Genomic DNA, 69,931 nt, shown 5'->3' with positions numbered 1-69,931 from the left:
GCAGCACCACATGGTGTAAATAATGTAAATATCTAGATGCGATAGACTGCTGTACTGAGGTGCAAGGTTACCACCTAATGTGCCCGTGTCCGAGACCAGCCGACTGCAGTGCCAACTCGGGCCGTGGGCTGCATGGGGGTATGTGAGACGAGGGCCGTTCAGGATGCTTTGGGGTGACCCTCAGGGCCAGACACCTGAGCAGCCAAACCCTGGGAATCCTTCGGTGTGGGCAGGCAAGCAGGCAGGGAACGTGCAGCCCGGTTGATGTGGGCAGTCCAGGCCTGCTAGCGCTGCTCCCGCTGAAACCTTTCCTGTCAGGAAAGCACGAGGCTGCCACTGCCGCCCTCGCGCCGAGGGACAGGGGCTCCCCCACGGCGCCGTGGGCCGCCGCCTCCCGGCAAGCCGACCCTCCCGCCTCCGCCAGCTCCGCGAAGGGGAATCTGACAAAGCGAGGTGTCGTTGCGAGAGGCCCGGGGCGGGAGAGGCCGTTTAACGCCGCGGCTGCGGGCCCAGGCCCGGCCCCGGCCTCGGCGGGCGGGAAGGCGCCGCGGTTGCCGTGACGACGCCCCGCTGCCCCCTCGGTTGCTATGGCAGCGGGCCAGCCAATCGGCGGGCGCCGCCGCAGGTCGGCGGGGAGAAAGGTGCGGGGGAAGAGTTTGCTGGTGGCGCCGCCGGAAGTGCCGGCGGGGGCGGGGCTGGGCCCGGAAGCGCGGCCGGCGCGGCGGGAGGGTCGGGGCACCTCAGCGGGGCGGCGGGAGGGCAGGCGAGTGAGTGGCGGCGGCTGCCGGGACCTCTCAGGTCGCTGGGACCGGCGCTGCTGGGGCCGGCGGGGCGCAGGCCGTCTCTGCCCGGCCGGAACGCAGAGCGGGGACACCCCCGCCTCTTCCTTCCTGCCGCCCCTCCCCCGCGGCGGCAGGCCCTGCACGGGAAGATGGCGGCGGCGGCCGGAGGCGGCAGCGGCAGCAGCAGCAGCGGCGGCGGCGCGGGGGCGGCGGGCCGGCCCGGGCTGTGAGACCCGCGGCGGGACGGGGCGGCCAGCAGCGGAGGATGAGCCTGCTGTGTGCGCAGTATCTCCGGTGAGAGCCGGCCGGGAAGCGGCGGGTGGAGGGGGGGGGGGTCGCCGCCTGCTCTGAGGCGAGGCCGCGGCCAACGGCCCTGGAGGCGGCGGGGAGCGGGAGGACGTAGTCCCCTCAGGCGTAAGGAGGCCTCACTGCGGCAGCGAGGAGCTCGGGGCTGTGAGGGGGATGTGACCGGGGGGCCCCACGTTACCGAGCCCCGGATCGCTGGCGGGGAGCGGGGGCTGAGGCGGGACGGAGCCTCGTACCCGCAGGCGGGCGGTCCGGGTTGCCGCTTAGCTGAGGGCGGCCCGGCGCGGCGAGGGCTCGCCAGCAAGGTCAAGTTGGTGCCTTGCAGCCGCGGGGAGGGAAGGGGAGCCCGCCGGCTTCCCTGCCGGAATTCTCCAGCCTCTTTTGAGTAGGTGCCGTGGTAACCTGCTGCTGCGGAGCGACCGCGAAGGTTGACCCCGGCGGTGAAGTGAAGCCTATGATCGCAGCCCTGTGAGGAGCTCTGGGAGAACAGGAGTAGCAGGAGTTGTGCCTCAGCCCTTTGCCAGTCAGCCCATGGCCTGCTGAAAGTCCTCTGTTGTGGCTTATACAGTTGAGGGCTTGGGAGAGAAATGAGTCTGTTGGGGTTGTGCTTTTTTGAAACACTTTGCTGAACGGAAATGTTGCAAAGTCCATGAAGTCGAGAGTGCTAGATGCCACATGTTGGTATGAGCAAAGCTTGATAGGCTTTTGGTTGAATTATCGTTTGGGTGTGAAACACTCTTCTCTAGTGATTTTTGGAAAGGAGCGTTGCAAGATGCAAATAGCTTCTCAGTAGCTGTAGAACACTACTGAGTGTGGTCTGCGATGGGTTGCCTGCCTAGCCCTTCCGGAGCACCTCATGGGAAAGGTGTAGATATGCCAAAAGGGCATGCGCAGTCTTTCTGAAGAGTTCAGGGCTTGGGAAGGATTTCTAAGGAGGTTTTTACTTTCCAAAACACTTTCTATCCAGGGTTCTGAAACACTTCAGCTGTCTCCCCTTATTGATTCTCCAAGTCCTCTTCCTCATCTTGTCTTGTATCTCTCTCTCTGCCTCCTTCTGGTAGTCCAGATCCTGTGTCAAGTTTAATCTTTTATAAAAAGAAAAAAAATTAATCTTTTTCTCTAATAGTAAGTTTATGAGCCTTTTTCTCTTCCAGGCTGCTAACCTATGCTGTTTAGAAACATCTTCATTCTTTCTTTCCTGTTCTTAAATGCCTTATTATTACCTCGCCTCTACCAGTAGAAGATGCGCTTTTGTATTTTAGCGTATGTCTCAATGTTGTAACCTCTTGTTCCCCTCTCCCTCCCTGTGACTATGAGTCTTCGGCTGCCTTGCATTGTTACAGGGCAGTACTGCTGAAGTTGTGCTTGTCCTGCCCCAGTCACCTTTCCTGCACTGCCAGACTCTTCCTTAGCGTTCTGTGTTCTGCTGCACCAAGCTGGAGATCCTCCTTGCTTGCAAGCGTGTGGGCAGCAATCCCCTGTTTCTCCTAGCTTTCTTCCTCCAACACCATAGCTTGTCCTGGGCCTTTGTAATTTTTTCCTAACTGTTTTGTTTGTATTGTATACAATGGAACTGAAGCATCTGGGTACTACTGTACTGTAAGTAATGACTCCTGCCTTTGTCACCAAAACCTTATCTCCTTTAAAAAAAAAAAAAAACAAAAAACAAAACCTCAAACAAAAACCCCAACAGGACACTCCCCCTCCCAAACTTTTCAAGCACTTTGTAGTTGGTAATCATCACCTTATCCCTCTAAAGAACTTTAGAGTTTGTTCCGCTGTGTAGAAGGTAAGCTTGGGGACGGTTTCCTTAAAAGCTGTGAAATGCTTTTTACATCCACAGAGCATATATTTAAATTGTTTGATTTGCATAGGGCAGAAAGTGAGCTGCAGATTACTGCAGCCCAGGCTCATAAAGAGAACTGGGAATGGAGCCTCATACTCTCAGAGCCAGTTCTGTTAGTCCTTTGCCTTGAGGAGGAGGGCATCCTCCCTCTTACTCTAGCATTACAAGCTCAATCCAAGTGTAATGATGAAGGAATAAATAGACAAAAGTATAATGATATTAAAGGGCAACAACAAAACATTGTGGCAAATGAAGATGTTGAGCAATTGGTCTCTGCTAGCCTTCATCTTAAAACTAAGGAGGGACAGAAAAGTTTTTGTGAGAAATCTTTGTGTATTTGAAGTTTAGACAGAGCTGAATTTCTAAGGTGACCACATAATGGTTGAATAACTAGTGAAATAATGACTCTGCAATAATCAAGACGCTGAAAAAATGAGCAGGGAAGAAAGGACTTTTGACTGGATTGCCTTAACTCCTCCAGTACCAGTGTCTTGCTTTCTATATAAATGTATATGAATCAACTCTTTTAAAATGCATTCCTTAAAAGATTGTGCCCCTTCAGTCAAAGTGCAAGAACTGAGAAATACCCGAGACTCCTACAGAAGTCTTCCAGAATGAACAAAGAAGGTCAGACTTCATGTACCGAGTCTTTTAAAAGTTGCAGGGTAGTCTGTTTTTAAGTCATCTTCATATGTTGTAGGGAAGTGTTGGGTTTTTTGCTTTCCTAGTCTTGTTATCCTTTTCAAGGTCACCTTTCAAGAGTACTGAAGTGTATTCTGTCCCATCTAGTTTCTTAGATATTTCTCTCAGGTCGTTGAGTCACTTCTCAAAGATTTGCATTACCTCTGGTCAGATGAGTAGACCTTTCAGAAGGTTCTTTCAAAGAGCTCTTAGGAAAAAGAGGCACAGTTCACACCTCTCTGTTCAGGTTAACATGTTCATCTTATCTGGCTGGAAGTTTGTACCCATACCGTTGGTGCTGCTTTCAGAATCTACAAGTACTCCCCGTAAATCAAATTAATCTTATGGAGCAGTAATCTTACAGTAAGCATTTCGTGTGTCCTGCTAGGTACAAAGTAGTTACTTTTAAGCAAATTATCACTACTGGTAGGACTTCTAACATAATACCACAGCAACTTCCGAACCCATCCTTTCTGTAAGACAGTATTGAGCTTTAGTCCACCTTCGTTCACTTTAAGGGAATTATTTTCGTTGCCAATTTTATATTAATGTTCAAAACGTAGTTAACTTGGATTCAAAAGTTTATCAGTTTGACTGAGATGTGACTGTCTCAGTTGCATTTCACAAAAATGTGAACTCTAGTTACTAGTGAAATGTGGTATTACCCTGGTAAATTGTGGCTTTTAGCACTCTGTAAACATAGAATAAAAAGTGCTTGAATTACAGGGCTTGAACATCACTTAGAAATTCTAGTGCTGACAAACCAGTAGGCAGTTTCCTGTAGACTTATGATGAGGCTATAACCAACTTCATTAAAGGTTTGACTACTTTAATAATTTAAATTGTGGCTCTCTTTTCAAAGACTCATCAGTAGCTCCATTAACTTCTGCATCTGCCATGTCTCTTCATGGTTGCTCCTTTGCTGTCTGCCAGTCTGTGACACACCTTTTGCAGTGTTTTTTCACTTGTAGGTGGAGGAGGGTAAAGTGGAGGTAATTTAGTGCTGCAGTCTGTGCCTGTGAGCATGTTCTCGTACTGATTCCTGATCAGAATGGTGTAGAGTTGATGTTTGTCAGTGCTGGAAAGGCACAAACCAGAATACTGTTTGCAACTCAAAGTAAGTCTCAGTGAGACAGGCAGAGTCAGTTACTTAATTATCTTGAGGGTATATGGAGGACAAAGTTAGTAAATGTAACTTCAGTGTTAACAGAGAATCTTGTAATGCATGCCTGCAGTTCATAGGACCACAAGGTAACTTGGGCTGGAGGTCCCTGTCCAACCTCCTGCTCAAAGCAGGGGCAGCTCTGGGGTCAGACCAGCTTGTTCAGGGCTTGAAACACTCAGGTCTTGAAAAACTCCAAGGATGGAGACAGCTCAGACTTTTAGGGCAGCCTGTGCTACTCCTTGACTGTCCTTGTGGTGGAAAAGATTTTTTTTTTTTTACATGCAGTCTGAACCCCTCATATTTTAACTTATGCCCATTCTCTCATCTTCCACCACATGCCACTGTGGAAAGCGTGGCTTCATCTTCACAGTTCCCTCCCTACAGGCATGTGGCTGCTGTGGGTGCCCTGAAGCTTTCCCTGCCCCAGGCTGACCAAGCCCTGCTCCCCAGCCTTTCCTCCAGCCCTGACTGCAAGTGCTGCAGCACTGGCTGCCCTTGGGGGCCTCCACAGACCTCGCGCCAGTTGATCCACATCTTGATTTGTCTTGATACCGGAACAAGACCAGTCAGTCTTGGAAAGTATTGCCTCCAGCTTTTTCACGTTCCGAAATGATTAATGCTATTTTCTTACACTGCTTACTCTTGAATTTTAAACAGGGGAGGAGTAGTGGAGAGATCAAATACTGTGCTGGCCTTTCAGGAAGCATCTTGTAGCACAGTGTTTTCTTTGGGGGAACATAAAGGGAAAGTGTCCCTTCTTATTTTGTCTCTCTTCCCTTTCCCCACCCCCAAGGTGTTCTAGCATTTGATAACTAGAATTGCTGCCAATATTTAGTATGAGCAACACTTCTTGTTCTTCTTTAAGGGTGTAGGTAATAGTTTAAAAAGGCAAACAGGATTGATGATTCCTACTTAACTACTATTCAACAAGCTTTTTGTGATGACCTATGACGTAAAAAGAATTAGAATAAAAAAAGTGTTCAACAGAAGGCTCAAAGGGGAAGTGCTTAAGGAAATTAGTCTTGCTGAGAGTCCCAAGACATGCACTGTACCCTTCAGGTCTCTGGGCGGCTATTACTTGCTCCCTTCTTCCTGTCATGGGAATTTATATTGAGCGTGCTCCTGCCACCCAGGGACTACTTGGGTTAAAGTAGCAAGTTGGCTGGGTGTGCTATCATAGCTCTGATACTTTTTCATCAAGCCTGGATTCCTAAGGAAACAAGGCTTGTGTGAATGTACTGCTTATCACTTTTTTCTCCTCTTTCTCAAATGGCTTTAACAAATTTTTGCAGTCTTCTACAGAGGAATAGACATTTCAAAGTTGATTTCTGCCATTAACTTTGTGAAAGTTGGTTAGAGTGACACAAATGGGTGTGCCTGTTGACAGAGAAGCAGGCAGAGCTCAGCTGGTGTAAATCAGCACATGCAGAGCTTTGTCAGCCGTGGCCTGTGCTTTTCTGTGCATGGAGTTTGAGTTTGCTCCTCTGTATGGAGTTAATAGTGAGGATTTGAATGCATGTGTACTTTAGCAGGTGGTGGGCATGTTTTTGTGCTGGAGGGACTGGCAGGAAGGTGGCTATGTATGAATGTGTCCAGAGGGAAGAGGGCTGCAGTAATCAGAGAACTTGACTCTACTTGTTTAGTACTTGGTAAAAGCTTAACCATATAGACAAAGGGTGTTTTTTAAACTTGAACTGCTCCTGGCAGAAGTTTCTTACTCTTCCTCTCACAGTCAGCCCTGATTTGATGGTGTATTATGGCCAGATCTTTAGTGAACTGGACTGGGGAACTATGCTAGGTTAAAACTGCTTTTGTTTTGGTTTGGGTTTTTTTTTACCCCTGGAGTTTGGTTTCCTGATGCTGTTTGTCATGTTACCACACATGTGCTGACAAAAAGGGTGAGGTTATGTGCAACAGGAATAAGGCACTAATAGTAAGGGCAGGGTGGGACTGCTTCTTCTAGTGACAGTGCTCATTGTCATTAAAGTGCTCACTGACCTATAACACTAGTAAATAATGCCCCATTTCCTAGAATATAGCTGTAGCTATATATAGAATTTATATATTGTATATATAGAGAATATAATGTATATAGAATGTAGTGAGCATCGCTGTCACAAACAGTACTTCTATTTGCAGTCTGGACTGAGAGTCTCCCCTTTTTTTCCTGCTGCAGAACACAGCTTATTGTGGATGCTGTTGCTGTGCTTTCTTTGTGCTGTGCTTTGAGGTTACTCGCAAAATAGCGTTCCAGTGACCTAGAAGTGCAGGTTAGTGTAAGTAAAGTTACAGCTGTATTTATTTCATTATTTTTGATGGCAGGGATGATTCTTGTAGCAGTTAGTTCTTGTTCTAACCTGCATATTCCTATGTAGCTTGGCCTTTATTGGAAAGGAGAAGGTTCTGTTGTGGCAGTGAAACAAAGTGATGCTTATTTGAAGTTTTGATGGGGCACTTAAGGTGCAGCAAGGTGTTTTCAGAAGACTGTCACTTTCTCTGAGTATAGGGGTTTGGAAGTTTTTTTTTTTCTGAGTTTCTTCATTTTGGTGCATGGTAAGATACAGTTGCCTGTTAAAATTTGCTTGGTGAATGCCTAGCTATTCTGTTTAATTACTCAATATAAAGCATGCATGATATTCAAGGTACACACAAAATCTATTCTGTCCTAAGAGTTTATCTTCAACATAGCAGTTTCATAGCAAGTAACCCTAGCCTGCTTCAGTGAGATGCTTTTTGCCTCCAAATAAGCTGATCTGGGCACTGAATCATATCACTTTTACCTCAAGCAACTTAAAGCTTTATTTACATCAATCTATATGGAATGGGAAGCTGCCCTGCTTTTCAATTTGCCATGTTGGCTATTGCACACATTTTCAGATGTCTTGATGCTTCCCACTTGAGAAGAAAAGGCTGGCTGCAATCACTGCTCAGGATCGCTTGGGTTGATGGGAGAAGCCAGTGATTTGATGGATGGATGCCTTGGCATCTTCCCTGCCCTGCTCAGCCAGCAAAACTCAGTACGGAAGAGGAGTAATTGCAGCTCGAGTGCATGGTGGCTGGGGAGGGAGGAGAGGATAGTTTGCTGTAGTGTCTGATTTTGTTGGATGAGAAGCTCCTGGGGGTTGTAGACTTTTAAGGGTCCTTCATTACTGCTGTTGCATCTTCACAACAGTGGCAGAGGTCCACTAGTAGTAGCAGACTCCTCGGAGTAAGGAAAGGTGGAAGAGCAGTCAAGGAATGCAGCTATAATGTATAAGGGAGTATATGTGGGAGGACATTAGTTATTGCTTTTGTTATTTGAACTTGAGGCTTGTCCTTATCTCACTTGAAAGCTGCGCAGCTGCTGCCATCCAGGAGGTGAATAAAACCACAGATAAATTTCCTTAAAATTATTAGCAGAATTGCATACTTTGGTCCTGTACTCCTTATTATATTACTAGAGAGGTTATAGTTTCAGTGGTGTTTGGTAAAGCGTAAGTTTTCCTGTGATCTGGGAGGAGTATGACATCTTAACTCTAATTCTCCACCGTACTGCACTGAAAAGAACAGAGGACTAACAGTGTTTGTGGTGGAGTGACATGAGGAATTGTGGAGCTGACAGCTGCGCTATAGTTTCTCACTGTTTCGTACAGGAGGGAGGGCTGGTGGCTTTTTTATATGTGCTTCTTGAGCACTCGTGGTGTTGCATGCAGTATCTTGTTGAATGTAGCTTTACAGGTGTACTGGTTTCATCACCAGCTTCCGCTTGTGCAGCCATGTTCAGAGTCCTCCCTTTAGGCCATGTTTCTAGACTTGTCTGCCCACTGCTTTTCTTCCCACTTGACTTTTAAGAAGAACTTCTGATCATAAGCTTGGGGAATTCCGAGACAACCGAATGAGAGGGAAATGGCTTAAGCAGTGTTCTGAGTGTTCTGATATTGTGTATTTCAATTCCTCTGAGTTAAATCAGCAGCAGATCAATGTAATGCTGTGAGTTAGGGTGGAATAAGAATAAGAGTTTTTTTGAGTAACATTAGGCCTGCTTTCTCTTCTTTCTGTATTCCAGTAGGACTTTTCTCAGATTATTCACACTGGCTTCTGCACTCAAGGGATTATCATAAGGAACCAGAAGGCTGAGGAGTTTCTTGGGATTGTTACACAGCCGTGGGCGACAGACTGAATTTCACTGATGGGACTCAAATCAGAGCTACCCTTGAGGTACTTAGGAGTCCTGCTAGAGTTAATTTTTCTCTTTCACCTTTAGGGAAAATAAATGTCAATTTTCTAAAAATACTTGTGATGTCTCTAATGCATCAGCAGTCTATTTCTCATATTTTAATTTCATTGTCTGTGGTGTTGAAAGTATCCTCTTAGTGCTCAGCCCTATTGAACAGTTTCTGTTTCATCTAATATTGGTATGTGTAAGCTGATTTTTATTTTATTCTTCCCCCTCCCCGAAGCATTGTCAGTTTTGAGTCTGCGGGCCCCACTTGTCATATGGCTGAATTATCTCAGAGAGCTGCTCTCTAGCTGTTAGGAAGTGAGAAATTAATTCTGAAAGTATTTCCAGTGAAATGTTTAAGATTGAGTCTGCTGAATGAACTTGGGGAAAATGTCTTGAATCACTTTGTAGAACCTTAGGCAGAGATTAGACTTTTTGTTTGGATGCAGTAAAACAGACCTTTTGGGCATCAAGAGTCTTTATTCAAGACTGATTTTGGTGTTTCTTGGTGCCTTGATTTAATGAGGCCTTGATAGTTGCTCCTATTCGATGAGGCTACAGCAAAGGGCAGTTTTTTGGTGCCAGACTGTTCTGGAGTCCCCTGGACTACCCAATTATCTGTGCTACATTATTTGTCCCAATTGGACTTCCCTACAGGTGGTTTCAGGAAGACCTTTTTTTCTCCTTTTGTTTTATGATAATCCTATAAATTCTGCTACTGTACTTTCTGTTGCAATGAAAGTCTCCTGGTATTTGCTTTGCCATGTCCTGTCTTGGTCTCACTGTGATTTGAAGAAAGCACGTGGACATTGCTATGTGTCAAACAGCTGCGACTGCATGATAATCTTTTTTTAAACCAGGGTTTCCTGTAGCCAGCAAGGAACCTTTGACAGACTCCAGCTTCAGTTCCTTGTGCAGTCAGTACTGGGTTTGGCAGTGCCTTTGAGCATTCATGCTCTTAATTTGAGGTACATTTGGGCCATTGAGGGGTTTTCAGGGTTCAGGATTTAAGCCACATTTTTTAATATTAAAGGAAAACCCAGAACCACAAGAGTGTATAAAACAATGAAAACTATAGTAGCTCTTAGAGCTCCAACATCCAGCTACAGTTACTAGTAAAACAGAGGAAATGTTATTTCAATATGAAGAAAAAGGCGAGATTTCTATGTGGGTTAATGATTGTAAATTAAATTATTAAAAGATGCAGAGTAAACATGCCATAAAAATTGAGGTGTTTAAGTTTGTCTTAATACCATCAATATGCATGAAGTTGAACATATATGTGAAATCTTTAACTAGAAAAGAAGTGATAAACTTGTTAGCATGCATTTGAATTAATACAGAAGGCCTTAATTTAGGAGCATGTTGCATAGATTATGCAAGGGCATGACCTTCTGTGAGTTTTCCCACCCAGTTTAAACATACCCTGACTATTTAATTTTAAAGATTTATTTTGTTTTGAGGTAAACTGTAGGAATTACGGGGTTTGGAGCAAAGAGTTGTAGGGGATTGTGGCTTGCCAGGTATGCAGTCCATCTTCAGCTTCATCTTCTCCTGGTTTTGATGTCAAAGCCTAAAATAGCCTCTAAAGCTTGAAACTATCTGGAAAGATATTTCTAGTATCTTTCTAATGAAGATGTCAAATGCTTTCTGATGCTGCTTGGGCAGCTACAAACTATTCTGGTGGCTTCCATCAGAGACTGCTAGGGAAGAGTGAGCACAAAAGAAGTGATGTGTCTATCTGTAACACTGTTATGTAGTCAGAATTTTGGGATACTCTTTCAAAATCAGGTAAATTCTGTACACCTTGTGTTAAAGATGGTTATGAACAATGTATTTTCTATCAGGTATAACTGATTCTGTTCCTGAAATAATTATTTGAGGACTACAAAACTAGAAGCTGCTATGCTGGAGTGTTAAGTGATGTGGCCCAAGAGTGTCTTGTCTTTAGGTATGACAGATCAGAAAGACAGGAAGGTCTTTAGGCCTTTAAGGACTGGGCTGCAGGAAATTTTATTAGTATGGTTGAAAATGCTGTTGAACATAAGGATTTCAGATTTTGGGCTTAGAACAGTGTAATTCACGTAGTTTCCATGCTTTATTGTCAAATGCTGAAATACAGTGCCAAAACTATTCTATTTTAAAATGTGTTTTGGACATGCTGGTATACTTTACAAAACATTCGGTGATGAGATCCAAGCTATTGTGGTTGCAAAGTGAAATGCCAGGGCTGAGTTGGCTTGTGCAACCTGAGTAATGCACTAGTGTTGAGTTAGTAACCAGTCATTGTGTAGTCACATGTGGAATCTTTTCCTGGCATCGTCCCTTCTTGCTTAATATGCGGTGAAGATTCAGAAAATGTCTTCTCAGTCTAACTGAAGTGAGGACAGTCCCTACCCCTTCACCACCTTACGAAGGTAGCAGTGAGTTGAGCAAGGCTGGTGGTGTTTGAGGGATTTGATGGGAGGAAGGAGCCAGCATGGGTGAACTCAAGGCATACCCCTGTTCTTTAAGGCAAGATGTAGTGCCATGCAGAAATGGTTTAGCAAGGTGGCTGGGACAGACTGCTCTGGGGTATGGAGGTCTGCCTCTGGAGGACTTCAAAAACAAGCAATGCAGATGTTTGTCAGGAATAACATCAGGGTGAGGGAATGGGCTATGTAACCTGAGGTCCTCTCCAGCCTTAAGATTTGATCTTCAGGCTGGATGTGTCGGTCCATTGCTATGGAGCCTTTTCCTCAGCTGTTGCAGAAGTTAAAGTGAGTGTAATGAACTGGTCTGGCCTGACTATTGAAAGGGAGACTGCAGTCTGGAAAACTGCATTCAGATTTTTGTTTTCTATGGAGTTTATGTTCAGTAAGGATCTGTTAAACCCCAAAATTTTTCCAGACGTGATTTGTAAAGCAGATAACTATTTGTAGTTGGCTGAACATCACGTGAACTTTTCTAGATACAAAACTAGAAAGGACTTCGTCTTAAGGTATTGAGATTTAAATTTTAAATAAAATTATTTTTATAAAAAACATTTAATTTCCAAAAGCAGGATTAACCTTGGAAATTACAAATTTGCTTAGATGCTTGCTCCTAACCAATTCTTTTTTTTTTTAAAAGGGTAAGGTAGGTTACTGGTTAACTGGAAGTACCTGAGAGTGCTCTGCTGTGCTCTCTAGGCTGCAGCAGCTCTATTCGGAGGCAGTTTGGACCTGCTGTGAGCAGAGCTGCAGAGGTCAGGTGGACTTGACCAAGTGAGCTGCTGCACTTCAGCCAGGTTGGTTTTCTTTCAGACCCATTTATGTTCAGGGCTCAAAAGCTTCAAGCTGCACCCTTCCTAGAGAGGGGCAGTTCTTACAGTGGTGTATCCATCCATGCTGCGTTACTCCTTCAGAGTAATAAAATTTGACACCTCTGAGCTGGTTGAATTGGTCATAGGTTTCTCCTTCAGCTGAACACAGACCAGACAGTAACTTCACATATTCCAGGAGTGCATGTGTTTTGGTGGTGGACTCTTGGGTTGTCTAGCTGACAGCCATCTGGATGAGCCACTCCTGAACTTAGGAGAACGAATAGCAGAGGACAGTGGGAGAGTTGTGTGTTGACAATCTGAGGTTCATTAGCGAACTCTCCTTCCCATAGTTGCACGCAGTTCAAACGGGTATCTTTGGTACCTTGTGTCGTGTTTATGCTTTTTTGAAATATGTAGTAAATATTGCTGGCTGTGTGCTTTGAGGTGAGAATGGAATGATCAGGCATCCCTTTTTTTATTAGAAATTACTGTGTGTGATAGAGCTGCATTGAACCTATGGTGGTAGAGGATTTTGCTTCTTACTTTTTCTTATTTCTGTACTTTTTTGGGGGGAAAAGAATTATTCAAATATTCTCTGGTTGAAAAGTAGGTATGTTTCAAAACAGTATTGCCTGTGTGTTTCTGATAGAGGATGGGGAGCAGCTAATGAGACTTACTTAAAGTATTGGCAGTAATGCATTGAGTACCCATTTAATTATCGTAAATTAACAATATAATTCTCCCTGACTGGTGTTCAGCCTTCATCCCATTGCTGCACTTTCAGAGTGCAGTTTGCTTTCAGTTTCAAGCTGGAAAATTGAAAATTATTTCTAAGATACAGCTTGCAATTAGGATCCTACTTGGATGTAATCAGAGTGTTTTTTGTCATAGCTTGTCTAAGCCATGCAGTGTCCTTTCACAGTGAAGAATCTTTTAACAAAAAGCTATTTTAAAACTTCTGGGTGTGTCGCATTTGTGCATATATATGTTTTGTGTGATGTTTACATAATTGGGAGTTTATAAAATTGGTTTGGACAAAACCCAGCTTCATACAATTGTTGAATGACTGCAATGAATAATTTAAATATCAATAATTTTGCTTTAGGCCTTATGTTTTTGAAGGTCTTGACTATCTGGGCATTAGTGCTTGTAAAGCACATGTTCAAAATGCTGAACTCCACTCTGTCCACTGTAGTTAGCTTTCTACAAGCACAGTATGAGGAGTTACTTGTGCTTTATTTTTGCCACCTGTGACGGTGATGTCTGATATATTTGCTCTTTCTCCATCTGCTGCTCAGCAAGGAAGACAGTATCTTGAATTCCCAGTAACTGAGTCCTTCCTTTATGTGAGTCATTTTCAGCTTGACTGAGCATAAGGATCAGCATTTTCTTCTGGGCAAGGGGTAATTTTGGAGTTGGGGATTGAGAGGATAGGGATCCATAGAAGACACCAAAAATCAGCAAGATGTCTTGGTTTTATATCCCAAGCTATTAGTGGAGGCTAGAGGCAGCAGGAAGCTGTTAGAGCTGAAAGTCAGGACTTAGAGGCTTGCAAATATTGCCCTCTTCATGCAAAGTGGGGTGGACTTTCCAGGGGAAATGTATGTCACCTTTGTAACTAAGTCCAAGCTGCAGGTGCTCTGCTTTTCAGCTCCACAGGCAGGGGAGGGGGCATATTTTATCTGTACTGCAAGAGTGTGGCTCTAAATGGACTATGTAAGAATGAGCCTTTGAACTGAATACTGTACACTTGCTTGGGAGGTCTCGTACAATGTCCAGGGAGGGTTGGCATCTGCTGCCTGACCTTAGTTGATCTGGCTTCTGCAAGGCTGACTTACATAGCATAACTATCAGTCTGAATCTGATGCTCCGATTTCTGCATTTTCCATAATTTTGGACATGGTGTTCATAATGCAGAAGCTGTTAAAGTTAAATAATGTTCATTTATTTTAACATCTATTGTCTGCAGTTTCCAGCCCTTAACACAAGTGAAGATTTTACCAAGCCAGGAACTGTGATGTAACAAATGAGTAGTAGTGCTACTGTGTATTAATCACAACTGAAACCTGATATTGTGTGCACTCTAATCAGGGCGGCTTTAAAAGAGCAAAAGATAGTGGTATTTACAAGGGCATAATTTGTTGGGGTTTCTTTGTTTTATATTGTTCTTGTTCAGAAAATAATTCTGTTTTTTTCCTTGCTCAGTCTCAAAACCTTGTGGGAATTACCATGGGAAGTAATGTAGTTCAGATGCAAACCTCTCACATCCTGCTTAGCACTGGAGTGATACGAACTAATAACCCTTCTGTGTGCTTAGCAAAAGTTCCTCATTGTGGGTAGTGAGCAAGCAAAGCTTTGAATTTTTTTTTTTCTCTCCAAAATCTGTATATTTTTAAGGGAGCGGGCTGTCAATGCCTGAGAGGATTGCAAGGCAGTCTTGAAGAAATTTTTGTACCTTCACACTTTTAAGATCGCTTTAGTATTTAAAAACTAGCTTGAAAAATGGGTAGTGTAAATTTTAAGGAGATGCACAGAAGGATTGTGTATTCTATGTTAGACATTTTTGCCATTGACCTGTTCTCAGGTCAACTGCAAAGCTGATGTATTGTCAGCCAATGCAGTAAATGTGTTGCTGTATGGATGCTGATAAGGAAGCAGGGTGTTCCATAAGTATTCATTTGTCGACTGTTTCCTATTAGAAACTTTCATTTAAAGGTATTCCTTAAAATATGAAAAGATACCTGTGTCTTGAATGGCCACACATATTAAGTATCCATTCGTTTTTTTCCTGAGCGTGCCTTTTCTATAGTTATTAAATTGTTTTTAATGCTTTGGTAATTTGGTTACCTGCAGAACTACACTGTCAGCTTCTGGAAGGTAAATAAAGTAAAAGTGGCTGGAATTCTTATGCTTTTCTTTCATGTGCAATATCCATTTAGATGTAAGTTTTCTTTCTTATGGCTCCAGTAAAATTCCAGACTAGGAGGTCAAGATGGAAAGTTAAAGAACAGCATAATATTTAAAAATATCTTTACAAACCATTGACTATGGAAAACGCAGATGATCTTTCCTGAGCTATTTTTGTTTGAATTGTAAAATACAGTTTTTGGGGTATTTAGTGTTCAGGTCACTCTCCTGACTCAAATTTTAGACTTTGTGGAATATACTTGATTGTATTGCTGAGCCTGAATGAGTGCCTATGGACCAGGTCCCATTTCTGAGGCATTTAACTCACTTTCAGCTCTGCTCTTCTAACAAGTCTCAGACTTGCTCCTGTGCTTGATGTGAGCTCTAGGCTGTAATGAGAAGGAGAACGGAGACTTTGGTGGAGGCAGCTGAATGCTAGAAGCCTGAACAGGGTAGGAGATTTATGTTTCCCTCGCTGTGGGTTGATTCAGAGTAAGCGCATACAAACTTCCCTTAGGGTAGCTTTTACCTGTTGGGCACATCTTTTTCAAATCTTGCGACAAAGGAACTGACTTCCATGAAACTGGAGGAAAAAAATGAGTTTGAATGAAGCTGACTGCGAGGGTACTTTTACTCTTATCCAGGGAGGAGGATTGTCAGTTCTGATCAAATTTGGAAAGAATTGCTTTTGGTGGTTGCTTTTTGAAGATTATTATTATGACTTGCTTCTAATAGAGCCTGGACTAGGAGAAAGGGGGAAGATGGGATTAAAAAAAAATAATCCTATTGTGTGTCCTCATTTCTCACCATCCCTTTCAGCTGAGGTGGGAACAGGAAGATAATAGAGCAGGATTCCAAATGGAGGGGGTTTGGATTCAGGTGATTGCCTTGCATTAGCATCTGCTTGCAGAGGTGTGTTGTTTTTTTTACTTGCACAGTTACACTGCTGAATTAACTATTTCTATGGGTTTGATCTATGGCTATAATCTGATAAAGCTACTGGTCAAAGAAATTAGCTGTACCCTGTCTTCAGCTGCCTGTAACAGGAATAATAAGGTTTAAACTAGTTAGCATATAAAATTGACAATAAGGTGGTACTGTTGAAGGTGTCTTTCATTACCATATCTGTGAAAACTGTCCTTTCAGTGTAAAAGGCACATGGAGCATTTAACTCTATGACTCACAGCCTGAAGATCTCTTGCTATGTTAGTAAGAGCTGACATCAACAAAACCTGCCTTGCTCCCAAAGCAAGTGATTCCAGCACTTCACGAAAACTAAGATAATTTAAATCAGGTGGCAACACTTGCAAGTTTAGAATGCTAAGAACTTTTTCCATAAAGGTAAAGTTGCTTAACAAAAGTTGTTAAACAGTACGTTTCTGATGCACAAGTGAGTAGGTAAAGTCTATACACAAATAAGTAAGTAAAATCTATATCAGACTATACTGCAGCAAAATCCTGGTTCCATCCAGTTAACCTTCCAGGAAAAGATGTGTCAGGCTGTTAACTGGAGTCTGAAGCCTGTTATAATCAGGTGATGTTGAATTAATAAGTGAAGAAGATATCAAAGATGAATTTTATCCACAAGTTCCCTGCTACTGCTATTCAGGAAAAAAAAATCTAGGTTTACGCACAATCCTAAGATAGCTATAAAAATATTTCCCTTTGAGAGGTGTTAGAGATAGTTGTTTAGAAAATAGTTCAGGGAAATCAGTTATTTCTGTATCTATCAAAATCCAACCTTTAGCAAAGTGTACCAGCTGTAAAGGATTAGTGCCAAGTGAGTCTTTAAAAACTGCTAATAAAGCTTTATATTTTAGCCAGTGTTAGTGGTTACTCTTAGGAATGGAAGGAAGAATGCTTATTTCCCATAAAACTGTCAGCCACTTGTATCAGACAGTAATTTTTGCTCAGTACTGGTTTCTAGATGTGAATGCTGTCTTGGGTACAGTGTTTAGGGGCTTCTGAGCAGTCCAACTCTCGCCTAAATCTGCTTTAGAATATTCAGTGCCTGTGCTGTTAGTGTTTTCTACTGTTTTCCCCTGCCCTGAATCAGCAGGGGTATGCTTAAATACAAACAAACAACCCACTGAGGTATTAAGCCATTATACGTTTTTGTTGAAGTTAATCATTATTTTGAGGAAAATCTAAAATAGTAGTTGCTGGCTGTTGCTTTGGAGTTCCTTCTGGGTGTGAGCCTTGCCACATATTGGAATGATTAAAATAGAATAGTAATTTGTGTTAAGTGTATTTGACCTTTTTTTGATATGCTAGCATAGAAAATTTACCTTCGTTACCTAAAGTGAAAGCCTTCCTATGCTTATTCTATACATGTTCTTTATCCTGTCATTCCGTTTCAGAAGAAGGAAAGCTTCCTGGCAATGCCCATGATGAGCCTTTGGACATCCTGCTAAGGCTTGCTAGGCTGTGGGCACTTTTCATTGTGATACAATTTCTCCACATACCTCCAGGGAAGTGCAGGAATATACATTCCTGCTTAGAGTGAAACTACCCAGACCATTTAATACAGTTTTTAGTTTGTAGATTATTCGCAGAACGGGTGATTGGATTCTGATTACTTTTGTAAGCTCAGCTGCCTGGACTCATTACCCATTTTAGTACTGTAAATCCTCAATTCCTTATTGGGGGATTCATGTTACTGAGATTTGATAAGGGAACTGATACAGCTGGTGATGCTTCAGGGCTGCCAGGGGAAAACCAAGTGGAGTTTCCCCTTTAGGCATGGTGGAATGCAGAGTGTTGTGTTCAGTGTTGGCTTGTTGGGGTGTTTTTTGTGAGGTCTGGCTTTTTCCATATTTTTTTTTTGTAGCACTTGTCATGCCATAGCAGATCTTGCCTGTCTCCTCCTCACTGTGTAAATGAGAGGAATGTGGTGTAAGTGAAGTTTGACCTTGACCAGTTGGACTTTCAGAAATAGGGGATGTTAGTGGGGTAACACAAGACTGCTGCTTTGAAAACTTGGGCTTAATTTTGTTTGCTTTTCTGTACTTGATAATGAAACCTATTAGCAGAACTGTGCTTGTGTCGAACTGATACTGCACTCTTACAGATGCAGCATGGTGTGTGCAGAACTGAAAACTTGTTATTTTGTGTGCTTTGAATTATAACAGAACTGAAGAATATACATTGAAACAGATGAGCTGTTTTGTGAGCAACAGTAGAATAGATCCGTTTGTTTAGTGGTAGGTGAATGGAATTTGAAGTCAGGTGGCAGTAAGAGGAGTGGAAAACTTATGAAGGTTGACATTTTAGCCTACAAGAGAGAACTGGTGGTTTGGAGTATGCATTTAAGTCTTTGGTTTTCCAGGTGGCTGTTGTACAAAGGCAGTGATCAGGAGCTCTGCATGGCAGCTGGGTGTGCTGTGGGGAGGAGTTGGTTTGCAGCAGAGGGGCCTTAGGTTGGTGTTTCAGAAAAAAACTTCTGAACTATCACTGAGTGGTAGAATAGTTAACCAGGGTGGTTGTATGATCTTTTCTTGTAGGATTTTAAGAGCAAATTAAGCAAATTCATCTTGGTGTAAAAGTGTAAGTGGGACTATGTGATATTTTGATGTACCTTTCAGCCTCTCAATGTGATGGTTTAAACACTTCAAAATTTGTATGGGAGAAACATCCCTATATTTGTGGGGTTTCCTTTCTGTAGTGTTTACCAGCCTAAGGGGAACAACTTATATTCTTTCTCTGCTTAGGGAAAACTTAGTTGATGAAGAGTGGTTAAAAACTTGAAAATGGAAAACCGAAATGCGTCTGTCTTGTCTTCCTTTGCTAAATCCAGTGTTCATTCCAGGCTAAACGTGGTGTCAGAGTTCCCCTGTGTTACTGCAAAATGGGACTTTATATGCTGCCAGGTTCTTAACAGAAGAAAAGTTTCCTTTGCTGTCTGTGGGTACTTAAATTTTAATGTATGTTATACCTTCAGGACTTCAAAAGAAAGTCCTGACTACTGTCTTTAAAATTTTAAAACTTTTCAAGTATTTGAATAAAATGAAGATTCCTTTAGCTGCCAGACTATCTCACTGAATTGAGTGGAATGCCTTTGTATTTGAGTCTTGAGTTAAACTACAGCATGGGCTGAATTTATATTTGGTTAGGAAATTGTAAAGAATAGCTATCACAATATATCAAGAAGATATATCATCTGATGGAGGTGCTTGAGCTACAATTTTTTGAACTATGGCTTGTGCTTATTTGGCTTTGGACCTACAAACTCGGCGAAACTTGGCTTGAAGACTGAACTGTTGAGTCCAACTGTGCAAGGAGGCACTTGAGAATATTCTTGAAATGATAAAATGTGTAAGCAAGTTTTACCAAGTTTGCTGGTAGGCAACACATTTTTGCATTGGAATGAGTCATTCTAGTGCAAATTCAATATAAGGCAATGCAAGAAAATATATGGACAAAAAGGTTTGTTAAAAGATGGCTGATGATATGAGGAGCCATTTGCACTGTCAGAAGCTCTTGCCATTATCAGTGAACTCTGATTTGTGCCCACTAGGAGTCCCTGAGCACCAGAAAAGGCTCTTCATTAAAGTCTGTTCAAGGAACAGGCAATGCATCTTTTCTCTCGAGATATTAATATTTTGCTACTGATGCAGACAAGTTTGGTACCCAGGCTGTCCTTGCTTGTCCTGTCTTAGCCATGGTAGATGCAGCAGTTTAAAATAAAAGTTGTTTTTAGGTGGAAATGAGAATCAGAGCGTGCTGATGTTAGACCTACTTTGGCCCCTAGGAAGTAACGAAATAACGTCTATACGTTTTATTAAAAATTATAGTGATAATCCCCTGAGTGTAGCTGGTTGCAAGCTTATAAAAGACGGTGTGCTTTACAGCTAGTGAGGAGAGTGGTGCTGAAGGCTGTCATTCTGTAAGCCCATGAGTATTGTCTTCCAAAAAAAGTGTTCTAAAAAAAAAATACCTTTTTGTTAAAAGTTCAAGTTCAGCCATATTGTTAGAGCCATGCCTTGACAGAGCATCTGTCACCAGTTGCACAGATGCAGGGGTTGAGGCTCTCTTCATCTAAATTCCCCAGGCAACAGCTAGTCAAAACTTTATGAAAAGGAAGCCTTTATAGTGGTGCTATTTGTATTTCCCCCTTTAAAGGTTAGTACCTAACATAGTGGAAGGTAGTCCTGCACAAGTAGTTTTCAGAGGAGCAGTTCTTGGCTTTTAAAGGGCAAAGCCTTTTGGCCTGGAGGAGAATTCTGGGCTTGTGTTTGCTGGTACAGTACTGTGTGTCCTGCTCAGGCTGAGCCTCTCAGAAGGATTCATGGCTTTGGCAACACAGATCGTGTTCTCAGCTCAGAGAAAAAGTTTGCACAACTGGCAGTGTTTAAGTGCAAGCTGAACTGTATTAACTTGGCTGGCTGTTCAAAAAAGAGAGACATTAGCACCTGAGCAAGTCAGCTTTTCCTTCTGAGCAGTGGCATTTCTAGCTGCCAAGTCATAGCATCACAGAATTGTCTCAGCTTTGTGCTTGACTAGACTTGCAGGTCAGCGTTGCAGAGGCTCTCAAGGTGCAGCACACAAACAGGATTGCCATCTTTGTCGGCTCTTCTAAGCTGTGTGCAGGAGAAGATCTCTTCCCATCCTGCTAGCTGCAGTCATGGGGAGGGCATCGCTGAGGCACCTTTTGTTACCTCTATGTGGACGAGGCAGAAATGTTTTTTGGGCTTTTAGCTTTCTTGTGACCCAATATCTAGTATTTTCCTTGCTTGTCTGTCAGTCATAATAGGTTATCTCTTCCAGTGGTACCCTGTTGTTAGGAGTTGAAAAAAATGTATTAACACCTCCTTGAAAGAAAGAAACTGGATAAAAGATATCTTAAATAGTTTAAATTTGTGAAGCAGGTGAGGAATGTACAGATTTACTTATGGCATTGGTTAAGATATTCTTAACTTTAATTAAAGCCCTTGGAGCATCCTGTTGCTTCTTGGATAGTACACTGTGGTGACTATGGTGAGTTGCAATAGATAATTCTTGCATTTAATAAATAGAAGTTTTGTGAAGGGATTTACCAATATACATCATCTTAGTGAAGCACTGACACTATTATGATATCTTTTTAATCCTGATGTGGATCTCAAAACCTTCCCTATAATTTGTGTCCAGTAGGTAGAACCCAGAACAACCTGAAAAACTATTTTTACAGTCACTACAACTTCCCGTTGGCAAGAGAGAGTACATGCTTGTTTCTGAAGCCTCTTTAGGGATTAGGTGGTGCTTTCTTCTGGCTCTCCATTCTTTCCCAAGCTGGCATCTGACTTTCATGTTAATCACAGTGTGACTTTTTTTTTTTTTTCTTCTGAGAGAGGCAGGTGGAAGTGGGTATTTCATATGCTAGGAGGATTCCATGTCTGGTATGGAAAGCTTGCACTCTTTGCAAATGCATGTAAATATTTGAGTATAGCAAAAGCAAAGGGATGTGTTCCACCAAAACCCAGCCAAACCAGGCAGCCTTGTGTCCCTTCTGCTTCTGCCTGCCCTGTGTTGGTTAGACAGGCCAGTAGTGCTGCCCCTTGAAGTTTTATGTACACTGACACAGCACTTAACCGTAGCATCTTGATTGCCTGCTCCATCCAGCCATTGATGACCGTTCACAAATATTTATTTAATGAGGACTGTGCCCTGCTGTGCCTCTGAGAAACTATTTGCCAGCCTCCAGTAGCTGTGGGAATTTGCAGAGGGTGTTCAGTGAAGGAGTGGTAGCTGATCAGCTGTAATTGCCATTCTTTCTGTATGTGTTGTTTTGTTTGTTTTTTTTTCTTGAAAGCCTGATCAAACCATGACTTTAAGGGAGGCTGTGTAAGGAAGAGAGGTAATTGGGGAAGCCATAGTCTTTATATTACCTCTCCTTAAGGAAAGCTAGTGCAGCACAGAGGGGTGGGAGGGCTGTAGCAATGTGCTGACAGACACTAATGGGAGTTTGCTTTGCTCTGACTGTATTGGCTACTGCATTTCTTGTGTGACAACTTAAAGTTAATATTGAATTCCCAGTTACAGGTAAGCAGGTGTCACTAATGTTGGCAGGACACTGCTGCCACGTAAAGCTTAAAATATGATGTAAGCGTTTTTAGTTTGTATTTTTTCTGAAAGAGACTTAAGCTAAGCAGGGAAAAGTGAATAATTGACTTCTGTTATGGTATGAATTAGCAGAAATCATACTGTTAAACAACAGCAGCTCAAATCGATACTGCATGGGGTGAACTATAGCAGTATGGGTTATAGGGAGGCTCTATGGAGTTGTTCCCACTTTATCTACTCACTGTTGCATGAATGTGCTTCAACACGACTCAATTATTTTGATCAGTCTGGTTCTAATTTATTGTTTTATTGCTTTCTTACAGGCAGGCAGAAGTCCTGAAGGCTGACATGACAGGTAATTGCCTTTTATACAGTTAATCTAGCTGCTAATACTTGATTCCTGGGTTTTTTTTTCTTTTGTGTTCCTTATGCTTGTCTTTCCTAAGAATTCTGTGGAAGGTGTGTGACATTGTTAGAGGTTTGTCCTCTGTATGTAAATAAATAGCATTTTAACAACTGTGTCCCTCTTCTGTATCTAAAAAACTTGTATTTTTAAGGTTGACTTTGGGTGTGTTAAAGCATTTGGAGATGCCCCTACTCTTCTCCCATTGTGTTCTCCTTTTGAGGTTGAGGGACTCCTGTCCAGACTACCACAGGAACTGCTGTACTTGGGGATTAGCAAGGATCTGGGTGATTTTGAGAAACCTGGGTGGTGGAAATCATAGAATACCAAATTGAAAGGGACCTCAAGGATCACTTGGTCCAACCTTTCTTGGGAGAAGCACTGTCTAGACAAGAAGGCCCCACACCCTGTCCAACTGAGTATTAGAAGTGTCCAATATTGGGGAATCCACCACTTCCCTGGGGACATTGCAATGGCTGATTGTTCTTGTTGTGAAAAATTTTCCTCTTGTGTGCAATCGGAATCTCCCCAGGAGTAACTTGTATCCATTACCCCTTGTCTTTTCCATGGGACTCCTTGTAAAAAGGGAGTCTACATCTTCTTTGTAGACACCCTTTAAATACTGGAACGTGGTGATAAGGTCTCCCCTGAGCCTTGTTTTCTCCAGGATGAACATACCCAGTTCTCTCAGCCTTTCCTCATATGACAGGCTTCCCAGTCCTTTGATCATCTTTGTGGCCCTTCTCTGGACTCTCTCCGGCCTGTCCACCCACATCTGTTTTGTATAGCAGGGACCAAAACTGAACACAGTATTCCAGGTGTGGCCTGACAAGCACAGAGTAGAGTGGGATAGTCACTTTATTTCTGGTGGTGATGCCCTTGTTGATGCAACCCAGCATAATGTTGGTTTTCTTTGCTGCTGCATCATGCTATTCACTCATATTGAACTTGTCCGCCAGGACCTCCAGGTCCCTTTCCACAGAGCTGCTCTCCAGCCAGATGGATCCCAGCCTGTGCTGCACTCCTGGATTATGTTTTCCCAGGTGCAAGACCTCACACTTGCCCTTGTTGAACTTCATAAGGTTCTTGTTAGCCCACTCTTCCAGCCTATCCAGATCTTCCTGCAGGGTGGCTTTCCCTTCTGCAGTGTCCACTTCCTCACTCAAATTTCATCAGGGTACACATGATCCCATTATCCAGATCACTTACGAAGATACTAAACAGCATTGGCTCCAGTATCGATCCCACATGGGACAGGCTGCCAGTTTGAAAAAGAGCTGTTTAGCACCACCCTCTGGGTGCAGCCCATCAGCCAGTTCACCCCACATCACACAAACCACTTGTCTAGACTGTAATGCATCAGTTTCTCTAGGAGGAGGCTGTGGGGAACTGTATCAAAAGCCTTGGAGAAATCCAGGTGGACAATGTCCATCATTTGGCCCACATCAGCCAACCAGGTTACTTTGTAGGTGGTGATCAGGCTTGTCAAGGCCAATTTGCTCTTGGTGAATCCGTGCTGGCTTTTCCCGATCACGTTCTTCATTTGACTTGTGATAGCCCCCAAGAAGATTTGTTCCATAACTTTCCCAGAGGCTGAAGTAAGACCAATGGGCCTATAATTTCCTGGGTCCTCCTTTGAGCCCTTCTTGTAGATGTGGGTGACATTAGCCACCTTCCAGTCTTCTGGAGCATCTCCTGATCTCCATGACTTCTTAAAGATTATGGAGAGTGGCCTTGCAACCATGTCAGCCAGCTCTCTTAACACCCTTGGATGGATAATATCTGAGCCTATCAATTTGCAGGGGTCAAGCTCCTGTAATAGTTCAAATACCATCTCTTCCTTCACTGATGGTGGGTCTCTGTTTGCATCAGCCCGGATATTTGTTCCCGAGGCCTGGGCCCAACAATGCTGGTGAAGAAAGTGTGGAGAACCTCTGCCTTTTCAGCACTGTTGGTGACTAATTCACCTCTTCTGTTCAACAGCAGGCCTGTATTTTCCTTGTGTTTCTAATTGTTTTTTATGTACCTGAAGAACCTTTTCTTGTAGTTTTTTTATATCTGTGGCCAACTTCAATTCAAGAGAGCTTTTGCTTTTCTGACAGCACCTCTGCATGCCCTGGCAATACCCTTGTAGTTCTCAACGGGTATTCATCTGCTTTTCCATCTCTTGTTACCCTTCTCTTTTGGTTTTGAGCAGACTCAGAAGCTTGCAGTTAAGCCAAGGGGGTCTCTTACTCCACCTGTTTCCCTTACCTTTAAAGGGGATGGACTGTTTTTGTGCTTTCAGGAGAGCATTCTTAAATTAATCTGAATGCTGCCACATGTGTCATGAAAGTGCAGCCCACAGATGCTGTAATATGCTACAAGCTGTGTTTTAAGCTGTATGTATCTATGGAAAATGGAAATGGTTTATATTAATGTATCAGCCACACAGCACAAACAGGTTGCATAATGAACCTATGCTCAGCCTTGCGTATCACCTTGGTGTAGTACATGTAGCTGGTTGATGTAGTCTCTGTAGGAATGTTACAACTACCTGGTTCCGTCTGACCCAGCAGGAGTGGCTACACCATCAGCAGAATGGGTTCTCTGGGCTGAGGCCCAGCCCTTGTGCTCCTGCAGTCCCAGCTCAGGTGATTTTTACAAGGCATGAGAAACTGGACTCTGTAACTCAAGACAGCAGGAAGCAATGTTTGCATTCACCCTCAGTGGCAGAAAGCAGGTGTCTACCAAGGAGTTAGAAAACGGCAAGCATGCAGTAGTACTTGCCCACAATGTTCTCCTGAATACCGACAGTGTTGGCTCCCGGCACTGTGTGCTATTTAGCATCCCTTGATGGCTTTTTCTTCTGTTGATTTTTTTCAGGCTACTCTGGAAATTTTTCTAAATTCATCCAGTAGCAAGAAGTTCTGTAGCTTAACGACTTATGGAGAATCACTTCTTTCTGTCTGTTTTGTTTTTTTTTTAACTTGCCAGCTACTGACTTTCGTTGTGTCTAGTTCAGTGTTGTAGGAGACTGATCAGTTAATCAGTGATCAGTTAATCCTCAGTCCCTCTGTAGTTCTTGTATTTCACTGTTCTGATGAATTGTGATGCAAGCGGGTGTTTGGCATTGGTTATCTTGCACTGTGCTATGTGCTTTCCTTTGATAGATGAGTGAAAGATCAATTGTAATAACTCCATAAATTTGAGTATTACAAAAACTGTTATGTCTTTGTTTTTTTTTCTTTTTGTTGCTCAGATTCAAAGCTGGGTCCAGCAGAAGTCTGGACATCCAGACAGGCTCTACAGGACTTATATCAGAAAATGCTAGTGACCGATTTGGAATATGCTTTAGATAAAAAAGTGGAGCAGGACCTGTAAGTACCTCAATATGTTTCTGTGTGTATATGTAGTCTGGGCTGATGAGCAGGAAATCCTGAGACTTTGGAAAAGCAATTGTGCCCTATGAAATGGTTGTCATATTTCCTTTAAAATGAGAGCTGTGCTGTGGGTGAAACATGAGAATGCACTGCAGAGTCGATGAAGAGCATTTGATAGGTTAGTATTTTACCTGGCAATTAGCAGCAGCCATGTCATACAGGTGGAAGGGAGAGAGGAAACATCAGTCTTCTGTGCTGTCAGTGAAGGGCTGAAGTTTGGAGCTTCCAGAAAGGAGGAAGTTTGACTGAAGTGACCACGTGGAGCTTTGAGCAAGGTCTAACAGAAGATGAGTAGCTGCCAGAGATCCTCACTTTAAGCCCTCTGAGATAAGGCTGGGCAGAGTGAGGAATATCAGGAGAGCGTTTTTCTTACTATGCCATGAGCACCCCAGTATCAGGGGAAGATCCTGCTGAGTTTTTCTCCATGGCCGGAGTCCGTTCCTTGCCATTTAAGATGCAGACATGGGTTGTAACAGGTTTAGTTAAGAGAAAGATGTGGTTCTTCTGGCACTGTGAGGGAAGCAAGATACATAGGCTGGCTGAGTTGTCCTGTCCATATCTCCAGATGCTGAATGATTTTTAACTGAAATTTCTATACCCCACATCCTCTTTTCAGAAGAGAGAGCTATGCTGCTGAAAACAAAACAATTACAAGGGAATATTAATGCTGTTACAGTGTTAGCTATATAGTATCAGGATCTGTTTCTGTAATTGAGAAATGAGGAAAGGTAGTTCTGCAATATTTAACATTTTTTTGTAGTCTGAATGTTGGCTGGATTTTATTCTTCTTCATTTCCATGTCTGATGCTATGTAATTAAACAGTCTTTCCTGTTGCTTGTGCCATCTGCATAAGACACTTCCAAAATGAAAAAGAAAATGCTTCTTTTGTTTTCAGTTGGAATCATGCCTTTAAAAATCAGATCACGACGCTACAAGGTCAGGCAAAAAATAGAGCAAATCCAAATCGGAGTGAAGTTCAGGCGAACCTTTCTCTGTTCTTAGAGGCAGCTAGTGGCTTCTACACACAGGTGAGTTGCAAAAAAAAAAATATGTTGGCTGTGGTGTGTTTGCATAGTCTGGAAGCAAGTGTGCTTCAGCCTTATGCTGCTTGCGTGTGGGTCCTTTACAAAGCTTTGTCTGTCAGACCTCCTGTGCTGCTCCAGCAACTGCTCCTGAGAGGTGAGCTCCAATGTCATACCAGCATGTAATCTCTTTGAGGAAGGGCGGGAGGATCAGTTTTAGGTGGGTGAAATCTGTTCTTTTCCCTCAGCGTAGGAAACTACTGATGTACTGGATCAAGCAGTATACCTTGCTAAGACGTGCTCTCAGTGGAACATGTCTACAAAGCTGGTGATGTGCATTCTTTTAAATAGCCACAGACTCGAGTTGCTCTGAAACTTCTGTGAATCTTGTAGTTGTTTTGGTTCTCCATGAAAACATGGCAACAATTTAAGTTCCGTTCTAATAGAATCTGCTTTAAAGCCTGAAACCCACTGCTTTGGGTAAGATCAAAGGTCCATTTAGCCCCATATTCTGTCTTTTACAGTAGTCTGCTGTGACTGCTCAGAGGGAGCATTAAGCAGCAGGAAAATAAACGATACTTCCTGCTCTAATCTCTTGCTTTCTGGCTGTACATTTGTTGCCTTATTCAGCTAGTTTGTGTATCTGAATCGTCTAGCTATTAGGAGATCTAGCCTTCATTGACTCTGCAGTCCCTTTTGAAGCCATTTACTCTGTTCTCTGCAGTGATCTGTGGTGAAGAATTCTGTATTTTAATTGTAATGTCTAAGAGTAACAACAACACAGAAAAAACCCCAAGCCTAAACATGTTAGAACTCATTTCAAACAAAGGTGTTAACTGATGATTTCATTGTACTCTTAGTTCTTTTTTCTGCCACTTCTCTGGAAGTTCCCGTTCGCCTTCTCGTTACTATGTATGAATTTGCGGGCCATTGTCATAATTCCTTTTCATTTTTCGAAATGTGAGAATTCCCCTATATAGTGAAGGATAAGCAAAGATAATCAGTTCTGTTCTTGGCTCCAGTTAATCAAGAACAGAAATACGCACAGAGTTTCAAAACACAGGTGCACTGAGGATGTGTGCGATGGCTTAATGTTTTGTGCTTTGTGTCCCTTCCTGGTAACTGGACGCTGAGGGTGAGCATTGTGTTAATGTTTTCTAAGGACTGACTGTATATATACTACATACATCTTTGAATGCAGCTTTTTTCTGAATAATACCTGACTTAGTGCTCACTACAGTTGTGCATTTAAGTAGGGTGGCTGTCCCTGGGAGTATTATGTAGCACTTAAAACATGTAGTGTCGTGCTGGTTTTGTTATCAAGACTCCCAGGCTTACAAGCACATCTTCTGTGTTAATCCTATGTTCTTGTCAACAATTATTTGAATTGCAAACTTCAGTTAGAGGAACTTTTCTTCCCCTTAAGCAAAACTGATTGTTGAGAGCTTTTGAGCTAAGTATCATTTGCGAGGTTTTTGGTTAATTGCAAAAGGGGTGTGATTCCTGTTCACGTATTTACTCCTTTCTGCCAGGTTTTGCCCATACTCTTTCCAATGTTATATTTCAGCTTTTAGATTATGCAGCATGAGTCAGTGTGTCATAACGGCCTTAATAAAGATAACTTGCCTTTCTTTTTTCCCCTTGTTTGGTGTATGCTTCAGCAACATTGTCACTGCTGAATCCTCTATCTCAAGTACTTGTCTCACTAGACTTGCTGTCGTGGCTAGTTTGCATGATCTTCAGATTACAAAACACACAGTAGGTCATTCCTACTGTATCAATTCCTGATTTGATTCTGAACATCTGCAAGGGAACCTCAGGGTTTTTTTTTTTTCCAGAATCTGTAATCTGTGTGATTCTTCCCTGCATCTGCCCGCCCCCCCACCCCCCGCATTGTTCTTTGGGAAGCTTCTTATTTGAAACAGACAGTTTGACAGGCTGTGGCATGTTTGCCAAGGATTTTCTGCCATCTCCACCGTTTGTCTTGCAAAAGCCTTGTCGCTGTAGTATATCGGGGAATTTAGCTCTTTTTGTGTATGGCACCACAGACTGGGTCATCTTTCTCTGTTTGCTGTGATGTTAATAGTCTCATTTTTAGTCTAAAGATTTTGCTCAAGCAAGACACTTGCTCTCCAACTGCAAGGCCTGTGTAAATGACACCTTTGAAAGAGAGCATGAATTCTCGTAATTCAGCATGTTGGAAGATGTCAAGTTGCGCTCTTTTATCCAGCTTTCATCTGAGATCCCTCTCGTTTGGGGATCTTTTTTTATATACTCTATAATAGAGCAGAAGGGGAGGGAGGTGTAACACAAACCTTTTTCTGCAGCAAGCAAAAGCACTGCATCACATCTTCAGTCATTGATGGAGTGCACATCTCTGTCAGCCCTGAGCTTTCTATATGCCTTTATCTGGAAGTGGAACTGTGGTGCAGGTCTGTTTTGTTTGGAAACTATGTTCTCAGCTGGAAGAAAGCCTGTCAATTCTTGCATTTTTAACCCTGTTAAACAGTAGAACAAACATAGTAACGCACTTACTGTTACTTTCCAGAGTATTTGCTGGAGTCCATTAGGAAAAACTTCAAAAGCACTAATTAGAATGGCAAAGTTCAGGTTTTACTTCAATCAGCTTTTGACATATTTGATCAAGTAGCTGATGTCTTGTTCTTTGAAAGAGTCTCACTGTTAGCTTAGCACAAATATTTACTGACAGCTTGGCCACTGAACTTAGTCACTTGCCTTGCATTACCTACAAGCTTGGTTTTGCTCCGACTTCTTTCTTAAACTGAAGTCAGGGTAGTGCTGTTTCTTGTGTTGGAACAAGCTTCTTTGGAGGATGAATGGCATTCCTTTCTATTATTTGTCAGACAATGGTGTCACTTCATCAAAGTATAAAAAAAGACTGTGTTCCTTTTGACTGTCCTACCTTAAAAAAAAAAACACACACACAAAAAAACCAGACCAAAACAAAAACCCAAGAAAACAAACAAAACACAACAATATTTGTAGACGTCTGATAGTCAGTCTCCACTGATGCATGCTTGGTAATTTAGGTATCATGCAAATTGAGTTGCATACTGATTTTGGATGCACAGCTCTTTCTTACAGAAGAAAAGTAAAACTTCTCTTCATGTTTCTGCACAGAGTAATGCAGCATGGAACTCAATGACTTCTGTATGGAGAATGTAAATTGAAGTCTCACTTTCAGTAACCCAGGCTTGTTCACTTTAAATATGTTTAGCTAATTCGTGCCTCTAAGTAATGCTCTTAGTTTTCTGTGTTGTTTCAATGCTTTTCTGATTACTGTCTCTAGCTGCTACTAAACTAGACCTGTTTTTCTAGTTATTACAGGAATTGTGCACAGTTTTTAATGTAGACTTGCCATGTCGTGTAAAGTCTTCCCAGCTGGGGATCATTAGCAATAAACAGACGCCTACCAGCGCCATAGTGAAGCCGCAATCTAGCTCCTGCTCTTACATCTGCCAGCACTGCCTTGTCCACCTGGGAGATATCGGTGAGTTTTTGAAGGAAAAAAGAGGTAGGACATCAAGTTCTACCTGTGTTCAGCCCTCACGAAGAGGGATCTGTATATAACATGAGCAACTGCTAGTGCAAGTGTACTCCAAATTAGTAGCCAGTAGCTGATTGTATGTTTGGTGGCTGCTGCAGGGGGAAAGGTCTGGAAAGTAATGCTGTTAGAATTTTCTAATGTTACACATTTACGCATGGAGACAGTTAATCACTAGCTTTCTAGTGATTTGCTAGAGTCTGTCTTCTAGCACACTAATCATGTTATAGCTGGTAGGTGTAGTGAAATGTTGAAACCAGTAACTATTACAAAAGCTTGTTGCAGCAGGCTAGCATACTTCTCCATTTCAGAACATTACTTTTAGATCTTATGTACAAAGGCAACAGTTAGAAATCCAGCTTTCATAATGCAAAAAAGAAACTTCGTTTAAGTTCAACAGGTTTATTTCTTTGTTGATTAGAGTAGAATTCTGTGTTGTAGAAAGTTCTCTTTTCCCAGGAATCTGCAATTGCTTTTGGAACAACCTAAAAGTAGATCTAGCTGCTGATTGTGCAAAGAAACATGAAAAATACTTGTAGCTCTCTGGATGTGATGCTATTGGCACAGCATCTTTCTACCTAGGAACTGATAAGCTGTGACATAGGATCTGAGGAAAAACAGCCATCTCAAAAGTCAACGTGCTGACTCTTTGTGCTGTTTGGTGTAATTCTATGTTCGTCTGACACTTACTTCTAAAATAATAGCAAAATGCTCTTCAGAGAAACTGGGTTTTATTAAAGTAAGTGCAGGAGAGTTGAATTTTGTGCCTCAACTTGGTGGTTGTTTTGTGTTCTTAGCTCGCTATAGGAATCAGACCAGCCAGGCAGAGTCTTACTACAGACATGCAGCTCAGCTTGTCCCTTCTAATGGTGAGTCTGGGATACCTTTTAGGTTCATAATTCCAAGGGAACATTTGGAGTATTGCTTTTCTTGTGTGGCAGTTGAGAACTTGGGATTTTATAAACATCCCTTCCCAAATACCCAAAATAATCATGCAACAAAGCCTGACTTGTCAGTAAATCATTTAGATAATAGTTATTTGCCTGATCTGTGTCACTTGTCTCCTTTTTGTGAAGATTTAGGAACAAAGATAATGCACAGCTTTACTCCAAGGCTTCACTGCTGCTACATTGTACTGTTTTACGTTCATATGTTGTAAAGTACAATTGATGAAAACTTGCCTACCACCAGTGTTTCTTTTTTATTGTTTGTTCACATGCCACCTTGTAAAATTTAGTAGTTAAAATCGGGTTTTTCAAGTTGCTCATGCAAATTAAGGGCTTCTTTTAGTTCAGGGATCTAGCTTTTTAGCTATAGGCTTACAGTGGTCTGAAATGTAGGGAGAGAATGATAAATTATTGTTGAGCCAGGCTGCTGAAACCAGTAATTACTTTTTTTTTAGCCAGTTTATTGTAACTGAAGAATTTCCATATTCTAAGTACAGAAATTTTTACTCTATAGGCAAAAAATGAGCAACTGTTGATAGCTAGATTTGCTTCACAAGGCAAAACTGGGCTAGGTTTTGTCCAAATAGATCAAGATAAATGGTGGTGAAAGCTTGGTTTTGACAGTATCTTCTTCTTTAGACAAAAGTCTTATGCCGTATTTGTGGTCCAGCTTTAAAAGATGTGTGTGGGGAAAAAAAGAGGGGGAAAAAAAGAAAACCAAACAAAAATCCCCACACCCAGCCCACCCCCAGCCCCAACCAAAAAACCTGCACCACAAATCTAGAAGCTTTTTCATTTGAGTGGTACTGATACAAGGCTGCAATAAAAGGGTCAGGAGATGAATCTGAACCTTGTCTGTTGAAGAATTTAGGACTTTGTGCTCCCTTTTCAAGAGACCACGCTTAATCTGAAATCTAGCACGCTTCGCTCCGTGAAAACTTGGACAGCTTGTCTTTTTCTCTCTTAGGTCAGCCTTATAACCAGTTGGCTATTCTAGCTTCCTCCAAAGGAGATCACTTGACCACAATTTTCTACTACTGCAGAAGCATTGCTGTGAAGTTTCCTTTCCCAGCTGCCTCCACTAACCTACAAAAAGCACTTTCTAAAGCACTGGAAAGGTAAGAATAAGCATAATACAGTTCTGCTTGGGAAGATGGAGGAGATTTCTTCCATACATATCTCCCTTGCCGGAAGTGATTAATATTTGATAGTAGAAACAGAAGTTCCTCAACCTCAGAGGAAGGTGTCAGAGCATCCTTACACATGTATGGAACAAAGAATAGTTTGTGGCTGGGATGTTCCTGAGTGTGAATAACGAATGCAGGAAGTAGCATATTGTGCCAACATGAAAAAGTAGCTTTTCATGGACATTCCTCCTTTCTTGAACTCTATAGAAAAGGTTTGTAATGTTATGTGCAGCTGTGTCTAATTCCAGAGACTGAAGTCAGGTATTTCTGTTCTGAATGTAGTCGTGATGAGGTGAAGACTCGATGGAGTGTGTCTGACTTCATCAAGGCGTTTATTAAATTCCATGGCCATGTGTACCTGAGTAAGAGCTTGGAGAAGCTGAGCCCTCTTCGAGAAAAGCTGGAAGAACAGTTCAAGGTTAGTTCTAACAACATATTAATTAGTGTATTGAGGAGAGTATTTTTAGCAGCTGAGTTCCAAAATTACAGTTCAGTAATAAATGTTTCACATGCTAAAATACAGGAAGCTCAAGTAGCAAGTTTTGGAAGGTTTGCATTGCAGCTAACAGTGGATACTTCTATTGACTTCTATTGACCCATTTGACATGTGCTGCATTATTGGTGGAAATACCGGAGAAATCAATAATTGTAGTTGATTTTCTGCTCTTTAATCTGGATGATTCTTGGATACTTGTGAAAAGCACTTGGTTCATCTGGGAAGTCTTGACTTAGTTGCCCAAGGTATTTTGAGAGCTTCATTGTTGGATGACGTTCATTTACTCCCACTGGCTATTAAGGCTGCTTTTAGTCTTCATTAGCTAACTTGCCTCTCCTGTCAGTGGTTTGCCTTTAAAAACAATGTTCCAGTCCAACCTTAATTTGTGTGTAGACTAGAACTCTTCAAAACATGTTTCCTCTGGAAAATCCAGGAGTATCCACTAATTATGTAGCCAGCTCATTAAGTTGGACAATATAGCAAAGATTGAAACAAAGAGAATTTTGTGAGGTATTTATACAAGTTAGTATAATTTCAAAGTGGACTTTATATAAACTGTTACGTGCTTTTTGGTAGCTGCTGTGCTTCCGCATCTTCATTTGTGGAAAACAAGCAGGTAGTATGGAGATGTTCAATAGAGCGAGTGTAGCAGATGCTGTTCTGAAGTAAGAAAGAGGGAGATGGTCTTAGCAATATAAAGAACTACCAATGTTCTTTACAGTGCCTGTTTGCATTTTTACACTGAATTGGGCTGCTAGAGATAGGTCCAAACATTCCTTAAAACCAACAGCAACAACAAAAAAAACCACAACTTGTTGTGAATTGTGTGAGCTTTGAATGTGAGCTGCTTGAATGCTGTGATTCAAAATAATGTTGTTTCAAAATTAAATAATTGTGTCTCTGTGTGCTGTTGGCTGTTGAACAAGTACTACTCTTTCCACAGTGCTTCTTGTAATCAATAATTATGAGCATTGCTCAGGCATGTGGAACAGTCTTATTTTTCTTAACCGATCCAGGGTGTTAAGAGAGCTAATTGAGCCCTGCTTTGTGGCTTAGATTACTTTTTTGCTTATACTATGCAAGATAAGGCTTAATTTACTAGAGAGCAACTCAGAATTCTGACTTAAATGGGTTGAATGCACATGTGAATTGGCTGTATGGTGGATAATAACTTTTTAACTTTGTGGCTGATTTTAATTCTGAATGAGGAGAGCAGTTGTAGGGTTAGGAGTGTTCAGCCAGGCTTACGATTCTGCTGCTGACTGTTTTGCCAGTTTGAGTTGTCGGCTGTAGAGTGCTTCATGCCCTTAACTAAAAATCAAGGTTGAACATGGAGCTCAAACTTTTTCCTGATGCTTATGCTTGTTAATCCACTTGCCTCCCTGAATATTGTGTCTGAAGATAAATTGGTTATGCTTTAGCATATCTCCTTTTCTTCGCAATGGTCCAAAAAAAGTGTTGAAGTTTCTTTTCCTGTTCTGTGAAAGGTGTCTTTTACAGCATAGTTACTGAAATGCGTTTGTAAATAGCTCATGCTATTTTAGTCCACCATGGCATTCTATGACCCATGAAGTCAGCTGTGGAATTAATCTTTAATATGTAACCACATGGTAGTTAAATTTGCCTGGGGTGTGTTTTTTAAAATGTCACCTTCTCCATGCTGCTTTTTGGAAAGACTGAAAAATACAGTGGCTATACATGCCTCTGCAATTCTTGCAGTTGCATTGCAATGCTGTCATTGCACATAGTCACACTTGCTTTGAAAGAGAACCATATCCAAGGGGGTGTTGATTTGTTGTGCATATGAGTTGGTGTATGAACAAAGACTGTGGGCTCAATAGTGGACACCTGCCCATGTTTTCCTGGGAAGCCTAGTGCCGTGCTAATAGGGGTGACCTGAAAATAAAATCTAGAATGAATATTGCCTTCAGCACAGAAGCATTAGTCAGGCAATGAAGTAGCAACTAGTGCTTTCAAGTGTGTGCTTTGCCACAGAAATATACGTACTTTGTACATGTGTCTTTGTTGCAGAGGTTGTTATTCCAAAAGGCCTTCAATTCTCAGCAGTTAGTACATATTACTGTTATCAATCTGTTTCAACTGCATCACTTGCGAGACTTCAGCAATGAAACGGAGCAGCACAGCTACAGCCAGGATGAGCAGCTCTGCTGGACACAGTTACTGGCTCTCTTCAGTAAGTATGAAAATTAATGATTTTTGTATTTATCTTTTGTTTTTATATGGGATCCGTTGGTAGTTTGCTGTCAGTATGTAGTTTAATGGTTGTGTGAGGTAAGTGATGAGAACAGATGTTACGGGAGAAAATTAAGGGAGAAGATGGTCATGCAGGATCGTTTATGTCTAGCAATGCTGACTAACGCTGGATTTATGTCCCCTGGACTTACTCCTTTTGAACAGAACTCTGCATCTTTTTTCTACATCTTACTCCTTTTGAAGTAGTAGTTCTTACAGAACTCTGCATTTTTTTTTTCTGGTTCTGAAAGAGCATTTTAACTTGGGTACAAGGTTGGATCTTGCTTGGCAGTGGGTAGTACCACACATGAGGGGCTCTTCTGCAGCTGGCCGCAATGCGGTTTGAGTTGCTTTGAATGGAGCCTGTTCTGACTCTACAGGACTGAAGTTCAAGCTGACTGAACTAGGACCTCAACTGCTTCTGTGCTCTTGGTAATACCAGCTGGGAGATAAGGGGGAGTGCAGAGCATTCTAGACTCTAGCTGCCTAATGCTGATTTGCTTAACCTGATCCAGCCTGTGATCAGCTTGGCCTTGTTCAGAAACACCTGATTTTCTGAATAGCTGAATTTTGCTAGATTCCAGCCTGGGCTTGATTCTGAATGCACCACGGTCGCACTGGTGTGGTTACTGTTTCTCAGCTTGTGTGCCCTAATGGGTCTGAGCTGGGTGCCTGCCTACAGAGCTAGCTGTCGTGGATTTGTGTGCCTGCTAACCTGGGAAAGTGGATAAAATGCAGATAGATGGTTGAGTTGATAAATTCTAATAAATAAATGAATGAATATTTTTCGTAATGGGCTTGTCTCACTGGATTTTGTTAACTTACCAGAATTACTTGTTGTGACACTTAACGGGTTGGGGGGAGGACGATGCTCCACAAAGATTCTGCTTTATTGTAGAAAACTATTGGAAAAAAAAAAGTTCTGATCTGCTAGTGGATTTTTTTAAGATGAAATAATTGGGCTGCTTTGTTCTAAAGAACTAGCACTTAAAAATAGGGGTTTATGGGTGGGATGTGTTTGATTAGGTTATTTGTTCAACTTTAAAGTGTCATTCCCTCATCCTTTGGGTTTTTGTTTGTGTGGTTTTTTTTTCCTGCTCTGTTTCTAGTGTCCTTTCTTGGAATTCTGTGCAAGTGTCCTTTACAAAATGACTACCAGGAGGACTCTGGGTCTGCCTATCCTCTTCCAGCTGTGAAAGTTTCAATGGACTGGCTGAAACTTAGGCCCAGTGTTTTCCAGGAGGCAGTGGTTGATGAAAGACGGTAGTGAGTGTTAATCTTTCTTTTGATACATTTGATTGCATAAAGTAATAATAACTTAAGTAGTGGGAAAAGTGATTGTACAACTCATTATTGCAGACATCAAAATGGTAGAGAATGTCTGTGCAAAAAAGTTCGTAAAACAAAACATGAGATTTGTGGGCTACATGAGCAAGTTCACTGTTTTAATTTGCTTTAGGTTTGCATGTAACTTTTTTTTTGAGATCAGAGGGATCTACTTTGTAATGTCTGACTTGAGCATAATTGTTGAGTGTACCCTCAGTCTAATCTATTGTAACGATTTCTCAGATTTATTGAGGTAGGTGGCAGGAGAATATTTGTTTTAATTTCCTGCATTAAGCTGTCTCTTGGGCAGTGCTAGAATACAGTTTTCCTGGTTCATCATCCAGGAATTAAATTGCATTTAGTAGAGGAGGTCTTGAAATGTCAGCACAGGCATTACTCTTCTGGACTATGTCTCTGATTTCTCACTTCAGCCTCATAAATTTAGGCTTAAATAGTTCAAAACTCACCAACTTTGTTTATGGCCTGTTAACTTTTCATGAATTATAGCAATTCAGTAAAGTGTTTCTGACCTGTAAGATGTTTCCTCAGATCAGAGTGACTGTTACTGACACAACTTGATGAATATTTTTCCTAGGATGGCCACTCTAAGGAAAACAGTGTGAAACTGAAACTAGCTTGCTTAGCTGATCTTGTGCAGTGTGCCACAGTGGTTTATAGAATCAGAGTGTCATTCAGGTTGGAAAAGACCTTTGAGATCAAGTCCAACCTTCAACCCTACTCTACCAAGTACACCCCATAACCATATCTCCAAGCACCACATTTAAACGACCATTAAACACATCAAGGGATGACAACTCAACAACCTCCCTGGGCAGCCTATTCCAATGCCTGACAACCGTTTCAGTTTCAGCTCTTTCTTGACAGTGTGTGATGTAAGATGTGATTCTAGCCAAGGCTTACTTTTTCTGTAAGTAATGTATGGGGAACAGGGTCCCTATAACTTCAATGTGCTAAATGAGTGGTGAGACTCACTCAAACTTTTGCAAAGCCTGAAGCCCTGGAGCTTTGGGAACTCCAATTCTGGAATTCCTGAAGGCAAGATCAAGGAAAACAAGAGTTCACAAATTGTTTTGAGATGGTAATAAGTATTAATGTATACATATTCTGAAGGAAGACTTTATACCAGTATTTTAATAGGGAGGATAAGTACTTAGTATAAAGTAGTCCTTGCAGAGAGAAGATGCCGACAGTAATTTATGGAGTATCAAAAAGAATCTTAGGTGTTGAATGTATATTTTGAGTTAGCCAGAGTAGGTCCTTCTGCCCATAAAACTATCAGGCTCTCTTTGAAGCACATGCCTGTTTGTTAAAGCTGTGGTGTGATAACATGGTGTTCTCGGGTACTCATTGTACGGTAGAGTTGTAAAGTGGGCAGCAAACAGCTGTAAAATGCAGGGGTGAACTTGAAAGTTAATTCAAAAGCACACACTTTTATTGGCTTGTTTTAATAACCTGATGTCTGTTTTATATTGAAAAGTCTTCCCTACTCTGAATTCATACTTAATTCTGCTTTTGGTTCAAGAAATAATCCTTATCCTTTTTTAACTTTCAGTTGTTCTCACTCTGTGTATATCCGCAGGAAAATGAATTAATCCTCCCCCAAAATGAATAAGCAACTGAAATAGGAAGGAAACGTGTTTACCTAGAAAAATTAGATGAATCTGAAGGCAAGAACTGAGGACAGAAATGACTATCAATATTAGTGTGTTGTCTTTGAAAATGAGTTTTTCAAACCTGCCCTATGGAAGCCATATTAGGTCTAGATTTTTACATATGTCACTCATCACATTTTTTAGAGATCTCTTACTGTGAGTAAGAGAAGTTGTACAGGAAGACTGCAATTTACTGTAAGTTGCAACAGACTTGCACCCTCTTTTCTTTCCTCCTTCTGTTCCTTGTCAGTCACAGGAGGGAGATATTGCTTAGTTTAGTGTTGAGAATAAGCATAAACATGACGTTTCCAGTCCCTGTGGCAATGCAGGAAAGCAGCTGACCTCAGGCTTTTGAGGTGTGTGTTGCATTTTCCAATCCAGGTGCTGGATGATGTCTGAAGGCCTTGCTGAGGGAGGGCAGATTCATTTCACTAACACTGAGCATATCGGACACCTTCCCAAAATGGTTTTCTGTTGCCTTCATGGACTAGGTGACCATCACTAAAGCAGAAGAAAGATGCTTAGCCTTTTGGGTTGGAGCTTTTGAAAAATAGGAGCAAGTAACCTGTTGGTGGTAGTTAAATGTTAACCACCTGTGCATTGATCACTGAGACTTTTAAAGTATTTGCTCCAGGGCCTTTGTAAAGAACTTCCAGTCATTGCTTGTACTGGTATTGCCAGTGCAAGGCAGGGAGACTGCTGGTTAATCTCTAGTTTAATGGTTTTGCTCAATGCAACTGTTACTTAGACCTCACCTTTCTTGTAACTTTCAGTGCTACAGTATAGTGTTAAAGCTTGCAGAACAAAAGTATGTGCTTACAGCTGTATCTTCATTGGTTTGCCTCCCCAACTGATTAATTTACTGTCCTTTGAGAGCAGTCAGCTTTGGACTGGAAAACATGAGTTGCAAACAGGTTCTCTTAATTTTTTTCTCATGCAATAGATTTGTCTAGTTAAATTTATAGAAGGCTTTCTGACTTGTTGGATGATGAACACTATGCTGTGAGAGCCTGGCTTCCTTTGTAACTTTAGACTGATTTTTTTTTAAAAAAAAAAAAATACTAATTTTTTCAAGAAAGTGGTCTTTTCCCTGACACTTGAGAGAAACTTTACCTTTTCTTGGGCATCAGAGGATTAACGGAAGCCATGACCATGTAACAGAGTTCAGTGTTTTGTTGGTAAGCCAAATAGATTCCATGTTTTGTTGTTTTCATGTATGGTTTGTCTGTTTTGATTTGTAGTATATGGCCCTGGCTGATTTCTCTTCTAAACAGCTTCCAGCCTCATGAAGAAGATCTATCCAATAATAATGGTAAGGATACTTCTAGTGTGTGCTGTAAAGAACTGGGAACTATGCACATTTTTTCTGATGTTCTGGGGAATTGTAGTTGAAGAGCAAATAAAGGAGCAAGTTGTCTTCTAGTGTTAGTGCATACAAATACTTTGCAAATGTTGCTTTCTTGAGCAAAGACTGCTCAGCACTACTTTATCATTCCTGAGCTCCTGAGATTGCAGGGTGGACCAGTACAATTCAGCATGTTAATAAAAGGCTTTACTGTGTATAGTGACCTTGCTGAGGTATCTACTTATGATGCTGCACTTACACTGTTTGCTGTCTGTTTGCCAGCAACCCCCCTTCCAGAAGAATTTGAGTTGCAGGGATTCTTGGCTCTGAGGCCCTCGTTCAGGTGGGTGACAGCTGGAAGAGACTGTATTCTTGCTGATGTCACTATTTTGGTAGACATTGAACTGTTCTCTGCAATATCTTATTTATGAATACCTACTACTGTATGGATTGATATAGGTGTCTCCTTAAAACTACTATAATAGACAATATAGCAAAACTCTAGGGAAGGTCGTGAGCTTATGTTGCTCGTGTTTTTTTTGTTTTTCTTCTGTAGTCTTCAGACCAGTAAATTTGAAAAGGAAAAATTTAACAAGTGAGGAAAAGAATACTTTTATGTGAAAACTGCTTGATGTGGTTTTACTTTGCTGGTTTTTACTCTGTGTTTAACTGTATCCTGTATCTAACGTCATGCACTAAATGCTGAATAAATATTAGATATATTCACTCAACTATTTTTGTGATTTTGATTATCACGCGGATTTTCTTTTTTAAAAGAACCCACCAAACCTCTTTAGTGTAGATGCATCTTATCAGAAGAGAATTGGGTCTGGAAATCAGATGTCTGTAACAGTCATATTTTGAATAGTATCTGGTGAAATTTCACAGCTGATAAGAGTAGCTGCTGACCAGTTTTATTTCTAAAGGAATGTGATGTTGCAGAGGGTAATTGTGTAATTAATATTATTCTCTCTTCTATGTCAATACTAGGAACTTGGATTTTTCTAAAGGCCACCAGGCAATTACAGGAGATAAGGAAGGGCAGCAGCGTCGGATACGACAACAGCGTCTGATCTTCACAGGCAAATGGATTGCTGATAACCAGCCAAGGTAGCTGCAAGTAGCTTCTCTGTTTCACTTGCTGCTGTAAGCTTCGGTAACACAGGTGCCAGTGTTGAATGTTATTTTTCTCCCTGTTCAACACAGCAATTAGATATAATGTGAATACAAGATGCTGACAGTGCTAATCACATGTTCTGTGGGTCAGCATGCCATTGCTTCATAGACTGATTATGATAAGGAATGTACTTGGAGCAATGTATTTGCTTTTCAATTCCTTTCTGATTTTTTTCAGGTTGATTCAATGTGAAAATGAGGTAGGAAAGCTGTTGTTTTTGACAGAAATCCCAGAACTATTACTGGAGGACCCTAGCGAAGCCAAAGAGAGTCTCGCCTTGCAGGAAACATCTATTGCAGAGCCACTGTCTACAGATGGGAGCCCTGGACTCAAATCGGTTCTCTCCTCTGGCAGAAGCCTGAACAACAACTGTGATGCAGGAGAAAAACCAATGGTCACGTTCAAAGAGAACATCAAGCCACGGGAAATGAACAGAGAGCAAGGGCGAATCTATCCCCCTAAAGATGTAGGTAGAGAAAGACGGGACTATAGCAAAGGAATAGTAGCCAATAAGAATGACGGAAAGAAGGATAACAATAAAAGAAAGAATGAGACCAAGAAATGTGGCTTGGATAAGATGCAGGAAGCAGGAAAGCAGAACGTGGCAGTTCAGGTAAGCCTTTAGATCAAAGGGATACTGCGTCTTAAGTGGTAGCATGTTTGTGTCAGGGCCATTGCTGCTTGTATAGAGTACAGTGCTGTGGTCCCTGCAGGTACAGCTAATGCACAAAAAACCCAGAAACGTATCTGTCTCAAGGACCGTGTATTAGGGTCTCTGAAAAGGGTCTTTGCCCTTTTCCTTGATACTGTCTCAGTTGTTGGGGAGGAAAAGGTAGGGAGCAATGAAAGGTGGTTTTGTGATGTTAACTGTCTCAAACAGACTTCTACCTATTATTCCCCAAATTGTTCAGGCTACCAAGGCAGTTCACATGGCCAGGTCTTAGTCGCGCTCTTGGTCTGTTGTGAAGGAACCGGGTGCTCTGCATTTTTGGTTCAGTTGACTTGTGCACATTCAATAAATTAAATGCATCACAAAAGCACCCAGTTGTTTACGTGGAGTAAGATCCTCCATACTGTGTGTGCAGTCAAGTGACCCTCTGTGGAAGTAAGGAAAGCCACACTGCTATTAAAATGAAAATCTGTGCTCAGATGCTTCCTCAAAATTGTTGGTTTTCACATCAGTTGCTCTTTTATCAGTTGTATCTTTTGAGGCATGCTTTTTTTCCTCTGTTTCTGTGAGCATTACATACAAAAATGCTCACCTCATAAGTAAATAGTGAGTTTACTGATCTGATTTCCATCAAGTTGTAGTAAGGGTAGAGAGTTTCAGGGTTGATCTGATCTGATCCTGGATAGTTTGGCTGCATCTCAGTCATTCCCTGATGACATCTGGAGGCATTTGATGATAGTGATGGAGACTCTATTATTTCCCTAGAGAAACTGTGTCAGTTCTTCACTGTTCTTGCAAGTGGAAATTATTTCCTAATACACTTCATCTCCCTTGCCTCTGTCTAAGCCTATTGCTACTTCCAAGGATAGGTCTGCAGAATAATTTAGGTCTTCCTCTTTGCAAGTGTTCTGAAGGCCTGTGTAATTGAGGTCTTGTTTTCCCTAGGCTAGACAAATCAGCTCTTTCAGTCTTTCCAGCTTGTGTTGTTAGGACCCTTGGATCATTCTTCTTGTTCGCCTCCTGATTATTTGCTGTTAAACATGATCGTTATGAAATGGAAGGGCTGAACGTGCTTTGCAGGGGGTCCTACCAAGGCGGGTAAAGGGGAGTAGCCTACAGAAACTGTGGCAATCATTTGTGAGTCACCGAACAGAAGTCTGGTATCTGAAGACCAACATAGGTGAGTTAGAATAGCAGGTTTCTTATTTGTTGAACACATCTGGAATGTGGTTGCGGGCCTGAACACAACTCCCAATTTTGGTATTTATGCACCTCTTGCAAAATAAGCACTTGAGGCTGATAAAAGTCGTGGGATCTTTTGAGAAGTATGTGTAGTTTTTTGGATAGGGAAGATATTTTAATTTTAACCCAGCTGATTTATCAGATGTTTGCTTGTCTTAGTCTGAAGAGATAACAAACCCAGGAAAAACTTACTTCAAACCCAGCTGTAGCAGAATCTGTTGTGATGTGGTTGGTCACTCTTCTTCTCATGTTGAATAGAAATTAATTTTCACTTTTTAGTTCCATCAGCTGTATTTGTTATGGCAACTATTCAGTTTAAATGCCTTTTTTTGATGTAGTTTGGTGGACTTATTCAGACCTACTCCAGAATACGGGGAGGGTTTGCTTCCTCCTGACTGAGAAACCAGCGTAGGCTTTGTACTGATTGGTGGTCTGTTAGTGCTCTGCTTTGGCCTTCGTGGAAATTTCAGGCTTTATCTCTTCATAGTTCATTGCCTTTGAAAGCCCAAATGTTACAGATGTTTGCAGCTCTTACTTAGCAAAAATGTTAAGAATGTTATACAAAGTAATTAGTCGTGTTTCACAGATAAGTGGAAAACTTGCACGCTCAGGCAGGATCATGAAAGTATGACGTAAGTTGAATCTCTGCTTTCTAGGGAAAATAATGTTAGGTGTCGAGGAATGTTTAATGCAGACTTAAGGTGTAACATACTCTTAAGAGGTCATTGTGACAAAATAGTGCTTCTCTCATGCACTGTGTAGCAACCCTTAGGACCACTGGGGGAGTAAGTATTTGATGGTATTGACGCTTATGAGGTGAGGTCAAGTAGAAGCAGGGGAGTAACTCAAATTTGTCTGTCTTGGTTAATCAATTCTAGTTAGTTAGGTTTTAAACATTAACTATAAATCATGCAGAGGGGCCTTTTGGAAGCCACCTTTGGAAATGTGTTATAGTGTCTTTGAGTTTATGATGGACTAGAGCTGATGTTTTGAAATCCCATGGCAGCAAGAGTGTCTCTGAATTCTCCTATGTTGCTAGAAAAGAATGCATAGCTCTCAGTATGGGTTGTAAAAATGCTTGGCTTGTTGGGGAGGAAAAAAGGAACAGCACAATGTAAATTGAATATACAGAATGTGATGAAGGGCAAAGGTGGGCAGTGAATAGATGTGGCATGAGCAGGGGCTGCATTATTCATGGTGCTTAGCATCAGCCAGAACCTTGAGGTGGAGTTCCCTCCTGACTTTTTTTAGTGGGAGATTTAAAAATACACCTAAACCTCCCAATCTTACAATCTACTTTTTTAATTAAATGCAAAAAAATAGACTACACTCCCATTATTTCTAAATGGGGAAATTCAGAATTACTTGTGAAAGAACTTAAAGCGTTTGAATGCATTTACCCCTTTACTACTGTATTTTGGCAGAAAAGACCTGCCCTCTAACTCCTTTCAAGTCAGCAGCACTAAATGTTGAAATAAACCCCGCACAGTTTTTGTTTGGTTGGTTTGTATTTTTTTTTTATTTGGTCCCTGATAAAACCCTTTCTTGCAATCACCTTTTGAGGCTTGGCATTAGGTCTGCTGCTGGGCTCTTTCTGTATTGCCCGGGTTCCTTGCTTGCTGTCTTTTTCCTGCCTGCTCCATCTTGCATTCCAGGCAGTTCTGCTGAGCTGAACAAAAGGGAAAGTAGTCTTCCCCTCTGTCTTCCTCTCCAGGAAGACCCAGACTGCAGCAGACTCAGAATCAGGTAAACATTACATTACATTCTTCTCTCTGCCTTTAACTGGTGCAGCTCTTTTAACAGAACATACAGCAGTTGCACAGTAAACTGAAACAGATTAAGCACTTCTGCTGTTTGTCTTGTATGTTCTCAGTCGAAAGAATTTCATAGTGTGCAGGAGTTTGCATATACATCACTGTATGGAGTAGGCTGAAAGTTCCCTAGGAAGAACATGGTAGTGTGTGTTTTTTAAGATGCTGTGCAGGTAAGTAGCATGAGTTAGGTTGAAGCAGTGCCCTAGGAGAAGCATAATAGCATCTGCACTCTGTTTTGTTTTTAAGGCACTGCAGGTGAGCAGTGTGCTAAGTTCTTTGTATGATCTGAGGTTATTATTATGTCCACTTCCCACTCTCTTGCTAGAGAAGGAGCCTGTTGCATCTTCTGGGTAGATATCCTTAGAGTGCTTTTGTGAGGCAAGGAGTGCCTGAGGACAGGCAGGGTAACCTGCCTGAGATCAGTAAGGAGGGAACTGGGTTCTGTGTTCCAAACCTCTCACAATTACTTAAGGAAAAGAACATAATCTCTCAGACAATCTGAGAGTTGGTTTGTTTTTTTTTTTTGACTTGAGACGTGGATGTGGGCAATTAGAGAAGTTATCTAATTTCGTCTTACTTTCTTTTGCATTAGGTGAAATCCCAGACAGAGATGAGGAAGACTCCAGTGTCTGAAGCCAGGAAAACACCTGTAACTCAGACTCCAAGTCAGGCCAGCAGTTCTCAGTTCATCCCCATTCATCACCCAGGAGCCTTCCCTCCCCTTCCTAGCCGGCCAGGTAATTTGCATTGTTCTTTTGAAGTGTGGTTTACTGTTGCCTGTAAAGAAAATCCCGTAATAGTGGTTGTTACAGCCTCTGAAGGTAGGTGCTGTTTTAATGAACGTGCATTCTCACATTGAGAATCTTGCAAAGTAGTAAAGGAGCAGCATAGCAGAACTGAAGTGAGATAAACAAGATTCTTTAGGCTTTGGAATCAAGGTCTGTCATGAAATCTGCCACCTTCCTTCTTGGTTAGTGGGTGTGAGATCAAGGAACTTAACAGTAGGCTGTTTCTGTAGTTAGTCAAAACATGACAAAGTCTTCTGCTGCCTCAGGAGGAAGCATTCTTTGTGCATAGGACTCCATTACAAAAGATCAATCACACCCTTTCTTCTTTAAAGCTCAGTTTCTTTTGTAGTGGTGCTCATGTTTTAGGCTGTAATTTGTGTGATCTTATTTACTGTTGCTGCTGCATTGCATGTTCCCATTTTGTCATGGAATGTTCCTGTCATACCTTGCTGTCCATGTTAGCTCATAAAATAGCTGGAAGTTGTATCTTCCCTGCAGCTGTTATATCGAGTAACTACACATAAGACAGAGGGACATCTTCCCTGTCCCAGAGTCAGCATAAAATCTGGCCTGTGAGACAGAGAATTAGAGCTTGCCTTCCAAACCTGGCTTTTCAGTGTGACTACAGGAAAGAAATTGATCTCGTGGATACAAGGATTTTTTGCTCACCATCTGTCTCTGTGTGAATTGTGGCTGAGACTGGTGATCCTCTGGGAGGAAACAGGAGACTTCCTGATAGCTTCTGTCCATTGCTCCAGAAGTTTAGTCCCTGAAAATGTGGTTGTTTGAGGGGGAAGGAACTTTGGGGGGAAAGTATCGAAAACTCCAGAATGGTGAAGGAAAAAGGTAGTGGGGAAAAAAAGTGGGGAGGTTGAGGGGTGTGTTTGTGGGGGGGGGAAACATAGGACTTGCCCAGATACTGCCCTGGCTGACTATTATCAGCACCTGGAATATTGCAAGAAAACTTGAGAACAAGCTCTGAATCCCCCTATGATCACACGCATGTACATGCAAAGGTGAGACAGGACATGATAGTGCATGTATGCAGACTGGTGTTTCTTGTCCTCATGGTCTAAATGAGCAAAATAGGAAGGGGGGAAAAAAAAAAAAACACAAAACCAAAAAAAACCCAAAAAAACCCCACCCCACTAAATGTTTTCTTGAGGGAGCTATCTGCTCTGACAAGTTGCAATTAAAGGTGCGTTTTTGTCTATTCCAGGGTTTCCACCTCCAGCCTACGTTGTCCCCCCTCCTGTGGCTTTCTCCATGAGCACAGGGTATACCTTCCCAGGTGGTGTTTCTGTCCCAGGAACCTTCCTCCAGCCCACAGCTCACTCACCTGCAGGAAATCAGGTGCAAGGTGGGAAACAGTCCCACATTCCTTACAGCCAGCAACGGCCCTCTGGACCAGGGCCAATGACCCAGGGACCTCAGCAAACACCACCTCCTTCCCAGCAGCCCCTCTCATCTTTACCAGCTCAGGCAACAGCACAGTCTGCAAGCCAATTACAGGTCCAAGCTCTGGCCCAGCAACAGCAGCAACAGTCCCCCACAAAAGCTGTGCAGGGCCTGGGGAAGAGCCCGCCACACCACACCGGATTCCAGCAGGTAAACTTGACTAATGCAATGTGCTAAGCTTCATTTAAAAATAAATGGCAACATTCAAGACTTATGTTCCTGGATTACCTTTTCAAAACTGTTGATAAAGTCCTTAGTGTGAAATTTTGATCTGTGAACTTCTGGGCAAATTTGAAAAAGAGATGAAGTTTACTGGGTATGAATGTACAATTCTGTAACTCAGAGGAAGGTAGCTACTGGAATGGGAAGGTGGTCATCTGTTTCTGTGCATTTTTGTTTATAGACAAGGTATGAAGGTGATATTTCTGAACAAGTATTTCTGTCTTAGACCTTTCTAGTTTTCTTGTGTGAGTAATGAGGACTGAGTCTGGACCTTTACCCACATTCTCCTTTTGGCTAACTGGGTTGCAGTGTCATTTCCGTCACAGCTTTTATGCTCATGTTGTGCTGGAGAAAATCTCCGTTCTGGCATGTCTGGACTCCATGGTGAGATCCTCCTGGTGTTCTGGGCAGCAAAATGCTGGCTCAGTACCTTAGTAAAGGTGTTTATAAGGTACTGGATTAGAGTAAGGATTATACTTAGCTGTGGTGTAACGCTTGACTAGGGAGTATTAGATGTTTATTGAGACTGCATTTTGGTGAATAACATAATAAATCAGAGTGTTTGTGGGATGTCTGTCACAAGTGAGCCAGACTGACAGTTTGAATGGAGTTAGGCATTCAGTTAATGTTAATTGTTCCTCCCCACTGGTGAAATCATGTGTCTCTGCCTTAGTATCCACAGACAGACTCATCAAAGCAGCTCTGGAACCCGCCTCAAGTTCAAGGCTCACTGGGGAAGATCATGCCTGTAAAGCAGTCCTATTACCTGCAGGCCCAGGACCCTCTAAAATTGTTTGAACAGTCATTACAGCCTCCCGTGATGCAACAGCAACCTCTGGAGAAAAAAATGAAGCCTTTCCCAATGGAGCCATATAACCAGAACCCCTCAGAAGTCAAGGTGCCAGAATATTACTGGGACTCTTCCTATGGCATGGCTGACAATAGGGTGATGGCACAGCAGTCTAACATGGACCGCAGGGGAAAACGGCAAGGAGTCTTCCGCCCAGAGCAGGATGCTGTCTCCAGGATGAACTTTGAGGTAAAGATCCATGCTGTAAGCGGTGAAAACCAATGAGGCTCTGATATTCCTGACGACTCTAGGAGTTTCCCTGTTTCAGGGGTGCCATGTAGCCCCAAGTAGGTCAATGTGAGCTTATGTAGTAGGAAGCTGGGTATCAGTAAATGGGATTCTGGCAAACAGTGATGAATTCTTCATTTTAATTGTCTGGGTGTGGGATCTGGCTCTTGAAGATTTGGTTTCAAGTAGGAGTAAGTCTTGTTCAGTGTAGATGTGACATTGATCTATGCACTGTGTCTGTCAGGTCAAGAAACATGGCAGCTGATAGTTTTGGGAAAAATTCTTCTCTGGCAACTGATAAAAATCGTAAAAGCCATCCAAATAATTGCAGTTGAATTATTACCCTTCATATGAACTCTTAACACCCATATAGTATCTTGAGCATGTTGAATGGCTGAGGCTGCAATAGTCAGATTGAGGCTTGAAATTGAGGATGGTAGGAGCAGTCTTGGATTACTTTTTTTTGTTGTTTTCCTGCAAATCTCACGTAGTGAGAGCTGAATGACTTCCTTAGCTCTTGGTTGCACTAGTGGAACACTTTGTTTCTATTCATGCAGTTATGCTTCACGTTGCTGTTTATAAAAGCTGTGATCTCTGTTATCTATTAACAGTCCTGGAGTTGTCTGTGAGTACTTTTGGTGATGTTTATAAGGAAATTTAAACAGAGGCCTCTTTAAACCTTTGGTCAGATGGTCTTCTGTAAATGCACTCAGGATTTTCAGAAGGCCAGAGATCACTTCGCTTATCCTTCAGAGAGAAAAGACAGACAATATACAGGGGTCTGCTTTTACCCTGATGTCAAGCTGTGGTTTTTAGATGGAGATGAGATCAAAGCCTTGTTTTCATCCCTAAAAGGGAAACCTTGCATTGGTGCAAGCACAGCACAGTATGGACAGAAACTGTGCCTGTGATGCTTGTTTTAAGCATCCCTCAAATAGTCAAGATGTCAAGTTTGACGAGCATTTTGCAGGGTTTTTTTGGCCCAGTGGTCTGGTCAGCTGTATGTTGGCCTAGCAGCTATTAGCAGTGGAAATAAGTCTCGTGGAATATAAACTCCACAAATAGAGGAGGGAAGAAGTAATTTCATTTGAAACCTAAATTACTCACAGGTCAGCTGTAGAAGAGTAAGTGCAAGATTTTGTGGTCCTTGTCCTTGAGTGTGAAAACAGGTTCAGTACTTGGCACAGATGCAATGGGAAGCACATGCTCCACTAATTAAAACTAGCTGCCTATTGTTTTGATGGTGTGGCGCTCTTCCCAGCACATGTCAGGCCACGTAGCTAGTTATGTTTTCTGCTCAGTGTTTTCTCTCTGTGTACCTCAACACCCTTCTGCTGTAGCACTTTCTCACCTTGCACTTCTGCATGCTGCCTTCTGCCTTTCTCTTGCGATTTTCTCTCATCCTGCTGTGACTTACCTTCTCCTTGCTGTCTCTTGCTGTTCCCCTTTCTGCCTTCTGTTGTCTCACTGTGCTCATTTCTGTCACTAGGACCCCAAGAGCTCCCCTCTGCTTCCTCCGGACCTGTTAAAGAGTCTGGCTGCCTTGGAGGAGGAGGAAGAGCTGATTTTCTCTAATCCTCCTGATCTTTACCCAGCTCTGCTGGGGCCTCTCGCCTCTCTTCCTGGACGAAGCCTCTTTGTATGTATTTGATGTAATACTGCTGCTTCTTACTCTTAATTGGCATCTTTCTTCTGTGAAATTGTAAGAAATGTGAAATCTCTTTCTCTCCCCCATCCCTCCTGTCCACTTTGCTGCCTCACCCTTCAGCTAGTCTTCATGCAAGAGCTCAGACCAGTGAAGGCCCATGGTGTATAGGTCTCGAGCCAAATCCAGGCCTGCTAATCTTTTCAGAAGTAAGAGTAACAGTGGGGGTTTTTGCAAGTACAGTCCACAGAAGAGATGTTGACGCATCATGTAATGCGCTCGCTCTTCTGCAGTTATATGGGCTTAGCAGTAAGGGCAAGCGGGAGCACAGGTTCAGCTGTGGGAAGCCATCAGAACAAGCGTGGCTTATAGTATGCATATAAAAATTCCATAAAGGCTGTGGGAAGCTACCCTACTAAATGCAGAAGAGATTGTAAGAGCAAGGTGGCTTTGGAAGAAAATTGCAAGCAACTGGCTAAGTAATCAGTAATTCGTATAGAAATAGTGTCATTTTTGACAGACATACTTTTTTTTTCTACATTTATGTATTAAAACCTTCCTAGCTCACTAGCTGGAGGGTCTTAGAGCTGCTGAATTTGTAAATTGCCTCTGAAAATGCAGTATGTCTTTCTAGTATGGCTACAAGCATGTTCATTAAATAGTACTATTTCATATTAGTAGCAGTAATGAAGAAGAGTTATTTGTGACTCTACTTGAAATCTCTGATTAAGTCTATATTCCTCAATTATTTTCATGCCTTCCCAAGGAGCCAGTAGCAAAATAGACACCCATTTCTGTCTCATTAGATGCCTTTGCTGAGAAACTAATAGCTGCTTCTTCAGCAGCTTCCTTTGAAGCTCCTACTGTTGCTGTCTGCTGATAAATGGAAGGAAATTCTTCTCTGTGCAAGCTGTGTGGATATGCAGAGTGTGAATTTTGTCTGCTTTTTAAAATGTGCTTTCAAAGTAATGAGTTGTCACTTTGAAAATCTAACAAACTAGGAGCTGCTTGCCAAGAAAATGAGGCTATTTGTTTTAGGTTTACAGGATAAAAGCAAAGATATTGCAGATATTGAGACCATGGTAAAGAGAGAGTGACGCTAGTTCAGGTTTTTGTTGTTTGAACAATAAATTAAAAACCATCTGACATGCTGAGCTGGTATGAATGCAAGAGGGCCTTCATTTTGGATCGCACGCAGTTTTACATGTGGCTTCACTAATTCTACGACTTGGTGATCCTGATCCTAAATTTGATGTGTGTGTGTCCACCAGCTGAGCTTTATAACATTTCTTTGGTTTCTGTGTTAACTGATCCTATTTCTTCCCTAAATAGGCTTGTTTCACAGACACTATTTTTCACTGCTTAATCATAGCAAGAACTAGAAAGCAAACTCAGAAATATTAGGCTGGAAATAACAGCTGTATGAAAGGGAGCAGTATAGATGATGGAAAAGGTCATAGTCTGTAATATCTTAACATTGCACCCCAGGGGAGTTTTGGAAACTCTGTTTTAAACTCTGGGGTTTTTTCTTCCCCTCTACAGTCGTTTATGAGAGAGAGTGAAATGAAACTTGGATTGTTTAACCCAATTAAAAAAATCACAGCACTTGGCTACTCTTGCTGTCTAAAAATGTCTGTACAGCAGGGATGATCTCAAGCCTAAAAAAATATTGTCAGTAGCAACACACAAGAGTAATCATGTTTGAAGGATCACTGGGAAGGATCCTGTCTCATTTGTACAAGGTTTTACACAACCATAGGGTTTTTTGGTGTGAATCTCCCCTCCCAGGTGTAATCACTTATGATTTGAAAAGCTGTTCTGGCAGTGGGGTTGGCCTGAGACTCTCTGTTGTGACTGTTGATTTTTAGATATTTGTTACAGTTGGTAGGGAAACTACTGATTTACTGCATTTTTAGTTTGCTCCCCCTGTCCTCCGAGGTGCTGGAGATAAAATACAAGGAAGGTTTTAAATGTGACCAAACCCACATGAGTACTTTCTGATAGCATACTTTCCTCCTGCTCACTACACTGAACACTTAACTGCTCTTTTTCCCTTTTTGGTTTCTGAAGAAATCCCTGCTGGAAAAACCATCAGAATTGATGTCTCAGTCATCATCTTTCCTGTCCCTCAGTGGCTTTTCTCTTAATCAGGTAAGTGAGAACCAGAGTATGCAGCCATTTGCTGTTTGAGCTTGCCATTAAACTAGGTGATGTGGCAGAAACATGGAGGTATCCTTTAGTTCAAACCAATGGAAAACCTGAAAGAAATTTGTATGGGTGCCTAATTTCAGACTGTATCAGCAGGGTTATTTTTGCCTTTATCAATTGTCTTCCCAAATTCACCCCAGCTATAGTTCTGCATGCAGACACACTGAGTTTTCCTGAGTTCATGGGCCACTTGCTCTTAGAATCATGGAGTTGAATGAGAAGGTGCCTCTCAAAGTGTTATGATGTGTAGGTTTTTATTTCCTGAGCAGTGGGTTACCTGTTCTTTTTCAGAGAACTGAGCAGGGTCATGATACAATTTTTGTGAGTACTGGGAATTTAAAGATTTTGTGAAGGCTTTGCAGTCCAACCAGGAGAAGAAATCTGTCCTGATTCAGAGTGTGATGGACTTCGTGTTAAATAAAATGGTCAAAGAGGGAGGGGGCTGGGGAGTGAAAAAGTAGTTAGGAAACTATTTTGGTCTGTAATTGTTTCCATTGTACAGTCTCAGTGTTTGAAATAAATCCTATACTGAAACTCTAACATTCTTTTTGTTTTTTTGCAGGAAAGATATCCAAATAACAGCATGTTCAATGAGGTATATGGGAAAAACATGAATACCAGCACAAAAACAGAAGTCGCCCCTTCAGTTGCCCATCAGGAGACTTCACTATATTCTCTCTTTGAAGGGACTCCGTGGTCTCCATCCCTTCCAGCCAGCTCAGGTAATCCTGGTACAGTTTTTCTTGTGTCTAATGATTTAAGAGGATTTGAGTTAATTCTGAACCTACTGCAAGTTAAATGTAACTGGAAATTTAAAAAATACCTGCTTGACAAGCTGTCTGAAGGTTTCCATTTGTTTTTCTTTGTATATCGTTAGAAATATGAGGGGATTCTGCAATATAGTGTAAGAACCTGGATTTTAAATGAAGTAGTTGAGCACGATAAAAGTTGTAGGAGGTGTTAAATTCTGAAATCTCTTTGACTTAGATTGCTGACGAGCATTTAGGACTAGGGCTTTAACTCAAATATCCATGTACTTTCAGTATGGCTTTCCTGGGAAAAGCAGGAAGAACTGGATTTCTTAATGTAGTTATTTGAAATAGAGAAAAATCATATGAAGTCTGTGGCAGAAAATAGGACAGTTTGCTTTTGTGGTTAGGTTTGGGGGGGGTGGCGGGGTTGGTGGTGTGGGTTTGGGGGGGTTTTTTTGCTGTTAAGCAGTCTACAAAGCAAACCAGCTTTTTCCTTTGTAATTATCTTAAAAGTGTAAAACATAACTTGTGTCATGATTTTATTTTCACTAAAAATCCAGAAGAATGTGAGGGGAGGAATTAGTTGAATCTAAGAAATTAGTGGATTTTAAGTAACTTCTGCAGTGGATAAGATTTTCAGTTGCACTGAAACTTTTGCAGCCAACTGGGAATAACCATTGTGGGTGAAATGGAAGGAGTTGCAAAGTGCTTTTGTTCTAGCAGGATTTATGGCTCACATGGTTTCAGCTTTCTCTCCCTTCACCTCTTCATTGAAGACTGCATGGTCTCTGGCCACCCTGCTATGCTGTGTTGTCTTCAGGCATCGTTTTCTCTTGCCTGCAAATAGGCTTTTCCATCCTTACTCTCCTCTTTTGCTCAGTATTGGGCTTTGGTCTGAATTGCTTTAAGACTCACAGAAGTGTAAAACATTCAGACTTGGGACTTTGAGTTGTAAACTCGCAATCTAAGGTCACTTATTTTTTATTGGTTTTTCAAGCTCGGAGACAGATTTTACTTTTTTTTAGTTTGAGAAAAGTTCTTCAAGAAACATGGGGAAAACTTGCTGTGGCTAGTCAGCCCTCTTGAGGTTTCCTCGTGTTTGGTTTTTCTGGTAAGCACATGTATGCGTTAAACACAGTCATTCTGTTGTATATGCACAAAAATTTTCTCTCAGAACTTAAGAATTTGCATTACACGTGTGTAATGGAGGGAATAAAAACTGACCTTCAGCATTGGAGAAAACTGAGTGATGGCAGAACTTGCAGCAGCACTGAGAATTTCAGAATTGGGAGGCTCCTTCTGTTTCTGTTGACCTTTTTCCTCTTGCCTTGTAATCACTAGATCATTCGACACCAGCCAGCCAGTCTCCTCACTCCTCCAACCCCAGCAGCTTGCCAAGCTCCCCTCCAACCCATAACCACAATTCTGTTCCCTTCTCCAACTTTGGACCTATTGGGACTCCAGACAACAGAGACAGGAGAGTTGCAGACCGCTGGAAAACAGATAAGCCAGGCAAGTGCTGGGTTTCCAGGCTGGTGAAGCCAGCTGATGGCATTTGTTTTGCTGTGGTTTTGCTACGTTCGTTTGAGCTTGTCTTTCTCCCATTTTAGCAATGGGAGGGTTTGGTCTGGACTATCTCCCAGCTACATCATCATCTTCAGAGAGCAGCTGGCACCAGTCCAGCACTCCCAGTGGCACCTGGGCAGCCCAAGGCCCTCCTGCTATGGAGGACTCCTCAGCTGTGCTTATGGAGAGCCTGAAGGTATGTTTGACTGAAACTGTGCTCAGGAATGGGTACTTGTCTATGGGACCAGAAGATCTGGTAATGGGCATTTGCCTGTTGCCAGAGTCAGAGTTCAGTGTCAGAAACCGAAGGTGTTTCCTGCAGATTCACTTACACAGGCAACGTGGGAGGTGTGACCAGTGCTGCAAGATGTCACAATTTTCCAGTTCTTGCTGTTCTAGAATATTTTGTGGAACAAGACCAGGCTGGCAGAACTGGAAGAAATTATAACATTTGTTTTGACTAGTCTAAAATTAGTAACTGTTAATGTGGGATGAGTTTTTATGGTAATGAGGATTCTGGAGGAAGATAAGCTTCTTCCAGGGAGCCTCTCTTTAGAAGGCCTTCTTTGAAGTCTGGGTAACTTTCATGATAAGCCAGGTATGAGTGATAAAGGAAGATGGAGAATACAGAAAACTAACTCTGCTTTCTCATATGTAAGAGGGGGTCTGTCTAACACAAGGAGGTCCTAGTGTTGGCTGTTTATTTTCAGTCCATCTGGTCCAGTTCCATGATGCACCCTGGACCTTCAGCCCTGGAGCAGCTGTTAATGCAGCAGAAGCAGAAGCAGCAACGCGGACAAGGCACCATGAACCCGCCGCATTGAGACAGAGGTGGCAACCCTTGCAAATGAAGGCTCCATAAACCATGGCATGTTGGGTTTGCAGGACTGGCCCACACAGTCCTGTGCAGGTGGCAGCCCTCTCTTCTGTTCCTTGCTGTCAGGAGGGCGTAAGTGCTCCACCAACCCACTGAGTGTGCACAAAACGTCTGCAGTGCAAGAAAAGTACATCAGGAACTCTCCCATCCCTGGGCCCTCTGGAGGGAGAGAGGAACTGCTGTTTGTCTCACTCAGTAACCTGATATCACCGCCTCTCACCTTCTCCATCGTGCATGTCCCCAGCCACATGGGAAGTAAAAGCTGAGAATGAAGGGCAGATGGGAGAAGCCAATGAGAACTTCTCAATCCTTTTCCTCTCTTTGGGGAGATAAAATAGGAATCCATTAATGATTGCTTTGCTGACTGAGAATGTAGTTGAAATTACTCCTAAACATCTTTATTACTATCTCAGTAGTAAGATCACACTGAATTCTTCCGTACGCAGACGTGCTTCGTAGTCAGTGTGTAGCAATGAAAGCCCCAGTTGCTGCGCCGGTCAGAGGTGGTTGGTGGCAAGGTGGGGCTCTATCGCCTAGGCTAGCGAAGGAGTTTCGTGAAGGAGAGTCTGGCGCTTGACACCACTTCACCTTTCACCCAAAGGCTTTGACCAGCCCATGGGTGGGTTAGAGACTCCAGCATGAAATGCCCCCCTCTCAGTAGGTGTTTGAGCTATAACTGGTGATGTGGGGCATTGCAGCACTCTGCTGGACAAGCAAGTTAACTGCTATGGGGTTTTAAATTAATGTTTGATTCCTGTACATTTTACTGTAGCATAGTGGCTAGCCCCACAAAGGGCAGGCTAGTCTGTGCATTCACAGCCTGACTCATTTTAATAGGTAGGTAGAAAGCTTTCAATGGTTTTTGGTTGGTTTTTTTTTTCTTTCTTCATCCTCCCATCTTCGCTGGACGCTAGTAGTTTCATTACCAATGTGCAACATCTCGCAGAAAATAATCAGGGGTCCAGCAGGGCTGGGTAAAGCCGACAGCCAGCCTGGACAGTGCGGAGTGTACGCACCCCCGCAGGCACACATCAGCTCTGCAGAAACCCGTCCCCCTGCGCTCCCCGCCCCCAGCTGCAGCCCCAAACTTTTGGTTCCAGAATGAAATTCAAGGCACCTATGGACACACGTGTGTAACCCACACACGGAAGAAAGCATAGTGCTGTTCATAGATTAAAAGGTGCAGAAGGGAAAAGGAAAATGTTTTATTTGCTATTTATTAGGGGGAAGGAAGACTGGAAGCTTCGTTAAAGGAAAGGACAGCGTTTTTGTTAGGTTTCCCAGGGAAGTTATGGAAACAATCTCAATGTCCGTTTGCTGTGTTTAGCAGTAGGGGGTTGCGTGATGATTCAGGATCTCTGAGCTGGAAGTCAGCTGCAGAGCAAAGCACATGCAGGAGCTGAAGTGACACTGGAGTCTGGGCAGCCCCAAAGAATACAAAAAGGGAAGATGGAGGAGACACGATACCCCCCCCGGGGGTGTGAGCAGCTCCCCCACAATCACCTTGGCAACATCACTGTTCTTTGTTGCATTTTGAAGCTGTATTTCCTTTAAAAAGTCCAAAAAGTGGAGTTCCCACCCAGTGGTAATATGAACCAAACCCCTCTGTACTTCCCTCCAGCCCTCCCGATTTGTGTATCGAGCTGTGCACCCAGGCAGCTGCGACATTCCAGTGTTTGAACCGTCACTGACTCTTGCACCCTAGACGAGCTAACCAGGTTCACCATCTCACTCCCGGCAGTGCCAGGGTCCCAGCCGCACCGTTCCACTTGTGCATGAGCATCTGGCCTCGGGAATGTGTCTGACTCTTGGCTGGGACTCCCCTCCCACCCTCCAGTGCCTGGGGGAGCGAGGGAAGGGGCCCCCTACAGAAACTGGTTTGTGTCGTAAGCTTTTTTTGTGTTTTTTGTCTGTCTGTGCAAGAACTGCAGCTGCTGAAATCAGCTTTGCCTTTAATTAAACCATGTTCTCTCCATCCAGGTCTGTGTGTAGTGTTTATTTCCTGTATAACTTGGCTGCAGGCTTTTAAAAACGCCTTCTTTTTCTGGAGAAGTCAGAAGAAGGTTTGAAGTTGATGAACTCTTTTTTTTTTTATTTATTTTAATTTGAAAAAGAACTAAATAAATTGCAGAGATTCTGGCTTGGGCTCAGTGCAGATAATTGGATCATGGTTTTGTGCTGCCTGTGTGCAATGCATTTTATATACAAAACCAAAAATCTGAGACGGGGGCAGCTTGCAAAGCTCTTCAGTTGCAGACTGAACCTGGCAGAGCACAGGCAGTGAGAGTTAGTGGAGATTAGATCCTTCTGCCATTGACCTGCCCGCGGATCGGGCTGTTGGCTGTTTGTGGCCGGTTTTTAAACCGCGTACTTGCAAATCTGTCAAAGAAAACTACAGAGATGCTCTGTTTTTGAAATGGCAGGTGTTCGTTGTATCCAGGCAACTCTTCAGAATAAGTTCCTTTAAAAGTAAATATGGTATTGAGGTTATTGGGACAACGGGGTTGTCCAGAACTTGTGTGACAGGGGCTATCAGCAGCTGGGAAAGGTGAAAACTGTGGAAGTAGTGCCAAGGGCAGAGTGGGGCAAACCTCTAGGGTAGGGAGGAGGGCATCAAAGTTGTGTTGGCTTTTATAAAGGGGACAGCTTTCTGCCTGGAATCTCGGCAGGTCATGCAGCAGCAGTCTAAGTTACTGTCACTTTTAACTGCTGAAAAAAAGCTTTGAGATACGGCTCCCGAAGATGCTTTTATTGGTGGGGGGTTTTAAAGTCTTTGGGTTTGAAGTGAATTGTCAGTTGGAGCAGGGTGAGGCTGCACAGTGTCTCTTAAGCTCTTGGGGTTGGCAGTAATGTTTTAAGGAAGCAAATGCTGTTCAGCCTTTCTTGGTCTGTAGCTTCCTGAATGCCAGATCCTCTTCCGGATTTGTTGGCAGGGCTGTAAATGCAAGTGGCACCACCCTTTTGTGGGTTTTTCCAGCTGCTGGCATTTCTGTATAAAAGCTTTGTTAAAGATAGGGCAGGTGGGACACAGCAAGTCTCAGGGCAAGCACAGGTTTTAGGACTGAATGTATTCCTAACAGGAAGACAATTAGCAACTTTTTAACAAGTACCTGTTTTAGGGAACAATGCAAAAGGTAAAATAAAAAATAAAGCTTTTAATAAAGTAGCAATAATATTTCAAGTTCATTTTCAGATGCAGTGATTAATATGGAAACTTCTTAATTGCAACAGTTGAATTCTTAATTTCTTTCCATGTCCGTGACTTTAAACTCTTCTGAAATTAAATCTCTGGGTCTTTAGTGTTGGACTTTTGAACAAAAGCGGATGGGAAGATGCCTATCTTCCCATTGCACTGGCCTTCTAACCAGTCTTCATTCACTGGAAGATAAAATCGACGTGGTTTTTGTCACCCTACGGATATACAGGAGCAAAATAACCTCCATGTGCTACAGACAGGCCCAAGATCATTATTTTAAGGTTTTCTGCTGATAAACCTTTTACCTGATAGAGAGAGGAATGGGGAGGAAAGGGGCTGAGAAGGAATGAGGTAAGAGAGCAAAGACTGTGCTGCCAAGCAAAGGTGGGAAAAGTAAATCAAAATAGAGACTGAGGGGCTTAAACTGTCTTGAATAAAAGATAGTGGAAACAGAGGGAGTGTGGAGAGCAAGGAAGGGATCTGAGACCTTGGGCTGTCCTCTTCAAGATGCCATCTGAAGTCTATTTTCACCTGCTGTTCCATATTCATATCAAAACAAAGTAAAAAAAAAAAAAAGGCACAAAGAAAACCCAAAACACCCAAACCAAAACCCCACAGTCTCTGCTACCCTGGGTTGGGTAAAGCTTAGGAGCTCTGAAAACTTGCTGTGGGGAACCAAGTGAGCTGAGAACCAACTTTTTAATGGAAAATATTTGGCTCAGCAGTGAAGAGGAAAGTAGGATTTTGGGGTGGGGGGTGTCATCAATAGTGTGTGCTGTAAAACCTCACCTGTCCATGGTAAAGGGGGGACTGTGGTCACTTGTGTACTCTGCTGAAGCCTGCCAGCCAGCACAGATTAGCGATAGAGCTACATAATAGCAAAACATTGGGCTTTTTTGATTTAAAACTATTCCTGATGTCTGTCTTGATTTCACTCAGAGGCTCAACTGAGGAGGGAAACGGATGCCCTGTGCAGGGTCTGTATGTAATTCTTCACATGATACAGGTTCACCAGCAGCTTTTGCAGAAGCACAGTAACTTTGTCCTCCCTCCTGTGCATTCTACATGGGCTTGAAAGGGTCCAACTCAAAAACAAGTACTAGATCTTGCTGAGATTTAGTCTGTATTTAAGCCTCAATTCTTGTAGAAGCACTAAAGACCACTATTAAGAGGACTAAGGCTAATGGAAGATTGTACCCTTAGAAAGAAAACCAGCCAGAAAAAGGTACCAGAGGAGAGGAATGAGAGTAAGAGCATTCTCCCATTGTGGGGGTGGCAGCCAAAATGAGGCATCTCCTTTAAAAAATAAACTGTGATCAATAAGCTTAAACATAGCTCAAGTGAAACTCTCCCATCTTGAAAATGTTTGGGGAAGGGGGTGGCAGAAACAGGGGTGTGATGAAAATATGTTGGAAGAAGTGTGTGTAACACTGACGCTTGGGTGAGAGCTGGAGGAGCTCTGGTGGAAGAAGGCACTTGAAGAAAGCGATCTTGCAGGCTTTAGGTCCTGCTTGTCTTGTGGCTCCAGGGAATTGGCTGGTAAGGCAAAACCCCTGTCCTTCAGCAGGAGCATGCAAAGCAGAGGCTAGAAACACCTCAGTAGGTTGGATTATGGGTTTTTGTCCTTCATGGGGATGGAGCAAATTTGTCCCCTGAATCTGGAAATTGGAAGCTTGGTGACACAGCTCTTGGCAATGCAAAGGAAAGTAAGTCTCATCTGTATCCTTAGGTTGTCCTTTCTCCTGGCTTCCACCTGCCGCCTCGCGCTCACACAATCTCTACAAGCTTCTTTTCTAACCTGTCTTATAAAGCATTGCATTCAATGCAAGCTTTCTCAGTGCCCTGTGGCAGAAGTACGAGCAGCCTGTTTTGCATCTAAAGGTGGCAAACTGCAAATTAGAGAAGTTTGCTGTTAGTGAAGGCTGCCTGAGCCAGGCTGTTGCTCTGCAGGTCCCTAGCATGAAGCTGTTTGCTTTGGGGGACAGGAGGATTTGGGGAAAGAGATCAAAGTCCCTAGTGAAGCTTGTTGGCCCCCCTGAAGAACATGCATCTGGTGTCTGACCAAATACCTGGCCTGATTGGCAGATGTTGGGAACCCACAACTTCCACTGAACTGAGCAGCAGCTGCTGCAGGCACTCAGCATCTCAGGTCAGGCCCGTGCTCTCACCAGAGCTGGGAGGTCCTTCCCCTGTCACAGAAGGAGCATGATTACCTTTGGATAAAACAAGTATCACATCTCCTGCCTGAAACTCCAGGTCTTCAGGTTGGGTGGCTTCATAATTGTACTGCGCAACAACTTGGGTTGGTCCCGTGTCCTCTGGCGTTGCCTCCTGTGGTAACTCCTCTGGTTTGCTCTCCAGTAAAAACCCCTCTCCCTAGGGCAGGAAATAAGCTGGTAAGGACACCTTTTGTCTTCTCCTTTCTCTTTGTACCAGAGTAAGAGAGACAAGCTCTGCTTCTCCTCTTTGCCCGCTCTTTGCTCCTCTGCCTCTCGAGAGGTCGCTGGCTTGCTTTAAAAGCCGCATGCCTGTGCTCGTGGCAAGGAAAGCAAAGGCAATGTCTGCATAGATTCCTTGCCAGTAGTGGGCAGAAGAGGTGGCTGCCACTGCTAGCTGTCACTGACCTCCGTGATGTCACACCAGACTGTCAGACAGTTGTCCTTGCTCTGGCTCCAAGCCACCTCTAGGTTCTCTATGTTCAGAGTCACCAGCTCTTGGCTCTCCATAGGCTTGTACCTGGGTGTGCAGAGCACACAGGGTAAGGGTGGGAGCCCTGGAAACATGGTTGTAGCCCCTTGCAGTGGGCAGTGCCTCACCTCAGCTGTGTGTGCTTGGGCTGGAGCTCTAGTTTCTTGCAAACCAGGTCCAGGAGCTCCACGAAGGAGAGGCCTGGCTTGACTTGCAGGGCGACTGTGTATTTGTAATGCACCTTGAGGATGTGGGGGCGGGAGACGTCTTCTTCAGCCTCCTGTGAGCAGTAAACTGGATGTCAGGGCTTGCGTGGCTTGGTGAGGGCAGAGAGAGGGACCAGGATGTGGAAACCGCAGTTGACTGAGTCAGATCTGAGCTGTGGGGTATCAGCTGACTGCTGGTCAGGGAGACACCTCTGCTAGCGTGTGCACCCTTTGGGCAGGTCAGTGGTCATGCTACCAAAGCTTTGGTTGGATGTGTGGCTGGTTGGCAGCCCTAGGCTTGTCCCAGGAGAGAACACAGTCATGGCTTAGGCATTTAGCAACCATTGTGTGGCTTTTGGGTGACCAAATTCGAGGTGTGTTCACCCCCAAACCCCCTCCCCCTTTTTTGAGTTGGGATTGTCACGTTTTCCCATCTCTCTCCCCACTGTGACCCTCTGATGTGCTGACCCTGACCAGGAGCACATGCATTACGCCAAGCTCACTCCTGTTTTCCCTGCTCAAGTGCCACATGAGTAGTACAAGGTTTCTGCCCGCAGGCATGGGTGCGGTGGGGAGCGCACCCACAGGAGGCCTCCCAAAAAGCAGTCCTAGTCACCCAATTGAGTTCTGATGACCTGCTGGCACCTAGCCCTGTCGTTGTGCTTTGGCAAAGCTCCTGAATGAAGAAAACCTGCAACACTTCCGGGGCTGCGGTGCTTGCCGGGCGTGCCAGCACCTTTCAACCTGCAATAAGTACAGGTATGTAACATGGACCTCGGGGTCTGTGTTCATGAGCTGTTACCTTGGCTGCTTCTCTTGGCTGCGTTGCAGTAGCAGGAGCATAGTCTATGGAGGAAGAAAGAGAAGGCTCAGCAAGGGGTGGGGTAAGTATTGCTGCTCTGTGCCTAAATACGCGTGCAGATCTCCTGCAGCCCTTCTCCTCGACACCCATCATTATCTGCAGCAATAGCAACAAATCCTGGAGCCAGCAGTGGTCACTTCAATGGATGCAGCATCAGCTGCGATGGGATTCAGCTGTAAGATTTACATATAACCATGAAGCAGAGGTTTAGGCTATGTGCCTTCCCTCTCATAGGGATGGGAGGTTTAGGTGTGGGATGTCTTTCCTGGGTGGATTTTAAGAAAAAAATAAAATAAAAAAATGTGAGCTGCTGGTTTTAGTGTATTTGCTCATCTGATCTCCCTAGATCCACACTAAAAACCAGAGGCAATCCCTGACCTTCACTGGGGTTCTAAAGCTAAATTCAGACCTCCAGGCAGAGTGATTTCATGCAGGTTTGTTGAAGTCCCATCAGAGGGATCTGCTCTACTTTTTGTTGGTGCTTTGACATGACTGTGCTCATTGTGGGAAGAGACAGAGCTACTGTTAAGTGTGGTCCCGCTGCTAGATCTGCAATGGCTTTTGGTGCCATAAAGGTGCTCTTTGAGGTTGTTGGGTCCTTGAGCTGTTTGCCCTAAGCTCCCATGAGCCACAGCCATCTTCTGTATCAGCTTTACCGCTGGACTGCCTATGAGGCTGCTCTACTTGGGACTCGAGCCCTGTCCTGTCATTAGTAGCCTTTTGGTCCACCTTTCCCCACCATCAACTGTCTCGGGTGCACCTCAGAGCAGGGGGCTTGGCAATTGGTTGTCCATGTATTCCTATTTTTTTGGCAGGTTGGCAATTGATAGCCAGAATACACTGTAGCAAGTAAATACCCATGTGGTACGGTCTCTTCTGCGTGCTGGTATTTTCTACTTCAAATGGGTTTTTCCTGCAGCAGCGTGGAGCTCGCAGCTCAGTCGCAGGCTCCTACCTCTGAGCACCGCATGATATTTTCTAGAGAGGGCAACTCGCAATGCTTCCTCCCAGCTCTTTGTTTCATCTCACATTCTCACATGCCTGTGACACATGTGCTCCCCAGCTTTAAACTATTTCAGACTGTGCACCTGAGCACGCCTGCAGCAGTGCTGGTGCAGGCAGGAGAGCCCTGTTTCGGCTTCCCAGCATCCTGAACCAGCTGTGCTGGGGGTGATGTGATGGCCTTGGTGCTACCCTGGGACACCAGGTACTGTTGGCCAGGAATCCCCTTCCCAGGGCAATGACAGCTCCTTCAAACGTAGCCCAGCTCACAGCATCATTAAAACCATCACAGGTGCCTTGCTCTAAGAAGCCTGTAAGGAACCTTCTACTCCAAGACTTGGACAGGCCAGGTCACTTGCCCACTATCCCCAGGCCCTTTTTCCCATTAGTCTCTGTGCTGATTAAGCGCATGGAGGCACTTGCTTTCTTCAGGGACCCATGTGCTCTCTTTTACACCGTCCTCAGCACTGCAGTTGCTGTCTCTGCCTCCTGCTTTAACGTCTACCCATCCTTGACTGCAAATGGGTCTGGGAATGAGATGGAGACCTAGCCCTGGTCTCAAAGCATGAGGACACAGCACTGAGGAAACCATCTCAAACCCACTGTTAGGAGTTTCTACCCTAAGGCACCCCTGTCCCTTCAGCTCCCCTTCACTGACCTGGTGCTGGCCGCCGCGGCTTCTGTGGAGCAGGGGAGCTGGGTGACTCTGGGATCTCAGCTTCAAGAGGGCTTTCGTCCTGTGCCAGATGGGAAGAAGATAGTGCTGTCAATCCCACTCTTCCTAAGGGAGCTGGGGCACAGCTGCCTTGTGGAGCCCCTCCTACAACCTGCTATTTTCCCAAGGTCTGTTTGGGGTCTTGAGCTGGGGAGGGGTGACTTTGCTACCCCTTATCTCCCCAGCATTGCCAACCACCACCTGGGGGGCCATCAACACAGCATCAGCCCAGATTTTACAGGTCTCTGAGCACATGTTAAGGTGACCGTGAGCCAGAACAAACCCCAGTGTTATAAGGGGGAGGGAGTTGTAGGTATGGGTCCTGCTAGAAGGCCCAGAATAGGTGGCAGGTGAGTATGTGGGGATCTGCCCTCCTCAGGACACCATCTCCTCCTGGGCCCCCTCACCTGCATATGCAGCTTGTTCTGGAGCTCCACGGGCTCGAGGTAGTTGCAGGGGACGATTCCTTTCTGCAGGGGAAGGAACGATGAGTGGGGATTGCTTGGCAAGGAGGCAACCCACTGCTGGAGGATGCAACTGAGCTTGTCCTCGCCCTGCCCTGAATCTAGGAGAGCCCCTGAGGCTTGAAGGTTAGTTGCTGCAGGTTGGATGGGTTTCACTGAACCCTGTGGCCTAAGCCAGGGTGGACATAAGAGACAAGTCAGAAGCTCATTTAGTTGCTGACGGCAAGGCTTTGCCCTGCAAGTCCTCTGCAGAGCCTCACAGCGTCCGCCCCATTGTCTACCCCCTCTTTCCAAGTGTGCCCCTTGTACCTTTCCATTGAACATCACCGTAGCCCAGTTGTCCTTCTCTTTCTTGAGGACAAAGACAATGTTTCCCGGCAGGACCTGCAGCTCCTCAGTGGTCTCAGGGATGAACTCGTACAGGACGCGGTGCGGCTGCCCTTCGAGGGCCCTGGGTGTGGGAGCAGCGGATGGATCAGGAAGGCAGGCAACATCGTTTTGCTTTGTAGGGGAAACCCAGACCTCTACCTCCTTGTCTCTATCATCTGTTCCCCATCCCCCTTGAGTTCTGGGTGCTGGCTGAATGCTGAGCTGCAATGGTGCAGGATGGAGTTGGACCTGGATGCATGGGTTAGCAGCATTGCCCATCCTTCATCCAACTTACCTGAGGATTTCTGGAGTCTTGGGCCTGGGTGGAGGACCAGAAGCCTGCCAACAGGAAGACAAAAAGAAAATTATCAGTAAATTGGAGGATTTGGGTTGCTTTGCAGAAATGTCCTGCAGCCTTCTACCATACCTGCCGTCACGCTTACATGGTTCCTTCCTCCATGTGCTGGTGTCAGGTCAGACAGTTTGAACCTAAAGGTTGTCTTTTGCTGCTTTGCAGATAGCTGCGGTAGGTTTTCCTCTCTGTCACCCTGATGTGCAAAGCAGCTGCCTTAGGTGCCATGAGGAGTGCCACTGGCTTTGCTCCTTCTAAGGAGCAGTTTCCAAAGTCTTCCACCTGCGGTTGGTTTTCAGAGGCACAATCCTATTTTCACTTGTGATTTTGGTTTTGGCTCACAGAGGGCTGAGATCAGGGATTTGAGATCAGCTGGTTTAAACGAAGTTGTGCATCCCCGTATCTGCCCATTGCCATGATTGTAAAATCCCCTGCTGTTGTTGTAGTGCTTTATGGTCTCTCCTGCCTAAGTAACTTAAGGTCTCAGGTGGATTTTTATCAACCCTCTGAACTGTGAACACTTGGCTGCATCGAGAAGAGTATATTTTATCTTGCTTAAGGGTGCTGTAGGCTGCAGCAGCTGCACTTACCATATCCTCTCAAAAAGCTCCTGTAAAATCTCTCGGGCACCTTTAGAGATGAAAAGATACTGCTACATCATCAGGAAAATGGCATGAAAAATGTGAAGGGCTTCAGGAACTGGGAGGAGGACGGAGAACGACAGCAGAACTGCTCTTGTTTCTCCACTCAAGCTTAGACAGATGAACCCTAATGAATCTTACAGGGGCGGTCCGAGACAGCTCACTGCTGAAAGCTGTCACCCCACAGCAACAGCGGGGGTGGAGGATGTGCTGCCAGGCCACTACTTCCCCATTCAGGGAACCAGCTTAACCTCAACCACGGACGTAGGTTGGTTTGGGCTGCGCTTTCTGATGATGCAGAGAGCAGCTGAGACGTGGGGACAGCATCCGCCTTCTCCCTGCAGCAGTAGCAGAAAGTTCATGGTGGCAATGCTGCTGTTTGCTCCTAACTGTGAGCCAGAGCCCTCCACAAGCTGCAGGATGACACTCATCCCTATGTCCTCCTGAACTTTCACCAAGGATGCTCTTCACCAGTGGTGCCTTACCTGTGGCTGGAGTGGAGCAAATCCTGAAAAATCATCTTTGTCGACCACAGATGCCACCACCTAGAGCCAAAGACAGACAGGTAGTGACTTGGTGCTTGTAGACCTCTCTTAGACCTCTGGTGTTCACCCTCCTCCTTTGCTGTTGGCCAAGCCAAGTTCTTCGGGATGCTTCAGGTTCAAGAGGGGCTGTGATTTAAGGCTTTGACTAAAGGCTGAGTACTTCTGGCACCAAAACTCACCTCTCAGCTGTGGTAAGTTCTCAGCTCTTAGCCTCACTGTTACCGTGGTCATTAGAACCTAAAAGTTTCCCTTTATGTTTTAAGCACAAATGTTGAAGGGAGCCAAAGTATCCAGCTTGAGACCTTACCTCCTATAGGTGACTTTAAACATTGTTTAGAAAGTTCATAGATGTTTGTGTGCATGTTTCTGGGGTTCCCCTGACACCGAAGGAGCTGCTTGGCTCTCGGTCATCTGATTCTCCAGTGCCTGCACAGCCGATGGTTCCCTTTCTGGAGGAGCACTGCCTCCCTGGACCTGAGCCCAAGGGTGATATCCCAGCGCTTGGATTTTGCACACTCATGGGGGAAAAGCCCCTTTCAAATGGAGAAGGAGAAGAACTGGAAGTCATTTGTGAGTGTCAGATGTTAAATAGCTTCTTTTTCCCCTCCTGAAAAAATCTTAGCTCGAGTTGAAGCTCCAGTGGGGCCTTTCCAGCTCATTGCTGACTGACTGTCCCTCATGCCTTGTTAAGGAAAGAAGCTGAAAATAGGCCATGCTCTGCAGAAACGTGCTTTTAGCTCCTTTATTATTGAAGAGTCCTGTTCCCCATGAGATAGCTACATGCCAACCTTCCATCCATGCCTGGGGGGATCCCCAAGGCGTGGACCAGCTCCATATCTCTGGCTGCCTACCAGGCAGCAGATAGCAGCTCAGAGGGGTGGTGAGAAGGTGGTCAGCAGCTCTCCTCAGCCTACAGGCTTGGCCCGAATAAGTTACTTGTTTCTTACCGTAGCCTTTCCCAGGTAGTCCTTCTTCTCCAGCTGAGCCACTTGCTTTTCATTTGGTCTAAACAGCTTCCCTGCAGGAATGGCCACCAGCTCACAGAGCTTCTGCTTCTGTAGCAGAGAGAAGTCATAGTGCTCTTCAAAGGTGAGAGCAGGGACTGCTTGATATCCCCTTCCTTCTACCTCTGGGGTTAAGGTTTTGCTCCATAAAGTCAAAACACTACTGTGACAGCCCAACCCCAGACCTGACATGGTCCCTTTAACCCAGTCTTCCCACCCCTGTCTCCCCAGTGACCCAAAGCTCTTCCCACCAACTCATGTCTCACTATAACACCCACATTTTGCTCTGCCCACTGTGTTTTTCTCCTGCTCTGCTAAAGCCATAGCTAAAAGATGGTTTCTCTGTCACTGGGGGTTTTCTCCCTCCTCCCTGTGGGGCTGCTATGAGTAAACACAGTGGCTGTAAGAACTGCTCCTCCTTACCAGGATGGCTTCCATCGCCCTGTCAATCTTGTTGTGCTGGGGCTCGCTCTTCAAGCTCATGGCCAGTGCCAGGTACTCCTCAGATTTCTTCCAGTCCTCCACTGTGGCGTACACCAGTGCAATGTTGTAGAGTATCTGCCGGAGGGATGGGAGCAAGGAAATGAGCTCTTAGAGCAGCCAGACCATTGCCAGGAGGGCAGTAAAGGAGAGGACAGCAGGGTGGTGGCAGTGAGCCAGCTTGCTTGCTTTCTTGCAAGACACAAAGAGAGGTTGCTGTCTTCGTCTTAGATTTCTTGGGCTGGTGAACAGACCTTTGGGATCTGTCTGCCAGTCATGTCTTTCTCACCTCACAAGCAAAAAGCCTGTACCGCAACCCCAGGATCTTGTAGTCAATGAGCTGGTTGCCTCGCAGCTGGGCCAGTGCCTCTTTGAAATCTTCGATGGCCTTTTCATGGCTGTGGAGCAGAGGACAAGGATGTCACCACCTCGTGGTGGCAATCTGCCTGCCTCTAAGTCTACTTGTGTGAGTTTAGTTGGGTCTCTCATATCTCCTCGCAGTGTTTTCAGACACCCCAGGGGGAGGAGAGATTCTCCAAGGCTGGTGTTAATCCCAAGACTGCACTGCTGATGAACAGGAGCCTGGTTTACCTCGAGGGATTTCAGTTGCCCATGGAGTACCAACCTGCCTGGAGCCATCCTCAGCCAAAGGCTAGCATCTCTGCAAGCAGCAAAAATGAGACTTTAAACCCTTCCACTCACTTCTGCCTCCGGTAAAACACGGTCCCCCGCTGGAAATAAGCCACCGCCAGGTGCTTGTCGCAGCTGATGCTTCGGGTGAATGCCTGCACAGAGGTAGGAGTGGGGCAAAAAGGGAAGACCTTTAAAAAACTGAGAGCATAGAGTGGCTATACCTGTTCTGCTTCAGCCAAGTGGCCTAAGCTGGGCTGTGTGGGCTATGTCTCCCTGTAGCACCGAGTATTGGGTGGTGGAGCCTGTACCAAGCTCCTAATTTTTTTAAGCTGGAACCATCTGCCACTGCTCGCTTGGCAGCTTAGTGCCTCTGGTCACCTCGCAGAGAGAGGGAGGGTGAGCAGCAAGCCATGCACCTCTTTTGCTGCTTTGCCTCTGATTCACTGGGAAGATGGTTTCCGCAGGAACAGCCCAGAGGTGTCATGCTTCATCCCAGCTTTAAAAGGCCCTGGAATCCTTCCCTTAGCCAGACCATGGCCCTTAGTTCCTCCCTTTCCCACCACATCCATCTGTCTGGCAGGTCTGCGCGTAAACTCACTGAAGGCTGTGAGCAGGGTAGTGATGGTAAGGGTTGTACCTTACCTCTTCCGCCTCGGCCAGCTTCCCCAGAACGAGGTGGATGCAGCCAATGTTAAAGCAGATTTTCGCAGGGGGGTTCTGGACGGCTGTGAAGGCATCCAGGGCTGCCCTCCACTCCTTCCCGTCTGCTGCACACACCCCTTCTTGCCACAGCCGGATCGTCTCCACCAGGGACATGGTGCAGTGGGAGTGGGGTGCAGGGTCCCTGGCCGCGTCGTGGGTCTCGACCCTCTCCTTGTCCTTCCTTGTGGCGTTGCTCTGCCTCTTTCTAGTTCCCTTCTGCCTGTACTTCTGCCTTCCCCGCTACCCATGTTGCAAACCTGGCAGGAAGTGGCCTCACTCACGTCAGTGAAACGTGGCCCTGGGATGGGGAAGTGGGGCAAAGGCTGCCTCCCCCGCAGCGGGTTTCCATGCTGCGCTGCCACAGTTGCCCGTCAGGTCTTCTCTGGCAGCCGCTCCTCACCTCTTCAGGTTTTGCTTCTCCAGGTTTTAATGAAAAGCTGTGGATTTTGTCGGCTGGGTAGTTATCAGGTCAAATTTAGGGTTGTAAAGCCACAGGGCAAGCGCTGCAGCCAAGCCCCTTGTGCCCTCCGAAGTGTGGTCCTCAATGGAGGTAGTTGCTAAATGGTTCCTGCAGGCATCTCCTGGCAGGCACGGCTGCCTGCAGCTGGGCTCGGGCTATCCTGCCTGCCTGCCCAAGCCAGAAGGTGAAGTACAGCCCAAGGCACAGCAGCTTGGGAAACCTTTTGTTCTGCCTGTCCCCTACCGCGCTGCCCCAGTGAGGAG

At 43.7% G+C, this 69,931-nt stretch overlaps 2 protein-coding genes across 4 annotated transcripts; one reads left to right on the top strand and one right to left on the bottom strand.

Annotated features, from left to right (window-relative positions):
- The first annotated feature begins 22,539 nt into the window (after positions 1 to 22,539).
- On the top strand, positions 22,540 to 57,324 carry SMG7 (SMG7 nonsense mediated mRNA decay factor). Of its 3 annotated transcripts, none has more exons than XM_009950323.2 (22): positions 22,540 to 22,567; positions 25,857 to 25,974; positions 26,934 to 27,066; positions 30,400 to 30,571; positions 31,423 to 31,494; positions 32,540 to 32,690; positions 33,042 to 33,177; positions 35,287 to 35,449; positions 36,618 to 36,774; positions 39,749 to 39,819; positions 40,135 to 40,195; positions 40,843 to 40,962; positions 41,207 to 41,495; positions 45,348 to 45,492; positions 46,763 to 47,151; positions 47,897 to 48,262; positions 49,791 to 49,940; positions 52,017 to 52,097; positions 52,717 to 52,876; positions 54,248 to 54,418; positions 54,517 to 54,668; positions 55,183 to 57,324. In XM_009950323.2, the coding sequence occupies exons 1-22, from the start codon at positions 22,561 to 22,563 to the stop codon at positions 55,294 to 55,296; spliced, it is 3,378 nt and encodes a 1,125-aa protein (XP_009948625.1). In that variant the 5' UTR covers positions 22,540 to 22,560; the 3' UTR covers positions 55,297 to 57,324. The 3 variants fall into 3 exon arrangements, with proteins under 3 accessions (XP_009948625.1, XP_009948624.1, XP_009948621.1); XM_009950319.2 differs by having other exon boundaries at positions 22,547 to 22,567; positions 41,207 to 41,642; XM_009950322.2 differs by lacking the exon at positions 49,791 to 49,940.
- A 1,208-nt stretch (positions 57,325 to 58,532) lies between these two features.
- On the bottom strand, positions 58,533 to 69,384 carry NCF2 (neutrophil cytosolic factor 2). Its single transcript, XM_086462340.1, has 15 exons — positions 69,149 to 69,384; positions 68,576 to 68,658; positions 68,163 to 68,271; positions 67,817 to 67,951; positions 67,337 to 67,444; positions 66,330 to 66,389; positions 65,147 to 65,190; positions 64,792 to 64,933; positions 64,426 to 64,488; positions 63,962 to 64,040; positions 62,242 to 62,285; positions 61,362 to 61,513; positions 61,170 to 61,281; positions 60,759 to 60,921; positions 58,533 to 58,727 (listed from the first exon to the last, which is right to left on the bottom strand). The coding sequence occupies exons 1-15, from the start codon at positions 69,320 to 69,322 to the stop codon at positions 58,630 to 58,632; spliced, it is 1,566 nt and encodes a 521-aa protein (XP_086318466.1). The 5' UTR covers positions 69,323 to 69,384; the 3' UTR covers positions 58,533 to 58,629.
- Between the last annotated feature and the right edge of the window lie 547 nt (positions 69,385 to 69,931).

This window comes from Leptosomus discolor, chromosome 3 (assembly GCF_034619465.1).
Source record: "Leptosomus discolor isolate bLepDis1 chromosome 3, bLepDis1.hap2, whole genome shotgun sequence".
NCBI lineage: Eukaryota > Metazoa > Chordata > Aves > Leptosomiformes > Leptosomidae > Leptosomus > Leptosomus discolor.
The sequence above is the reverse complement of the archived record's forward strand: the minus strand, read 5'-3'. Positions and strand labels throughout refer to the sequence as shown.

Excerpts from the sequence above, each read along its gene's own strand:
- SMG7 (XM_009950319.2), top strand. Across the intron at positions 45,493-46,762 it reads TCCCCTTCCTAGCCGGCCAG|GGTTTCCACCTCCAGCCTAC; the intron begins GTAATTTGCATT and ends TGTCTATTCCAG. Across the intron at positions 52,877-54,247 it reads ATCCCTTCCAGCCAGCTCAG|ATCATTCGACACCAGCCAGC; the intron begins GTAATCCTGGTA and ends TGTAATCACTAG.
- NCF2 (XM_086462340.1), bottom strand. The coding sequence starts at position 69,322 with ATGTCCCTGGTGGAGACGATCCGGCTGTGGCAAGAAGGGGTGTGTGCA. Across the intron at positions 65,191-66,329 it reads TTGCTCCACTCCAGCCACAG|GCTTCTGGTCCTCCACCCAG; the intron begins GTAAGGCACCAC and ends TCCTGTTGGCAG. Across the intron at positions 64,489-64,791 it reads CGGTGATGTTCAATGGAAAG|AAAGGAATCGTCCCCTGCAA; the intron begins GTACAAGGGGCA and ends CTTCCCCTGCAG.